Source organism: Sarcophilus harrisii, chromosome 3 (assembly GCF_902635505.1).
Source record: "Sarcophilus harrisii chromosome 3, mSarHar1.11, whole genome shotgun sequence".
NCBI classification, from domain to species: Eukaryota; Metazoa; Chordata; class Mammalia; order Dasyuromorphia; family Dasyuridae; genus Sarcophilus; species Sarcophilus harrisii.
The window spans coordinates 267,631,473-267,703,561 of NC_045428.1; positions in this window are offsets into that span (position 1 = coordinate 267,631,473).

Genomic DNA, 72,089 nt, shown 5'->3' on the forward strand with positions numbered 1-72,089 from the left:
CAAATAAATTAATATAATTAATAATTGCATAATTGCTAATAATATTGCACAAAGGGATAATATCATGAATCAAGGATGGGTGGCAGAAGGTTGAACAGCTAAGTAGGCAGAATAGTGTCTCAATACCTGGTAAGGAGGTTAGTGATTGTTGTTGGCTAATGAAGGCCAGGAACTCAGTCCAGGATGATCCACACATTTTCAGAGCATTTTAGGGACTAATGATATCAATGGTAACTTCCCTATATCTACCATACAAATCATCCTTCCTTATTTCTCTGTTATTTTGCCAAACTTCAAATAAGCAGTAACATGAACAGATCTGAATCTTAACTTCCTAATCCCCCCACATACACCCCACCTTCTAATAATATCTATGGCATTCCTGAGAGGTTCACTATCCACCAAGACAACCAGCTCCAAGAAACCATAAGCAGAATGGCTAATTCACAGATTAGGAAATTAGCTCTTATATATCTAAGGCTTGCTTGAGTTATCTTTGGGAACTTATTCTGAGATTGGCAAAAGCCCCAAGTTTAAGGTATTAAGAGAGAAGGGCTGCATCACATATTACTTCAGGAGTTCAAGGATTTCTTTGTTATTTCTCCATTTTACTTTTGAACTGTTGCACTGAATATCAAAAGAGCTTTATTGGAATTACAATGTGGAAAAGGAGGATTTGAAATAGCTTGTGTGGTATTACTTGTCCTTAGACTCTCAGCTTCCCTCAAACTCATTTTCCTCAGTGTCTGTCTGAATCAGGTAAGAAGGCTTGCAACTGATTTTATGAGATCCTTATGAGGATTAGAACTAAGTAAAATTAAAGGTCAGTGAACTATAATATAATGCTTTCACACCTTGATATATTGTCCAGCATGTAAGAAAGATTTAACTTATATAAATCCCACCATACTATTATGCTTTTCCCACCACAATATATTTTGTGTGTATATGGCTGAGAATTTCTTTTTAATATGATTGATACTCAGTAGAGCATATAGTAAATCTATTATAGTGTTTAACCTTTTAGTTCGAAATTTCAGGAACAATTTGTCGTTTTTCTTTCAACTTACATGATACCAAATAGATAAGTTGTGGATTTAACTAGACGGTTCAAAGGGTAGATAATAGGATCTGATACCTTATATTTCAAATGTGTCAGCCATTCGTTCAGATTCATCTGAGTTAAGGCATAGAAAGTACAATGAAAGCTTGTTTATCCAACATTCAATAAATTAGAAATCACAATTAAACAACTCTTCTCTTCCTTGCTAGTATGAAAATTGGTCTCCGTTTATAAGACCCTGAAATAATTTCTTTATCATAAATGATTAAATTACAGTCAATATAGAAATATGTATTTTATTTTATTAGAAGTCTTTGAAAACTGGCAATCCAAGCATAATTTAGATTATACACGTATATATAAACACACAAATGTAGGTTGTTATGGAAAAATTATTATCTCCCCAGTGGAATCTGAGGTTCAAAGGCAAACTTGTTACTCATTTTGGTTTTTGTACTCTCAGCACTGAGAGCCAGAATTGCAGAGTGGACAGGACACTAGCCTCTGACACGTCACAATTTAGGGTTCATGTCCTGCCTTTGACACATGTTACTATCTGTCTGATTTTGAAAAAAATCACTTAACCTTGATGTCTATCTGTACTCTAAGAGTGAACATCTTTGGCAGGCATTCCCTACACCCATGAAATCACAGCTTTAGTCTTCTCACCACCCATTGCCCTCACCCTCAATACTCTGCTATGTACAGTTTGCTGTGGACGTTGCTAGACCAGGCTCATGACTCACTAGTGCTGGAATGAGTCAATCACCAAGCATTTATTAAACTCTTATTATCAGGCACTGCGCTAATAGTGGAGAAGAAAAGACAAGAGCAAAAATAGTCTGGCCTTAAGGATGTTGCATTAGAGTTCATGATCAAATGCTCCCTTTCTCCCTGTTTTGGGTGATGGTCTCTGGAAAAGCATCAGCAAGTACTTCCTACTACTGTAGAAACTGTAGAACTGATTGCACCACTACTAGACACTGGAGCAAATCAGATGGGACCTCTTCCTCTCTTAAAGTAAAGCTGCCATATGCTTTGAGAGGGAGAGAGGAAAATCAGCATTTAAATAGCACCTACTGTATGCCAGGCCCTGTGGTAAGTGCTTTACAAATATTATCTCATTTGAGCCTCAGAACAACCCAGCAAGGGAGATGTTATTATTTTACAGCTAGGAAACAGAGGCAAACAAAAGTGGCTTTGCCCTGGCTCACCCCCACTAGTAAGTGTCTGAGGCTGGACTTGAACTTGGTTCTTCCTGCCTTTGGGCCCAACTCTCTTATCCACTCCGCCACTTTACTTCTTCACTTTTTGAAAGACTAAGAACCATGATTACTATCATGAATAAGTTTTATGCTAAAGGATGGCAAAAGTCCCCGAATTTATATACGAATTTGTAAACTTGCATATATACACATTTTATTCTTGATCATCAATGCAGTTTGCAAGCTACATTTTCTTTGAATGTCTAGTTCATTCAGGAGTAAGAAATGTTCAAAACATACTGAAATCCTCAGGATTGTCCCAGTCTTAAACAGCACTCAAATTGTAGAATCATCTTATTAGGAGCCTGAATTTTATTATGATTTTTCATTAAGATTATCTCTAAATTTGCTTCAGAAACTGAACTGATTTTGTTCTTTGGAGAGCATTTCTCTCCCCACTTCAAATATATAATTGTTCTTCTCAGCCCTATCCTTGGTTCCCAAACTTCTACATTATTGTCTCAACCTATAATTTAGGAATAAATTATAGGGTACACTAAATTATGCAAAAGGATTTCTGCAGGATATATATTGACTTAGAAAACTACATATTGACATTATCTTGTTCTGTTATATTTTTACTTTATTAAATATTTCCCAATTACATTTTAATCTGCTCTCGACCGTTGTTATTTGTCCTTCCTTCTCAAAAAGGACCAATGGCAGGAGAGCAATATCTTGAGTTGCAAATGAATTGGATTTAAGTGAGGCAGAGTTGTGCAAAGTTATCTCCCTCACTTTCTCCCCCAGAGATAATTGAGTCCAGTGGCAAGACATAGGTCAGTACAACTGGAGATGATCCGAGATTCCATGGGAGACCTTGGCCTTTTTTGTTTGTTTGTTTACATTATATTTTAATCTGAGCTGGACTGGAATGTTGCTGACCATAATTTGACACCTCTGCTATAATTTCCCTCAGTATGAGAGAGTTCCTCACACTGCTGCATCCAACCACATCAGCAGCCTTTTCATCCTAAAACACCCTTCTTTCAGAATCATGCTCTTCCATTAATTAAGTTCTTCTTAGAATTTCTATTTTGTGGAAAAGCCTAGGCTATTCTTTAATCTCCTTGCTGGCCCAGTTCCTGGTATCTTAACCTCTAAAAATAACCCTTAAGTTTTTGGCTCTGTTTTATGTGTATTCTTTCTCCTTTGAAATAACAAGTTCCTTGAGGGCATGAATGGACTTGCTCTTTGCTTTTATTTGTATCTGCAATGCAGTACAGCAACTGATCTGCTTAATATACTTACTAAATATCTATTTCCTTTTTAATTTATTAAGCATTTGTTAAATGCTTGTTTCCTTTTTTAATTTGTTAAACATTTCTTGACTTAATACTTATTTCCATCTTTACTTCCTAAATGACTTTTAATAAGCCTGTTTTGCGTTAGAGATAGAATTATTTGCATATCTGTAGGCAGCACTGTATACATTTTTGTTGATTAAGCAATTAATTTAAAATCTCATAATTATGAAAAATGTACAAATTATTATTGATTGGAAGCATTCTTTGCTATAATTGTTGATAGCTTACAGCTTTTCTTTCAAAAACTGCTTACCTTTTGTTTCATTATCTACTTAAAATAGACCTCTTTCAAAAATAATTTTACAATATACAAAAGCTTATTAGATATTGCTATAAATGGATAATCTTATCTTTTAAACATTTGGAATCATCAATATAATGACTCACCCCTGTATGATCAACTTTTACAAAGTTTTTTTTTCCAACACTGCTCTCTCTATACAATATAAATGATCATGACCTCAAAATCCACAATACATGTTTACTGGGCAATCATAATTTTAAAAAAGATTTTACTTCTCAGATATGTTGGTAGAATACAGATTTAAAATAAATACAGACTGTATTAGAGTAGAAACAATTAAATAAGCAGTGGGGGAAAAACCTTTTGCAACAAATATTTCTAGTAAGGAATTGAGATATAAGATATTTGGAGCACTGAAACAAATGTACAAGAACAAATCTCTTTCCCCAATAGAGAAGTGGTCAAAAGACAGAAATGAGCTATTTTCAGATGAAGAAAGTCAATCTATCAACAATCATATAGAAGAATGCTCCAAAAATAGTTAACAGAGAAACACAGATTAAAATAACTCCAAGGTTATATGCAAATTTAGCAAACTGACAAAGATTAAAAAATGTTGTGGTGGAAATGCTGTAAGAAGACAGGAGTATTAATGAATTGCTAGTGGAGCTATAGAGTAGCTTAACTATTCCAGAAAAATAATTTAGAATTATATTTTTTAAAAGTCAATAAACTATATATTCCATTTGACCCAATGATACTACAATTATAAAGTACCTCAAGATAGTGAAATTCAAATGAAAAGGTTCCATAGGCATAAAAATATGTCTTTTAGTTCACCTTTTTAGCACTAACATTCTTCTTATCATATTACATAACTACAAGTCATCAAACACTGCAATCTCAAAAAAAGATAGAAGTTGAGGATCAAAGGACCATGGAGAGAAGCATGTTTGACATGACTAAGCTACAGCATATTCATTACAAATAAGAAATTATATAGGAGAAAAGGTATACAGGTATCAAAAAAGAAACATAAGAGAAAAAGATGGGCCTGTCATAAAGTGAAAACAAGGGTTAACTGAGGAACAATCTGTACATTCTATTTGTGCTACTGTGATGTGAAGAGGAAAAGGATGTATTTATTTTGGAGCTGGTAAAAGGAAATGGATGAGGATTATCCAAGCTAGAAATGTATATAGAGAGAATACACACCAAACAGATCACAGATCCTCTGTAATGTTAGCATATACATATCAGTAGACTGTAAGCTCCATGAGTAGCAGGAATATGCCTTATTCTTATATTGTTTCTTCACAAGTTCCAGCAGTCTCTTCCCACATAGTAGGTGTTTAAAGCATATTGAATGAATGAACCAACCTTAAAACATATACAGGTTTTCCCCCAATGCCCTTCTAGGTCCCTTTTCATTGGCAAGCATTTTGTCATTTGTTTTGAATGCTATCACCATTACATAAAAATTAGATATATAGAGAGTTAAATCCTGTCAGGGTAGGGAGCCTATAATCCATTTACGGTCTTTTTTGTCTCTGGCTATAATAGTTAGTTGCTTTTGATGAAATGCTCCTAACAGAGACCAAATGACTAACTATTTTGTGCCATATAAAAAAACATGAGTTACTCTTAATTGGAAAAACATGAACTAATCCTTAAGAGTCACATACTACAATCCACAGGGGCTTTTGCAGCTCAGTAATGGCAGTACTTTAACACTGGCCACAGCGTGAGCTGCTCTAATTCCACATTTTTCTACATTTCAACTCAACTCACAGAGCAGAAAAGATCTCCATAAGAACACATCATTTCCCCCGCCAAAACTAATTTATAATTATAGTGTAACTAGTTGCCATGTGTTGCATTTAAAGTGCTTTGAGAGCTTGTATTTGTAGTATAAATGGGTACTTTATATTTGGATGAAACCTTTTCAGTTTTTTTTCTTAATTGCCCTACTTCTTTTCTTTCCTATGTAGCCTGCACCACTCTCACCTCCCTTTTAACAGGATGGTCTCTGACCAAATGTAATAAATGTGTTTAACACTTTAATACTCACTTCTAAGGTTTTTCCTTTTTTTTTTCCTTTTCTCTTGAGGAATTTTGGATGCAGTTAATTGGACCCTAACTACAAACATTTCTTTAATTTAACATGATAAATAGCATGATATAATGGATAAAGAGCTATCCATAAGTTCAGAAACTTAAGTTCAATTTGCATCTCTGGCAAATTTGTCTATGTGAATCAGGTCCCATCATTTAACTTCTTAAGCATTCCCTTTCTGTTTACTTGAGTATTCATTTGCCTTGAGCCTTTTTGACTCCTTAAATTGCTTTGTTTTTATTTTAGTATTGATCCTCTGTCATCATAACCTCAGCCCTACCAGTTACCCATACATAGGGTTACTTATCTTTTGCTTGTTGTTTAGTGATTTCAAGTTGTGTACAACTTCATGGCCTGAATGGGAGTTTTCTTGGCAACAACAAAAAAGACATTTCCTTCTCCAATTCATTTTACATATTAAAAAACTGAGACAGAGTTAAGTAATTTACACATATTCACCCAGCTAGTAAATATCTGAGGCTAGATTTGAACTCAGGAAGATCAGTTTTCCTGATTTCAGGCCTGACACTATCCAGCCACCTATCTTGGGTTACATGATCACATTATACCAATTTACATCACTAATTCCTTTTTTTTTTTAATTTCACAATTCAAATTCCCAAATGACTTGCACTAAATATACTTAATGATCACACATAATTGCCACCTTAATGGGCTTTGAACTCTGCAGTGAAGTATATGCAAAAATCTGTCCATTATAGTAGATGATACATTTGTGCTAGAATAAATGATGATAAAATGATGTGCTGGCCAACATGATCCTAATAATAGCTTACATTTGTCTAGTGCTTCCTAGTTTACAAAATGCTTTCACGTGCAAAATGGAAATAGGTAAAAGAATCACAGAAAGGCCAAATGACTTTGCCACATGGGTGCATTCCTGTTGTCAGAGCTCCATCCAGCCTGAAAAACTATTGCCTGAGGCTCTTAAAAGGAAGTATCAGAATTAGTCCCCTGTTTTGGTCAATACCTATTTTCTCCATTCTATAGCAATTTCACAAAAGTATGGGGTATTTGTGTGGTTTATAGGTTACATGCAGGAAAATGAAAAATATTATTTTCTACAAAAATATAGCCCTGCAAAGGCTAACAATTTGGGGGCACCATATTTGGTGATGGTTGCTCAAAGGATCTCTCAGTACCTTCTGAATGAAATGTAATGCTTCAGCCAGAGGTTGACAAACTGCCGGATATTTAACCTTGGTGACATGATGAAATAGTGAACTGCAGCCACCAATCATTTAAAACAGTAAAAACTTCTTCTTTCATAAAAAGTGCAGTAGTCGGGGTTGATTAGCTCCTTCAAAAAATCTCCACTTCTCGGTCTGAATACAATACTGAGGAGGTGTAGGGAAGAGTATGTTGTTACTAATTCAAAAATATCTGATAAATTTTGGATGACAAACATGGCATAGTATCAAAACTGTTGGATTTAAAGTTATATTATGTGGGGTCAAATCCTAGTTTTGCCAATTATTGCCTCTATGACATTAGGCAAGTCTTTATCATTCCTTTATTCCTTTATCATTCCTGGGTCTTATTTTTCTTATCTGGAAAATCAGATGTTTGAACTAGATGATTTTCTGTTCTAAATCTATTGTAGGACCATCTTAAGGGATACATAGTAGATTATATGACTATCACCAACTCAGTCATAGGGGAACCTCTGCCATTATGGTTTTAATGTTCACAGAACCCAGAAACCATCACAATAACATCACCCCAATTATCTGTTAATATTTTGCAAAAATTCTATCCTTGCCTCCTGCTCTGCCATTCAGTTTTCAGTCTTGTGATTCCTACTTTTTTCTTCTGATGATATAAGCTTGAAAGGCAAATAATTTCTTTTCCTTTGTAATTCGAATGCATAATTGCTATTGCAGTACTCATTAGAAATTTTCCTTAAGACATATAGAATTGGATACTCACTTGACATGCTTTAATATTACTAATCTGGTTTAATAAGAGTAACTTTACTGGAGTAGGTAAGGATATCTAGCCTATAGACCACCTTTATGAGGAAAAAAAAGGAAAATGTTAGAGAATTATGAACCTAAAGCACTCAGTAAAATACAAAAATACATTAGAAGAGCCAAAACAATTTAAATCATGTAAGTTATGCAAAAATCTTTTTCATAAATTTAAGAACTTAAATCAACTTCATGATCAACAAAAATACATTTATGTGATTTTTTTTACAAAAGTACAAATAGTCATATAGTTGCTCTGAAGGAAAACAAATTCATTTAAAGTCACTTAAAAAGAAAATAGGTACATATCCAAAATCGTGAGAGTATCCAAAAATGTTCTCTAAGAGCAATCAATTCAATTTATTAGGCAAATATATATATATACTTTATAGGAAATTGTTACCAAAAATTGTGATTTAAGTGTTTATTTTCATTTTGATGAATTATTTGGCATATTCATCTTGTTTAGGAGTTGTTTAGTTTTGCTTTAAAGTATAAAGGAAGTAACTGAATTCAAGATCTTTGAATGTCAAAATTCAGCTCCAAATACTTATCACCTGAGCCTCCGAGCAGTGTTATAAAAAAATTAGATAATTCTCTACATTTTAAATATTTGACATGACTTTATATGCTTTTTTTCTCATTTAAATCAAGAGGATATCAGTAATAATGTGTCACAAATAAGTAATTTCCTAAATTTTTATCAAGTGCTAAATACAGGAATCCTGCCTACAATAGCTGTTGGAACATCTTCCATGACCTCCCCAAAGAGCTTCAAATGGGAAGATTTTTTTTTAACCTCATATGTTGAGACTAAATCTGCTTCTATGTAAAAAGCATCTGCTAAGCCTGATCTGCATTATAATGTTGACAAAAAAGTTTAATTCCTCTTACATGGATCTTCCTTTAAATTTTTGATGACACTAATCAGGTTTAATGTTTCTCTAGATCTTTCAACCAGTTTTCATGTGGCATGGTGTTCTGGCCATCCCCTTCTCTTATCATCCCATTTTACAGAGAATACCTAAATATCCTCATATAAATACTATGTCTATTTTTTTCCCATTTTCTTCTTTCTCTTCATCTTCTTCCTCCTCTTCTACTTATTAAATTGTTGTCTTTCAATGCAGTAAAACGCAACTGACATATAGTGGGTGTTTAATATTTACTGATTGATGGAATGCAGGTATAATCATTTATTAATTCCATATTTATTAGATTCACTCCATTATTGCTAGAGTTAAGTTTTTTTGGACCATACAGGGTAATCCCAATACATTTTGGATAGAAAACACCATCAGCATGCAGAAAAAGAACTATGGAGACTGAATTTAAATCAACACTTGCTATGTTCACTTCTTTTTTCTGAGTTTTTTCCTCTCCCATGTTTTTTCCCTTTTGTTCTGATTTTTCTCTCTCAATATGATTTATAAAGAAATATGTATTTTAAAAGTTAATATACATATAAAATCAGAAAAAAATAAAACAACATTTTTAGACTATAGTCAACTGATTTATCTCGCAGCAACCTATTTGTATGCATGAAATTTATCCCTTATCCTAGTAATTAAAAAAAAACTTAATAGAAGGACTAAGATCTTCATTACATTCAACTAGAGATTTGAGATTTCCCTTAGAATTAAAATCACTAATGGTTGGGTTTGATATTTCAATAATTTCTAAATCTGTCTAATTGTACTATTATCTAGACTATCTATCTCAACAGACACATTTCTCTAACATTGTACTAAAGTAATTGAGAAAGAGTAGAATTTCTAAATTTTTTTTCAAATATCTGATAGACTTCCCACTACATCCCTTTCTCTGCCAAGAATCATCCACAAGTATAGCATGAGAGACAGTCTTATACTTCTCTGAAACCTAGCTGAAATAATAATGGCTGGAAAAAAGATATGTTAAGCATTTACTCTGTGTCAAACACTGTACAGGGAACATAAAAAGTCTTAGAAGACCTAAGTGTACATGACAAGATTCAGAGTCCTTGTTTCATATCAGGAAACTAGATGACAATGTTAGATCTCTGGAAGATTTAGAAGAAAAACAAATGGCAAGACCTGGTAGTTATTCATTTCATCAGAAAGCATAGAGTTGGTGACTTTCTTTCATCCATAAATTCATCAACTATGGGTCCAAATAGATTCTAAGTAGCCTGGGAACAGGGCAAAGGGAAAGGAAAGAAGGTAAAGGAGATTAGGGGAGAGAAAAGATGCCCCTGATATCTATTCAGTAACTTTGCCCCAAAATGAAATGAGTTTGGTTTTGCATAATATAGACTTGATAATGCTATGCTGAATAACATGAAACTGTCATAATTCTCACAAATTTATTTTCTAGATGTTCACAAACCATTCATTTATTAATTTATTTTAAAATTTTACCAGAAATTAAAACTATGATTTGGAGACTCATTGTTTTTCCTCTTTTGAGAATTAGAAAATTTGCTCTTCTCTAATCCTATGGTACCACACCCTTTCTCCATCATCTCTCTAAGGTCAGTGACTCAGTGCCCACCACTGCTTATTTTTTCAGTACCTTGGCATTTAATTCTCTTGGATCTAATGAACTAATCTCTCATCAGAAGAAATGGTGTTTTATTACTATCTGGTGCTCACTTATCTTTGCTTTCAATTCCCTTGTAAGCATTTTAATTCTGACCTTTCCAGTACAAAGATGATTCTCTTTGGCAAAGAAAATTCAAGGAAAATAGTTTACTATTTGGTCTTTTCTCCACTACTGATTGTCGTTGTCACTTCCACTCAGAATAATCATCCTGTCCCTTTGTGTTGGTCAAAAGGAGAACAACTCAAGTAAATCAGAGGTATCTCAAGTAGAAAAACTGAAGAGTTTTGTTTTGGCAAGTGGCAGGACAGTTGGACATCTCACTACCATCAGGATGGTCTGGCAGTGGCAAGTGGCAGGGTACAGAAAGCAAACAAGTCTTAGATAACATTCCCCATAGGCTGGACTTCCATTCTGATAAAGCAGAGTGAATGACCTCACATTGTAAGTCATAAACAAGGAAATACTTCTAACCCACTCATATCTTTAGGATTACTATGTTACCTCAAATGGGGGTATTAATGCTGAGGTGGCAGTAGCTTAGTTTCATGAAAATAGGTTATTTTTGTAAATCACATGATTTCTGGAAAAATGAAATTTGACTTGAGGTACAGCCCACCTTTGCTCAATTTTAGAGCACTATCTCCATTTTGCAAGACAGCTTTCACAGTTTATTTCAGTCACCGTTTTTAATGCTCTTCTTTTCTTTCCCTAAATTAGTGAAAAATGTTTTGTGGATTATTGAGTCTTATAAATCTCTATTCTCTCCCATCTATCTTTTACAATCTTTTAGTTCAAATATAATAACAACTGAGATTTTCCACGAAGAAAACCAGGAAATCCAGGAGGTAGGATTTATAGTATGTCACTTAGCCCAGCATATGGGTTTAGCCATCCAAATGGTATAGAATATCACACTTTTCTAAAACTATTCTCTACTCAACATTGCAAAAGTAAAGGGCTAGTTTGTTTTTTAATCTGAGCTTCAGTGTATGCCCATTTTTATCTAAGCTTCTTTGTGCACAGGTTTACATAATATATATGAGAACTGATTATCCAAATGCAATGTACTCATTATTATTTCTATTCTAATCAACAACTGATTTTTGAGGATGACATTCAAGGAGGAAAACAAATGAGAGAAGCCAACAACAGCATCACTATTACAGAACATAATTTAAGTGTTTTCTACCTGGCAGCAACCACAAGGTTGTGTAAAGGACTTTGATGAAATCTAGAACATATTTACCTAACCCACATATGAAGTCAATGGGGTGGTCTTTAATGTATACAAGATTTAACGGTTAAGTATCTTCTTTAGCATTATCTCTGACTCCTCACACTTTCTCAGCCAACCTATATGTCCATTCAGTTGTCAAATACTGCTGTTCCTATCTCCCTAACTCTCATATCTTACTTTTTTCTCTATATATGTAACCTTCATTGTATTTCAGACTCTCAATCATTTCTCCTCTGGACCACTGAAATAGCTTCCTATTTGTTACTTTTTCTACAAAGATGAAATATGAATCTTCAGATATTTAAAACCCTTTGCAGCCTATCTCCAATCTACCTTTTACTAGATTTTTATTATATTACACTTAATAAAGTTTTATTGAACTGAATTATTGAATAGTAGGATGGCCTAGTGCCAAATTCTTAGAAATGTATGAATTACTCATATGTGAGGGATTTTCTACCTCCACATCACTAAAGTCTGTGAAGTTCTAGAAGTAAATTATACCTAAATTTCTTGTCTTCACCATTTGTTATACTCCACTGAAGTTCTACCCTTACTCTGTACACATACACACAAACACCCTTATCACAATCAAACCCTATTTTATTACATTTATAGGGCTGACATTTTATTTTCTTACCTTTGTTGAGAGATAGAGACAGATACATACACATGGAAAAAGAGGGAAGGGGGGGACAAGAAAGAGAGGAGAGAGAAGAGAAAGAGGAGAGAGAAGAAAGAGGGAGGAAAGGAGGAAAAGAGGGGGAAAGAGTGAGAGCACGCTACAGGCAAACTACACATATTACATAAGGAATATCATAATTGGAATAATGAAGAATAATAAAAAGAAACATTATATGGACCCTATGCTCAAGAATCTTATCATTTAGTTGAGGAATAAAAAGCATGGAAAATTAGATAGCAATAATACAATTAAATAACACAACATATAAGAATAAGTAAACAAAAGGACACATAGTATTCAAGTTGGAAGAATTTAAGAAAACATTGATGGGCTCTATACCCAGAGAGAGAACCATGAGAACAGAATGTAAAACACAACATAGCATTCTCACTCTCTTGTTGCTATTTGCTTCCATTTTGTTTTCTTTCTCAGTTTTTCTTTTTCTTCCTTCTTGATCTGATTTTTCTTGCACAAGATAATTGTATAAATATTTATACATATATTGGATCTAACATATATTTCAACATATTTAACATGTATGCCAGCTAGGGGAGAAGGTGGGGGGAAGGAGGGGAAAATTTTCAACAAAAGCTTATGCAATGGTCAATGTTGGAAAAATTATCCATGCATACACTTTGTAAATAAAAAGCTTTAATTAAAAAAAAAGAAAATATTGATGGGGGGTGGAGAGGGACTAGAGAATTAGAAGGGTACCCTGGAAACAGATTGGGATAAACCTCCAATTATATATTAATGAGGTTATCTTCTATGGTTATGAGGCTACTAAAGACTTTTGCAGCAGAAAAATTCCATGAGTAAGATAATATTTTAAAAAGACTAATTTGATAGCAGTGTACAGGATGTTAAGATATGTTATGATAATAGAGGCTGTTATTGCATGGGTTTATGTAGTTTTGGGTAAATGGAAAAGGAATTAATAAAATAATGATATTGTAAGGAGCATATTCAAATTATTTAAGAGAACAAACAAGCTTCATATATTGGGTGTTTAGAAACATTTATATAAATATATGTATATATATATATATATATATATATATATATACACACACACATAGTTATTACCTCTTTAAAGAAAGTCTTCTGAGAATCCTACTCAGAAATACTTTGTATAACCAAATAAAGTTACTCAGTGAACTTTACAATTCTAAAACTTTATCTTCAATATGCCAAAATTCCAATTTTTGACTAATTCAATCAGACCTCTCTCCATCTAAACCCTGTTTACAAGACTGTACATTACAGAAATAATGCTAAAACAGCAAAGGTAAACAGAATCATATGTTTCTTACCACTACACTCAGTACAGTAGTAGCCATTACCAAATAATGCAGATTGGAATTGGAGACTTCAGTCTTTTAGACTGAAGGACTAAATTAATTCAGGGAATTACAGTGTTCTGCTGAAGGTGCTATTTGATGCTCTGAGAAGCCAGACTCGTTGAGTTCAGCTGAAAACAGCATGGTTTTAACCCATAGTAAAATAATTGTAGTTATAGTAATCAGGCAGCTGCTGCAGAGAAATCTGTTTTGTCAGTAGGCAATCACCCCCTTGGGGAACCAGAGGCACCTGACTGCATCTCAGGTTTTCTGAGTAAAAATTAATTACCACAAGAAGGCTATACTTGTTTTCAGAACCTCATTATGTAATAAAGATTACTGTTTAAACATTCAGCACATAGTGTTTTGAAAAGGAAAAAAAAAACTTTGAAATAGACTATAAAGTAAATAATAAACTCAGTAATCTTTCCAGCAAGAATAACTCTTCCCACAAAAATTGTATCTACTACTTGTACTGATAGACTAAGAAATTAGAAAAACCTGTAAATCAACCCATAAACAAATGAATAAATCTCATCTGCAATCTCTGTGACAAGAATCTGTCCAGTTTTTGTTTGATCTTCAAAAGCAAATGTTTCTTAGAAATGATCTAATTTCTAGAATTTTTTTGTTCAGTTATCAATTGATCTAAAATAGCTTCTCAAGTCCCTTACAAATCTGAGATTCTATGATTCTTTAAACACTTCTAATAACAAGGAGCTCACTATCTCACAAAATAGTTCCTTCTATTTTTGAAAACCTTTAATTAGTAGAAAGTTATTCTTTATATTAAACTGAGATCTAAGCCTTTGTGTAACTTTCACTCATTGGTCATAATTAAAAAGTGTGTATTCATGGTCTCTGGGTTTAAACCTTAATTTCTGGACTTGGAATCTGGATTACCTGACTTTAAAATCTGCCTGAGACACCTGTGAGCAAGTAATCATTTATCTCGTCTGCCTCATTTTCCTCATTTAGTAGGTAGTTGATTATGAACAATTACCCATTATCTGCTTCAGTGTCTTTAATTATAAAATGAGGATAATACTAATACCTACCTCTCAAGTTTGGTGTGAAAATATAATGGGATGATATTTGTAAAGTACTTTGTAAACCTTAAATGCTATATAAACATCATCATTTTTATGTGATAACAAAAATTCATTAAGGAAATAATGTGTGCAGAACACTGTACTAGTCATATGACTAGAGAAATTTAAATAAGAGCATTTCTGATCTGGCAAAAGTTGAAATAGGAACATATTATAATTATAGATGGATATAATAGATAATATAACATGGTGGACATAATTAGGTTATGTTGCCAGTGAAAACATGTTCCAAGAAGTAACATAAAGAAAATTATCTCATGATCAGAAGAGAATGGTCTGATTATGCAGCAGAATTGAGAAGTAAGAGGTAGCCTACAATGACAAATGTTTTTAAATGTGATGTTTAAAAATAATACTAGAAAAGTCTAATATTTTGGATGTATCCCCTATGGAGGTCCTTGTATAACAAAACTAAGAGTGACACTAGATGAGAATGCAAGAATAGGTTGAAATCTATCACTCCATAGGGAAGGACACTTAAATCAGTGAGATCACGGAACCAATGAAGTACGGATTTACATTACGTGATAAGTGACAATAAGTAACTAAGCAATATTGTTAGTGAGATCTTAGAAATTTTCCTGACAAGGGGTTTCTATCAGTATGGTATTTTGACATGTTGAATTTGTAGCTACATGACCTATATATTCAAATCCTGAATCCTCCACTTATTTCTATGGACAAAGGCAAGGTATGTGCTCTCTCTTCCTCATTTTCCTCATCTATAAAATGGAAGAATTAAACAAGATGACTTCTAAGGTCCCATCATTAAATGTGTGATTTGATGATCTAAAGAAGCTTCCTGGAGGAGGTGTCATTTGAATACTGTAAAGAATAAATATGAATTTACTAAGTGAAGAGAAGAAATGAAGATATTTCAGACATAAAACATTGTGAGCAAAGTGTAATATTGTGGTTCATGTTCAAGGGGCAAAAACCTACTCTATCTAAAATATAAAAAAAAAACACATAGCAGAATTATTTCGACTGAAAAGACGGGGTGCTTGCAAGATTGAAGGGATCTTGAATTCAAAGCTTAAGACACTGGCCTTTGTTGATACAAGGAAACCAATGAAGATTTTTCAGCAGAAGAATGACATGACCAAAGCTATATGTATGATAGAAATTATTCTGGGGCATTGTGAAGAATAGTGTGAGGGAGAAAGTAAGAATCATTGCCATGGTCCAAGACAGGAGTATTGTATACTTACACTAAGGTAATGGTAATGGGGAGAGGAAGGGACATATTTGAGTAGAAATGGAAATCAATGGCATAAGGTAATTTTTTGTCTATGAAACTTTAAAGGGAAGAGTCAACTAAAACTTCAAAGTTGAGAAATTTGGTTGTCAGCAGGAAGATTAAACATAGGGAAAAAATAATCTCTGACATTTATTTTAGATGAGGTAGAATATGCCTATATATGCAGTTAGTAATGCCATCTAAAATTTAGAAGAAATGTCAAAAATAGAGGGAAAAAACTGATAAGCATCTGACTATATGTCATATAGATCTTTAGAAAGTATGAAAATGAATGAGATTAATGAGTCAGGTTAACTAGCATTTTTGTTAGTTGCTTACCATGTACAAAGCACTATGCTAAGCATTGGTAAAAATACATATAAGTATGTAAACCATCTCTTTTACATTCTAATGAGGTAAGACAATATAAGGGAACTGTAAAAAGCAAGGGAGTATGGTAAAGTCCAGGCCAGAGAGTCAGTTAGATATGATTGGCCTGGACTTCTACCTTAAAAGAAAGGTTCTGAAAGAAATCAGCAATCAATCATAGGGAGAGGCCACAGAAGCAACGTTGTTTTCAACATGAAGTTAAGTGAGCTTGCAGAATGAATGGATTTTTATGCCATAGTAGAAAAAGTCCAAATAATCAAGAACAAAGCTTATAGAGGAATAGAAAATTAATAATGAAAAGTGAATGAAAAAAAAAACATTACCTTGAGGAAAAGCCATATAAAGGGGTAAGGAAGATGTGAAACTAGCTAAAGAAGCAAAGAAGCAATGGTTAGAAAATAAGATGGGAAGTAGGAGTGTGGTATTCCTGGAGGTGCAGTAAATCAATCAATGTACTTAAAGCACTGTTTCTTCACCTGGGATCCATGACCTAGTTTAAAATATACACACACATACATGAATATACACATTTATCCATAATATGTATATACACATACATATATGTATTCAATAACTACATATGTATCATATATTTGGTAACTGCATTTCAATGTATTTGTATTCATAAGTATTTTAATTTTTATATTTAAAACCATTCCCAAGTTTCTCCAGCCTGCCAAAAGTATCCATGATGCACACACAAAATAATTAAGAATCCTTGATTTAAAGGAACTCAGGAAGGTTAGTTTAGTGAAGAAAAGAATAAGGGAAGTGGTTGCTGTCTTCAATCATTCCTCATATGATATGACAAGCAGACCCATATTCATAATTTGTGCTTTAGGTATGGTCTTACCAACTGTCATAGACTGGAGTATCACTAGGAGCAAGAGTCTTCCAGGCAGTGACATTCATATGTTTATTGATTCTTTCATTTATTCATGATTTCAGTAAATATTTATTAAGCACATATAATGTATAAGACCACAGTGAATACCTGAAGAATTGTTATGCACTTTCTGCTTACTTATTCTCTTTGCTTTCCTGAGTGTTTTGTTCCTTCTCCATTCCTGGGGTCATAGACTACAGTGAGCTCCTAGATGAAGTTTTTTTGCCATTCTGCAATGATAAAACTCAGTCATGTTGAATATCTGCTTGTCCTTTAACTTTTGCTGGAGCTAGACACAGTGTAAGCAAAGAACTAAACCCAGATTTGGGGGATTGAATAGAATTATTGCAAGTAATCTGTCTGAGTCTTTACATATTATCTAAAACCAAGAGCATTAGAGTTAACAGTACTAAAATATAACCTAGAGTTGGATGACAAAGAAAAGACCTATAGAAGTACAAGCATGACAACTCTCAGAATCATTTTTAAATAATAGCTTTTTATTTTCAAAATATAGGCATAAGGAGTTTTCCACATTCAACCTCAAAAACCTTGTGTTTTAGATTTGTCTCCCACCCTTTCTCCCACCCCTCTCTACTAGACAGCAAGTAATCCAATCTAGATTAAACATGTGCAATTCATATGGATAGATAGATAGATAGAGATAGATAGAGATATATCCGCAATTATGCTGTACAAGAAAAATCAGATCAAAAAGGTAAAAAAATGAGAAAAAAATGCAAGCAACAACAACAAAGGTGAAAATAGTATGTTGTGATCCACATTCACTCCCCATAGTCCTTTCTCTGAGTGCAGATGACTCTCTCCAACACAAGTTTATTGGAATTGGCCTGAATCAACTCATTGCTGAAAAGAGCCACATCCATCAGAATTAATCCTGTTGTTGCTATGTACAATGTTCTCTTAATTCTACTCACTTCACTTAGCATCCCTTCATGTAAGTTTCCCCAGGACTTTCTGAAATCATCCTGCTCACTTCTTTTTTCTTGCCATCATTTGCTTATCCCCTACTTTTTTTTGAAAGTAGTTCAGAAGAGCAATTAGGTGGTATAGTGGATAGAGCGCCAGCACTGGAGTCAGGAGGACCTGAGTTCAAATCTGACCTCAGACACTTAACACTTCCTAGCTGTGTGACCCTGGGCTAGTCACTTAATCCCAATTGCCTCAGGGGAAAAAAAAAAGTAGTTCAGAGCCTTAGGCCTGATCAATTCAAGAGGTAAGCATGTATGAATTAAGGATATGTCCAATTACAAAACCATGAGAGAATCTAGACAAGATCCATGACAAGAAAAATCCTGATAACTATTTTGTAGATTTATCCAATATGTTTTGTGGGAGAATGAAAGTGCAAAAACATGCAATGATAGAACTATTAGAAACCATTTAGTGCAATCCTTTTGTTTTAAAATGTGGCCTGGACCAGTTCCCTAGCTCATATAGCTAGTCAATGCAGAATCATAGAAAATGAATGATTAGAACCCTGGTTTTCTGACTCCCTCAGAAATCTTTCATTACACCATATAATTCTGTGCCAAAATATTTTTATTTAAGCTCCATAAAAATCTTCTATAATAGCAATGTAGTTGTTAGCCTTTCCAAAGTTTTATATACTACATTTGGCATTTTAGTCAAGTGCTTTAGCCTGATCAAAATGTTTCTTTTTTTAATAACATAATTATTAGCTACTTATCTACATAAAATTCAACTGTGAGGTATTTTTTAATCCAAAACAAAGAAGCTGAACCAAAAAGTAATACTTTTGTATTAAAACATGTCTATTTATCCACCCCATAATCTAAATGCAACTATTCTAAATTAATTTATGTCTTTCTTAAAATATATGCAAGAAATAGCTCTGAGTAGATATCAAGTTGCACAGCTATAACTTTGCAAATTACTGAGTAAATGTCATGACAAAGCAAATTAGGTAAAAAAACATTAGGCTTCAATCTTTCCTAATAAGCCCTCAAATGGTTTTTCACTGATTTAGCATAGTACACCATTATTCCTTTCTATATTAATCTTTACATTGGCACTTTTATTAGAATATTTTGTTATTTTTAATTCCTTTGTTCTTTTCTTAAAATTAAAATAATCATGTGAGCTGGAAATGAGTCAATAGAGTGAATTTTCAGTGGGATGTGAGAACTACCTTTGCCAATGTAGATCGCAATCTCTCTCTGACTGAAATGAGTCCTAAGACTCCCTACCAGGACTATTGAGTGATTAAAGAAATATAAAATTAGAGCTCAAAGGGACCTTAGAGCAGGAGTGTGCTTCACTCAGCACATACCAGGCCCTGTGAGCAGACTGTTAAATGTATAAGGTGAGAATTTACATTTTGGCAATTGGAAAATGTTATAAATTAGGATTTGATTTTTGGTTATTTTGACTAAAGTGATGGAACAAATATTAATTATGTAGTTTAAAACCATGTGTCATGCATACATTTTTAAAAGAGAGCCAGTTCCCCAAATGATAAATGGTCAAAGGATATGAACAAACAATTTTCAGATGATGAAATTAAAGCTATCTATTGTCATAGAAAAATGCTCTAAATCATTATTTATTTATTAGAGAAGTGCAAATAAAAATATCTCACACCTCTCATTTTGATTAAGATGACAGGAAAAGAAAATGATAAATTTTGGACTGGATGTAGGGAAATTATGACACTGATGAATTGTTGGTGGAGTTGAAATGATCCAACCATTCTGGAGAGCAATTTGGAGAGCAATGCTCAAAGCACCGGATATCCGTAGATAAATCATCAAGGAAGAAAAAGGACCTATATGTGCAAAAATGCTTGTAGCAGCATTTTTAGTAGCAAAAAATTGGAAAATGAGTAGATACCCACCACTTGGGAATTGGCTGAATAAGTAGTGTTATGTGATGGTAATGGAATATCATTGTTCTATTTTAAAAAAATGAACAAGCTAATTTTAGGAAGGCCTGGAAAGATTTACATGAATTGATGCTGAGTGAAACATGCAGAACCAGGCATATATCATACACAACAACATCCAGATTATGCAATGATCAACTATGAAAGACTTGGTTTTTCTTAGTAATTCAGTGATCCAAAGCAATCCCAATAAACTTTGCCATCTGCATCTAGAAAAAGAACTATGGAGATTGAATGTAAATCAACACATGGTATGTTCACTTTTTTCTTCTGTTTTTTTTTTTCCCTCTCCCATGGTTTTTCCCTTTTGTTCTGATTTATTCTCTCCCAACATGATTCATAAAACAATGTGTATTAAAAAGAAATAAGGAAAGAAAGAAAGAAAGAAAGAAAGAAAGAAAGAAAGAAAGAAAGAAAGAAAGAAAGAAAGAAAGAAAGAAAGAAGGAAGGAAGGAAGGAAGGAAGGAAGGAAGGAAGGAAGGAAGGAAGGAAGGAAGGAAGGAAGGAAGAAAGAAAGAAAGAAAGAAAGAAAGAAAGAAAGAAAGAAAGAAAGAAAGAAAGAAAGAAAGAAAGAAAGAAGAAAGAAAGAAAGAAAGAAAGAAAGAAAGAAAGAAAGAAAGAAAGAAAGAAAGAAAGAAAGAAAAAGAAAGTGAATGGATAAATAAATAAATGATGGGAAAAAATAAATTTACTACTCACCTATTGAAATGAAAGTGATGATCTTGATTGCCAAATAAAACTTTTTTTAAAATAAAACTTCATAAAAACATAAAAAATAAAAATAAAAAATATAAGTGAGACAATTGTTAAACATTTATTAACACATCTTTTCCATAGAGGCTATATAGTTCAAGCTATCTCATATAATAGATGAGGAAAGATGTAAAGTGACTCATTAAGGCTCATACTTTTAATACTGGGTGCAAAATTTGAACCCACTCCTTGATTTCAAGCTTAGATGTCTGAGTAGAGGCTCAATATTACATGATATATGATTGAACATTAACAGTCAAGCTATACTTGTGAGACCTATAATCAGATTAGCCACTGGGCATGATATTTTTGGATAAAACAATTCATAAAAGCCATCTTCTAAATCAAAAAGGGACTATGGTTTGCATTAATGAAGGACATATACACTAGCAAAATCACAAATCCTTAGATGTTAAAACATAAGTGAATTCCTGTACAACACCAGTCCAAATGTAATGAGGTTTATCTATCCTGTCATTGAAATGAGTTGGAGAGTTACATAACTAATATTGTCAGAAGAGATTCGAGATTCCTAACCACTAGACCATCCTGACTCTCTGATATTTATTATTATTAAACATATATATATATATATACCATAGATCTGCAGGATCACATATTTCAAGCCTGAAAAGACCTTGAAGACCATCTAGTCTAAATGGTTTCTTTTGTCCTTATATGAACAACTAAGTTGGATGTAGGTTGTGAGTAACAATCATTTAGTCAATTAAGTTGCACATCTAAGATTCAAACTTAAGACTTTTGAATCTAAATCTATCATATTTTCTATATAACACCTGTCAAGCATCTACATATACAAACATATTCATACACATGTAATAAACAAACTAGGTGTTGGTGTTTCACTTCACACACAAAAAAATATAGATTTTTCAATTTACAGAAAGGATTCCCTGCTAAAATCCCATTGACCAATAAGTTCCCTTAGTATTTGCCAAAATTCTATTTTTATACAACTTTTTGAGATATACCCATTGTGTCATAGAGGAAGCCCACTACTTTCTACCATATAGCAGTTGTCTCAAATGCCCCCCAAAAACTAAACAAAGTTTAGTTCAAAGAAATTAACATGACCATCATGAGTAGTTGGTCTCTTCTGATAGGTTGTCCTAAAGTCTATTTATCTTACTTGTTACTTGATTTTCTTGAAAAGCCATGAAAAATTAGCAAGCAGGAACATAGCAGGATCTTTTCTTTCATTTCTCTTTCTCTTCTTTCTTCTAAAGACTGGATCTCTCTACATAGGGTTAATCCCAATACTAATGGGCTGCAGGTTTAATCTACTCCATTCTCAACATGGGTCAGTTAACCCTTCCTTAAGCAATATTATAGCCCTCCATTTCTATTGGCTAAATTTACTGGATTACAAATGATTATTTAACTATCAAAAATCACTGATCAACATATTAAAACTCTACTAACAAGTATTCCAGTAATTTCTACTAATTAATCTTTTCATTAAATAGTAATTGATCAAATATCACAAATATCTCAACACCCTTTTTTTAACTTGACAGAGAACACTTTTAGTTATGATTTAAAAAAAAAAACTTCAGGGCTCAGAATCTAAAATGATCTTTTAAGATCTTTGGTTGTCTGATTCAAGAAGTTCCCAATGAAAAATAAACCACTTCAATAGAACTGCCATCTTTTTTACCATGTTTTGCATTCTTTTCTTCCTTTGAACCTATAACACTATCCAAAGTTCCCTAATGAAACGTGATAGCATGATAACTGTTTGGGTGGTACTCCAAAAAAAAAGAAAAAAAGAACTTTTTCATTGCATCAAGATGTTCATTTTATGTCAGCCTCTCGAATCTGTCTAAAGACTGTTCATATATGACTATAATTATTACTATGGCTCCTTCAATAGCCAGCAGCAAAAACTAGATAAACTACAGATACCAGATGGAGCAACATAAGTCATTGCAGTTCAGAACTCCCAATCTCCAGATATCCACCAACCTCAATCTCCTTAGTAGTTTGGCTTACAGGTATGTACCAAAATTTCTGATGGCTCAGTAGTTCTTAAGCAATGCAGGAACTCGATCTGCACCAGAAGAAAGTTTGGCTCTAGAATTAAATAATTCACCACAAGCAAGAGAACCAGAGAAAACCCAGAGCAACCTAATATAGTTCATTTTCAGGTGTTTATTCTAAAAAGAATAATATAGCATGTTATACTAAATTAATTATTCTTACATTGCCCTCAATAGATAATTTTTAGAGGACAGAACAGTGGCTAGGAATTGAAGGTTGGGGAAAATTCACTCTGAGGTTTGGCATCATTCCTTTATTTTAAAACAAAATGACTATTACTTTTAAATTGTTTTAAATCAATTCAACTAATGCTGAGCGAAACAAGCAGAACCAGGAATACATTGAACACAATAACAGCAAGAATGTGCAATCATCAACTATGAGAGACTTGGTTCTTTTCAGTGGTTCAATGATCCAAAGCAGTCCCAATGGACTTTGGACAGAAAATGCCATCTGCATCCATAAAAATAATTATGGAGATTGAATGCAAATCAACACATGCTATGTTCACTTCTTTTTCTGTTTTTGTTTTCTCTCCCATGTTTTTTCTTGTTTGCTCTGATTTTTTTTCTCCCAACATGATTCATAAATCAATGGGTATTGAAAATAAATTTAAAAAAATAAAATTAAACCAATTTGATGTTATTTCAAAAATTATGAGCACAATAACAAGTTATATAGGAAATATCTGTTTTTTTATCCTTTATTTAGTAATGAATATTAAACAGGAGCAAACAATAAAAGATAACATCTTAAAGTGGAGATTATGTAATCACATTTTTTTTTTAACAAAAAGGATTCACTTAGGAAATCTTAATGTACCTTGTATGCTCTATATAATGGGTAACATCATTAATCTAAACAAAAAAGAATTTGGTATTGTCTTTCTCATAATTAAAATTTTAAATAATACAAGCTCAAAAGGAGAATTATAGATTTCATTTTTCCTATCTTCCTTTTTTTCTTATCTTCATCAAGTCCCTCAGGACCATCTTGATTACAGAATATATGCTCCATAAGATTATGAAAAAAATCTTGACAAGTAAGAATGATCTTTTTCTACTGCAGTACCTTTTCTGGAGGTTCTCCTTAACTTCCATTTGCATTGATATACCACAGGAGGTATATGATTCTTACTCAGCTAACCCAAAAGGCTACAGTTTCTATTACTGTCACGCATGGGTTCCCACAATTATACTCCACAATAATTCCAACCATATGTACTTAGTTTTTTTAGAGGGTATATATACTAAGCATACATCTAGATAATAGATTTTACTGAAATGCCCCCCAAAAAACTGGGACCACACTCTCACCAAAAACATATAAATTCCTGGGGAATAGGATCTCAAACTTAAAGAGCCTATATAGTCAAAGAGGATCTTAATTTTGTGGATACTAGAATTCTTTTTTTCCCTTTGTGGAGCCTTCATGAAGTTCCTATTAGCTACAGTCCTCTGTCAGGCTTCAAGAGACAGTGCTTCAGAACATCACAAAGCTTCCTTTTTTTCTTAATATGTCTACTTTGTGTTCCTTTTGGAAGTGTATTTGGAAATTGTTACCTTTGGGGGTAGGAGAGGAAAAAGAGAAAGCAGGAGAGAGGAAAGGTAGGAGGAGAGGGAGAGGAGGAGAAAAAGGGAAAAGGAAAGGGAAAAAGAGATGAAAAGGGACAGACAAATAAGACAGAGAGATAGACTCCTACTCCATTATCCCCTCAAAGGTAATTCCCTCTCAAAAATCTTGAATAACCATTTTATTGGATTGCTGTATTATCTATTGACCCAAAGGTATGTTGGTTCCTTTCATCTAAAAGTAAGATGTTTCCTATATTATTTCATCATACTTCATTTACTGATAAAAGTACCTTATCCTCTCCAATCTAGAACTTAGGCACATCGAGTTCACACTATTTATTTAATTATTCAATCAGACCTAATTTCTAATTCATCTTCTGGGAAGTATAATATTACATAATTGGGATAGGAGTAGAAATTCTCACTTATACATAATGATAAAGAATAATGGAGAACTAACCTACAAAAGCTAACACACAGCAGTTAAATATCTAAAATATTTGGGGAATAAAATGTTCAAATTAATTAAATACTATGTTAAATTGAAGGTTAACCTAATACTCTTTCTGTTCCTATTTTAATTGTCCAAGACCTTTCTAAAAGACATTAACATTCTTCCTATTGGTTCAAAAATATGTTTACATAATTCTCACTGACAGCAGAGTTGAATTTAGAACATATTTAATTTCCTTAGAAGAGTATAATATATATAATTTAATCATTTTATTCGTTGATGGCCCTCGTGTAACTTATTGTAATTATGAAAAATCATTTAATTTGAATTTTTCAGTGCTAATGGTATAGAATCTCTATTGACTACAAGACTCAATAAAGATTCCTTTTTAATATATTCCTGTTACAATTTTGTTTCCTTTTATCTTATCCTTGTAAAAGTCCAGTTCTAAAAAAAAATGTTGATATAAAGAAGACTTTTCTCAAACAGTTAAGATTTAACTGTTTGTAAAATTGGAACAATGAAACTTTAGTGGATGGAAGTAGGAAGGGATTGTAGAAAAGGTTTAATTAAATGGTTTGATTTTTGCTGATTTCTAGTTAAAAAGAAGTCACATAAAATGTCTTCAGAATATAATTTAAAGTTTTAAACTCAAGAAAACATCTACATTACTTCTCAGATAACAGGTAAATCATACACATACACATTCATGTTTATAGCTAAATATGTGTCTATATACATATATATGTTTTATATATATACATATATATAGTAAGCATTGCTGTATATGAATATTGATATACAGATGTACACAAAAGTATACATTATATACTTGTAAATATTTATCTATTTTCTCCCATATTCTGGTGATGCATTTACAGTTAAAGAGAAAATGCAGTGGCACAAAGAGGTCAAGATAATTCAGTCAGTTATAGTCTTTTCTTCAAATATAATTGGGAGGGAGATTTGATGGCTAGTCAGAGATATTGGTATCTCTCAAGTACATTGTATTATTGTCCCTAAAATGAGGTTTTTAAAAATCTAATAAAGAAATTAATGCTTCACATATAAAACTCAGGTATATGAATCAGGTATACAAATTATATTACATGTTCAGGTCTAACTAAAATATATTCAATAATTGTTTACTTTGTTTTTGCCAATATTTTCATGAATATGTTTATAGTGAAACTCATAAGACTCAGCTTAGTCATGTCAGGCATAATAGGAGGAAGATATTACATCAAAACCTAAGTATGAAGCAGTATCATAGATACAACAAATGCTATAGACTGATTTGTTAAAGAGAAACTTTTTATACAAAGAGGTTATTCTCTTTGACTTTAAAAACTTTTCACTCACATTATACAATTTTTTTCTTTTTATAAATGTTTCTATAAGGCTATTCTCTTTCATTTCAAAAATATTCATTCATATAACAGAACATTATCAGATGGCTTGGTTTGATTAACAAATCAGGGGAAAAAACCTATTCTATGGGCAGGAGAATGTAGTGAATAAAATGATAGAGTTGACAAACTTGCATTTGAGTGCTGGCTCTACCCATTTCTGGTGCTATGATCCTGGATAAGTTATTTTAACTTCTTTGAACTTGAATTTACTCTTCTGTAAATGTGATCGTAGCATCTGCTCTTTCTATCCCATAAGAATGACTGACTAAAACTTTAGATTTGGAAAGGACCAGTCAACCATTCAATCTAACCCATTCCCCCAAAAGGAATCACCACTAATATACCTGAAAAGTGACCATTTGGTCTTTCCTTGAAAACCTTCCATGAGCGAAAATTCCTCACTTCTACAGTTAGCCCATTATATTTTTTCACAGCATTAAGTATTAGTATTATTTGCATCAAACCTGTTTCCCTCCTTTGCATCCATAAGAATGATCTCAAGAGTAGATTGTTCATGCAAAAGCTGTTCAATTTTAAATAAATTAAATTATGTATTTTGTTTTTTTGTGATCATCTCTACACTTTAGTCAAATTGCCCCTGGTAATAATTTTAAAAGTTGCCTGATCTTGTTCTAATCTATATTATTTTTAATGGAACAACCTTCATGTTCAGGACACAAATTCATTTTAAGCTTACTGTGGAGTACGATTTTAATCAATATACCTAGCTGACCTTGGAGAAGTCTATTAACCTAAATGAGCTTAAGTTTGTTTATCTACAAAATGAGGACATCAGACTAGATGTTCTCTTCAAGTAAGTACTACTGTGAAGAAAATTCTTTGTAAGATACATAGTGCTCTATAAATTTTTTTAGACAGGTTGTCTAGATCTGTGATTTCATTTATATGTGGAATTCCCTGCTGTGGAACTCTCTTCATTACTCCATTTGGGCAACTCTCTGAATCCTATAGTTTTACACAATTTCCTGTGGCACCAAAAAGTATTTAGTTAAGTCAATAAGACATTTAACAAGCACTGCTACACTTCGGGGCAAGGTGCATATATTAAAATATGCAAAAAGAAAAACAGTCCTTACTGTTGAGAAACACAGAGTGAGAAAATATACAAAAAGGAGCTGGAAAGCAGAATAGGAGGAGGGAATAGTGTGAAAGCACCCATAACTGGGGCATAGTGCTGAAGTCCAGAAAGATCAAAAACACAACTGGGAAGAGAATGAAATTTAGCTAGTCTTGTCCCCTCAAAAAAAATGGAAATTCTAGGAGGAATTAAACAATAGTAAAGAGGAACAGGCATAGCAAGAAGTTGCCTATTGACACATGGTAGGTGCTGTTATTGTTGCGTTAAATTCCTTGAGGAATATCACCCTGGAGCACTGAAAAATTGTTTTGAAGTCAATTGAATAAAAATGTAAAAATAAATGTAAATATCATAAGGAAGTAAAATGCCATTAAAATGATATTTACAATAGTATCATATTTGTATTCTGATTATGTAGTTGGTTCAAAAAATCCTGTGTAATTAATCATGTTTAGTCTTATATACACACTGAATAAAAATAGTCCCTATTTGGTAACCACAAGTGAGGCTCTTCAATTCTATAAACTTGGAGAACTTAGAGAGGATTTATATGAGAGTAATAAAAATGATTGAAGGGCTGGAAATAGGATTTAGGAATAAAGGTTAAATGAGTTGACATTATTTAAGCTTGGGGAAAGGAAGGGCAGAGGGTGGCTTAATAATGATCTTTAAAACATGAAGAATTACTATACAAGAGATTCCTGTCCTTATTCCCTACCATTGCTAGTAAGAACTGGACAAAAGGAAATCCTAAAGAATGATAGATTTAGGTTGGCTATAAAGAAGCTTTTTTGTTGATTTCCCTCCCTAAATGAAGTGTGGTAATACATGCCTACATCCTGACTTTAAAAAGAAAAAGCAATTTGTCTCCTGCAAGGCCTTCCAAGAAATAGAAAGTTTGTTTTTTAAAAAAACACTCCAGAAGCTGGTAGATTTTTTTTTAAAGATGATGACAGAAAAAATACCTTGTAACCCATTTGCCCTTGTTCCCCATGGTAACTACTGAAAGGGGATCCAGAGATGAGACAGAAAGAGAAAAGAGTCTCTCCTCAATTACTGTAATAACCTCCTAATTAGTTTCCCAACTTCAAATCTCTCCTTCTTCTAATTCATTCTTAATAAGGTTGTTCAATGATTTTCCTAAGACACAAATCTGACCATGTCACTTTCTTTCTTGGCAAGCCCCAGTAGATTCTTATCAACTCCAGGATCAAATATAAACTCCTTTATTTGGTAAAAATTCACATCCTAATTCCAATGTACTTTTCTAGGTTTATTATATATTACTTCCCTTCCCATGTCCTACAAAAAAAGATAGCATTTATATGCCACTTTAAGGTTTACAAAGTGATTTTTCTCATTTGATTTTCTCAATAATCTTGAAGTAGTCTTCTATCATTGTCCTAATTTCACAGATGAGAACTGGTTAATTAACTTAGCCAAGTTCATATAGTTTATATATGTAATAAACATCTGGAGCTGAATTAGTACCCAAGTCTTCCTAACTCCAAGTCAGGTCCTCTAATCACCTTATACAACTCAACTGGCCTTATAGTCACCTAATTAATCAATCACCAAGTATTTATTAAGTACATGCTATATGCCAGACAGTGCCAAATGCTGTTACATATATATGAATGAGATAAGCTTTTTTCCCCTCAAGACACTTATATTCCTATAAGAGGATGAAGAATAGGGAACAGAGATACTGTCCTTTCTGGAAGGAAAACAGAATGTAATGCTCCATTTTCCAATTCAACAGCATAGGATTTCCCCTATACTTGAAACATCTTCTTTCCCCATCTCTGCTTCACAGAATCCCTAGTTTCTTTGGAAAATCAGCTCAAGCACTACCTTATAAATGAGAACTTTCATGATTTTCCTAATTATTAGTCCACACAATCAAATTAAATTGTATTTATATCACATACATTTACATACACTTAAATATATACATACATTATATCTCTTTATGGAATGAAAGTGATTTGAAGGTGAGTTCTCTATTTTTTCTCTTCATATCTCAGGTGCCTAATAAAATGCTGGCACATAGTAGGCAATTGATATTCATTTGTAGGCGAATAGACTGTTTGAGAACAAACACCAGAGTAGTTCATGAGCAAAAGTAGTTTTACTGCACTCTGCTAATGGGCCTTTCCTGAGCTGGACTTTTTTTTTCAATCCAACTTTGAAAAAACCAGTTACTCTGCAGATATGACCACAAATGCTGTCACTCTTCCCCCTTTCTAAAATTGGCAATGATTGCCTACACACACCTGAAAGATTCAGGCAGCAGTATTGTTGCTATATGGTAGATATCTGAAGAGACTTGGAGGAAAAAAGAATGCAGTCAGCAACTGGAAGACAAATTTGAAAATATGGAAGGAGTTTGGTCCTTTATGCAATTGAGAGTGAGTAGTGATCTTAAATTGGCATTTATATATATTTCCCTTTCAACTAAATCATAAGCTATAACCACCAGAGCAGGAAAGTTAGGAAGTGCAACGTGAGTTACATTGTCGATAACAAATATCATCAATTCAGTATTTAATAACCTTGTGCTTACTATATTAAATGTAAGAGAATAAGCATTTATACATATAATACTGTGCCAGGCACTGTGCTAAGGACTTTACAAATGTTACCTCTTTTCTGCTCATCACAATCCTACAAGGTAGGTATTATTGCTATCAACATTGTACAGTTGAGGCAATACTTATAAGTATCTAGGATGCGGATTTGAACCTATATCTTGGCTCCAGGTGAAGCATTCTATTCATAGCATCACCTAGATAGGTGTTGGACAACAAAAACAAAAAAACAGCTTTTGCATTCAAATAGCTTATATTCTACTGGTAAAGGGAAATCACCTGCAATAACTTGGCAATATTCATCTACAAAATAGTTACCATCTCTATCCTCATACTGTCGAAGGAGAAGGAGCAGGTAATTATTATTTTAGTTACCAAATGGGTGTGAAAGGGAATGAAAATCATTACAAAACCACTATAGAAATTCCATTTAATATTATGGTGCTATTCAATAACCTCCATAATTGACCAGATACTTTATGGAGAATTTTCAGAGTGAGTAGGAATAATGATGAGAAATAATGAGCAAACATAGCTAAAAAATGAGCAAAACAGTGGAAGAAGTAAGTATGCAAATCAGAGCTACTGAAATGTGTATTTGAAAAAATGCATATTTTCTTCATACATTATCTAAAATTATGAGCCCTTATCAGATTAGTTTAACCAATTAGAATCTGGCTATTAGTGAGACCAAAGACTCAAACCCAAAGCTAATATCTCCCCACATACTATAGGAAATTATGACAGACATTGGCCTCCATACCATTTCTCCCCAAAGACATTACATGTTCCAACTCAAAATTTTCATGGCTATACCTTGTTCCTATATCTTATTTCCTATACCTGGTTTCTTTTAAGTCCCAGAAAAAATCCCATCTTCTACAAGAAATCTTCCACAATCCTGATTAATGATACTGCCCTCCTTTTATTGATTATCTCCAATTCATTATGACTATATCTCATTTGAACAGAATTATTTTTGTATTGTCTCCCCTATTAGACTGTGAACTTGAGATCAGAAACTGTATTTTTTCTTCCTTTGTATCCTCAGCATTTAGGACAATATCTGACACATAGTATGCATTTAATAAATTCTTATTAACTTGCTAACAATTTTCTAAGGACCTAGGTATCATTGTACTTTTTTAAAACTACAAAACTATAGATCCTGCTTCTGACAATAACACCCCACCACATTGCCAATCCAAAACATATATAGAGACATAAAACTCTACGTCCTATAAAAACAACCTAGGCCATAAATCATTGCTAATTATCAGAGCCATCTTTACATGCTTGAATCACTGTTAATTACCAGAATCATCTTTACATGCTGAAGTCACATTATTTTCTATAATAAATTAAAAATATTGCTTTTGGTCAGTATGAGTACATTTTAATGAAACTAGAAGCTAAAAAACGCTCCTCTTGTCAGGATCTAATGCATAAATTATTATTCCAGAATGATACAAAAGTCACTCAAGAAATGGTTAACTTTTTTCTCTTAAAGAGAACTTTTTTCTCTTAAAGCATTTATTTGCTGTAGGAGGCAGTCCAGTTTATATAGCAAGAATTAATCCATGAGAGCTGCATGATTTTGCTGAAACATCTGTTCAATATTCTGAACAACCAACTTCATCTTTTTCACCATACAAAAGGAACACAATCTTACTTATGATAAACATTTTTTGTAATAGCAATCATGCAGCTGCAGAGAACATGTTTTATCATTAGATAATCACATCCTTGGGGGATTAGATGCACCCGGCTACGTCTTGTGCTTTATACATAGGAAATTTAATTTTCTCATAAATGTCAAAACTGCTGCCTTGCTACATATTGCTTAATTAATAATTAAATCATAATTCTATCTTCTCACAAGCTATGTTTAAAACTATATGTGCATATACAAAATATAATATGCAAACATAGCTAAATGTAGAGAGCAAAGCATTCCACGCTTATTTTTATTATCTATATTAACTTGTACTTTTTGATGAATTTACCTTGACAGTAAACATTGGTTAGTAAAAATGGTATGAATGAATAAGGACAGTACATGTTCTTAAGGGTCTCCTCTAGAAGTGAGAGTAATCCTTTTTTTTTTTTTTTAATGGTATGAGAAAGTAAGAATATCAATAAAAAGTGAAGGGATAATCCACTGAATTGTACTTCTTCAGGCTACTGATGCATGTATCCTTATCAAGGGCTAAAAGACATTTTTTCAGGATAGTAATACTTTCAGTGAACTCACTTACAGTGTTGTTAGAATAGTTTGAAAAGCTGGACAGTTCCCAGTCTCTTCAGGCAATATTAAAGCTTATCCTATTTCCAATTTTTTACACCTCCTCCCCACTCTATTGCCAAGTCCCCTGAAAGACTAGGAACAAATGCAAATTAACAGATATTGAGTGATAGACTTTTACTTGCCTATTATGAGGGAGAAAAAAGTAACTCAGTCCTGAGATTCTCCTTAATAAAATGAGTTCCACATCATATCCTTACTCTCCCAAGTGTCCAGAAAAAAAAATATGCAATTGATGGATAAAAGAGGCCACTAGGTAATTAAACTCACATTCCCATCCACCATTCCTCCAGTGTTTGTTCTGGACCAAGGCAAGGTGCTGTCTCATTTCTTTTCAGATGAATCTGAAAGCACTCTTCTTTCTCTTCTTATTGGACCTGCATAAAGACAGAATATCAGAAAAGCCAATATCCTTTAAATTTCTTACTTTGAGCACTATTCTGAGTACTGTAACAATGTGACTATAGAGACCAAAAGAATAATAAAAAAGATAATTCATGGTTAAGTCCAAGTTCTTTACATGTAAATGTGCTTGGAAATTTTCAGTAGTAAAACATATAGTCTACTTAGAACTTTATTAAAAGGAATAAGAAGAGTAGGTGATTATCATTATGGTGGTATTTCAGGGAGATGAAAGTTAAGCCTATAAAAATAATATAAATATTAAAAGATATTTTATAGTAATATGTTTTTGTTTCTCACTTATTTTCTCTGAGACATGTGAGATTCATCTAAGAGGGAAGAAAGCTTTTATTCAACAATTAGTGGTAAAACAAATAGTCCTGTGAAAGGCAACAAGTACAAAGTCAAACAAAATTGTAAAGAACTCAAGTCCTAGCTTGTATCTTAATGATAATAATAAAAACAAAGATGCCACAGCCCTCAGAAAAAGGAAAAGACTGAGGGGTGGAATGGCAAAAAAAAGTGCTAAGTTAATTCTAATAAAAACCTAGAGAAATATTTACTTGCTTCATATTTTTGCTGAGGGTTTCTCAGGCTCGAGTCCAAGGTCAAAATGAAAGCAAGGCTTCATTGCTCTTATTAGGTGCCTACAGATGCTGATCTGAGCAAGTAAAAAAAAAAAAAGGATCCCTAACTTTCAGAAAAGATAAAATATGGAAAAGCATGTAGATGGGAAGAAATCTGATATAGTAGAAAAAGCATAGGACTGAAGAGTGAAAGAACTGGGTACCAAGTATTTACTTTGTACTTTTGTATTTTACTGTCTATGTGACATTGGGCAACTCACTTCTCTCTGAGCCTCAGTTTCTTTATCTGTTAAAAATGTTTAAATCAAATTTTAGTGATTCCATCAAGCTACAATATTTTATAAGACAATGAGTAATTCAGGGAAAGAATGAAGCAAAGGTTGGAGTGAATTTAATAAAAGAAATAAGCAAGTAAGTGATTTCATTGCTGCATTTCCTGAGAAAACATATAAACATTGTTGTTGTTCTTATTTTATTGTGAAGGAAACTGAAATAAACCGGTTTAAGTGACTTGCTTTGAGTCACACAGCTACTAAATGTCTGTGACTGAATTTGAGCCCAATCCTTTAGCCACAGATATCTAGCTGCCTCAGATATCTCCCTGAGATTGCTTTGTGTAGAAGACTTCATTGTGATAATTGTAGTAATACTTAAATGTTACAGGCTCTAGGAGACTGAGTGAATTAAAAGAATCTATTTTTCATGTTTGAAACAAAGGTGCAAGGCTAAAAACCATATTGAAATTAAAATCCTACTCCCTGGGAATTTCAAAACAGTTGCAATCATGAATACATTATTTAAAAAGCAAAGTCAGACTTTTATGTTGCAAGTTATTTTGCCACTTCCTATTTGTTCATTCATTTAGTAAGTGAATTAACATTTATTAAGTGTATATTGTATATACTGGATTACTGCCATCTAGGGGAAGAGGTGGGGAAAGGGGAGAAAATTAGAACACAGAGTTTTGCAAGAGTTAATGCTGAAAAATTATCCAAGCATATGTTTTCAAAATAAAAAGAATTAATTTTTTTAAAAGTGTATATTGTACATTATACTATATACAAGAAACTTCGCTAGATGGAAAGAGAAATACAAAGACAAAAGCAAATCTATTCCCTCAAAGAATTTATATCTAGGGCAGAAGAACAGAAGGGTAAGTGAAGGGAAATAACATGCAAACAAATAAGCAAATATAAAATAATTTTGAAGAGTTAAAGAGAACATAGCCAACTTGGATGGAGTAAAATTAAGGGGGCTAGGCAGGTGATAAAAAAATGACTTCATATAAGAAGTAGCATACAGGAACCAGCAAAAACGGCTAGTTAAATTGGAATCTAAAGTGAAAAGAAATAATGCGAAATTTCTCCAGAAAGGAAGGTTGGATAAAGATTGTGAAGGACTGTAAAAACTAAACAAAGTATTTTTTCTTTTAGAGAAAAAGGATGGCAAGATCAGGCAGATGCTTGAAAAATATCATTTTGGTATTTATTTGAAAGAGAGATTGAAAATACAATAAATAATAAATAAATAAACAAAAGAAGAAAGAAAAAGAAGAAAAAAGAAAACAAAAGAAATATTAGGCAAAGGCCATTTGGAGGCTGACACTATAGTTGGTTGCTATGTTGGGTATTTGTATATTTAATAGGTCAGAACTGTCCTTATCATCATACACACACACACACACACACACACACACGCACACATAGTTTCTGTCACAGAAAATATTAGTCACAGAAATTTTATTCAATAACTAAAGGAGATTTTATACATACACATACATGTGTAATATAGGTTGGTCTTTGGTATTTTTTTGTTTTCTCTTTTTAGCCTTAGTTCCTTGGGTAGGGTAAGTGCTTCATTTAATGCATATTTGGATTTTTATGAAGTCATGAAAGATATGAATGCCTTACCACCCACTCATGACATACCAGAATTGGAGAATACGTTATATAGTTTGAAAGAAGTTGTAAGAACAAATGAATATGGCTCCTGGTAATTATGTCAGGAATGGCATGTTTAAAGAAAAATAGGATATTTTGCCTCTGGAAGGGAAGATTCAGGATAAGAACATATCCAATGTCTTCATTTGAAGGACTGTCTATGAAGGAGTAGATATCCTTTTCTTGAACCACAGAGGAAAAAATAAGATCAATGAATAGAATACACAAAGCAGTAGATTTTTATCTGGAATGCTGTAGGCTGTATTTCAGCATATAGCACCAGACTATATCACCTCAAATAACCTTTCCTTTTCTAAGATTCAACAATTTTAAAGTAAAAAACACATCCCCTCAGGAAGTGATATAAGCTGAAAAAAATTCAAGAGATGAGACACATTTGTGGAAAACAGATCAATAGCTTTTAAAAGAAACTAGGGTTGCTGTACACAACTTTTAGAGGTTAACATAATGGGAAACAACTCTGATCTACCACAAAATATAACAGAAAAAGTGTTTGGCCATGGGCATGAAATGTCAGCATAATATTCTTTGCATTTTTATAAAGAACTGAAATGTAATAATATTTCAACCAAGCAACATCTTGCATCAGTTGAAGCTTCTGGTTCTTATTTAATTCATTGATATTAATTAAATTGTTAACTGAAAATTGCTTTTGGCAAAAGTCCCCAGAGAAGATGTCAATCACCTTCTAAAATATGAATACATACAGTTGGCTTTCAAGTACTTACACAGTGAGGAAAAAGTGATACAATTGAAAACCAAAATAATTTCTTAAATATGTTTTTGGTTTTGGAATTTTCCCATGTATTTTGTAGTTTAATTGACCACCTAAGTGTGACCCAATGGCTAGAATACTGGACCTGGAATTAGGAAGATTTAAATTCAGATCTGTCTTCAGACCCTTACTAGTTGTGTGACTCTGAAGAGGTCCTTCTGCCTTGTCTAAGTTTTTTCATCATAAAAATCAATAACAACACATACTTCCCAAGACTGTTGTAAGGACAAAGTTAGAGAATATTTGCAATGTTCATTACAAATCTTAAAGCATTATACAAATGCTAGTCATTATTACTTTTATTTACCAATTGATATAATCTATATCCATGGAGTTTTCATACTAGTAATTCCTCTACATGAATGAAATCACAAACCTGATGCCCCCGAGTCTGATATTTAGCCATTGATAGAAATAAAAAGATATATATTTACATATTTTATATAGGAAAAAAATAAATGCATGCACATGCATCTATGTACACCTACATGCATACATACAGACATACACATGAGTATAATTTCCTTCAGGCCATAGCAGTTTAGCCACAGAAGAAAGCAACCCCAAAGGTTCTAAATGGTGGAAAGAAACTGAAGTGGTATTAAAATGTGCCAAAGTCATCCTGCCATCTAGGGGAGGGGGTGAGGGGAAGGAGGGGAAAAATTGGAACAAAAGGTTTGGCAATTGTCAATGCTGTAAAATTACCCATGCATATAACTTGTAAATAAAAAGCTATTAAATTTTTTTTAAATGGGCCAAAAGTAATTCACAAAATAGGTTAGCCATGCAGAGATAATTGAGAATCAACAATATATTTTTCTAAATATCCATTTTAGAAGTAACTTATAAAACTCCTTTCCAACTTCACGAATTACTGTGTGATAGAAAACAGTTTACAGTAGAAAAATGGCACACTGGAATAAGCCTCTTTTGAAATTCTTGTTACATTTTCTCATCTGCTCATTTTTCACAGTAAATATGATGTCTTCGTTTCCTCTCCTCTTGGATTTCACTCATCTTGTTACCACCTTCAAAAGTGCTTCTCTGGCATCCAACCTGATTTCAGATTGAGTTTCCATTTTAAAAAAAAAATCTAAATTGGAAGTTAACGCTAAAGCAGAGCACAAATAGAAACTAAAACTTGAAAGAAGCCTAGGCACCCTGTTGAATGGCTATTGAAAATAGGTTGGAAAGGCAATTTTGTATGCTGCTCTTTTTCAGTATCTTATAACTTTCACTGCTGTGTTCAGCAGTTCTTTGTTGACGTCTGGCCCACTATCAATTTTTACTTCCTTTTAGAAAGCTAATTTGAGGATTTTATTTTAGATAGCAATTAGGTTGTGTGTTCTCCAACAGCCACTGGTATTTTGGAGAGCTAAATAGAAGTAGGAAATCAAGAATATGCCCTTCATCCTAAAGTCAAATAGTGAACTCTACCATTCTCCAACAAAGCAAACAGAGAGGAAAGAGAAGAAAGGAGAAGAGAGAGAGAGGAAGAGGGATAGGAAGGAAAAAGAAGAAAAGATTTAAAGAAGAAAAATATTAAAAATAAACCCAGATTTTAACATCTGAGACTTTGATTTTTTACAAATTTAAAACGAGGATAAGTACAAAGCAGCATTCTTATGATTCATAGCTGTATTTCTGCTTGAAATGCTTATGTTCAAAATAGAAATTAATGTAAAATCAGTATTATACCAACATCTATGTGATTTTCATTATATATTATGTTTTAATATCTTAATAGGTAGAAGAAAGTAAAGGGTTTTTTTTTAAGATGGCAAAGCTGAATTTGGAGTTTTATACTCAATTTGAATGCAGAATTAAAAACTGCCATAAAAGTGTAATTATCCAATTAGCACCACTGAACCATTAATAATAAAGGGCACATTAAAACCATATCTATGCAAACCATCACAAAAATCAAATTTTATTTTTTCTCTAGAGTGACATCCTACAATGCTGTCAGTTAATTATCTGAGAGCTCTGGAACAGATCATTTTAAAAAGCAAATACTAGAACTACTCAAATGATTCATTTCTTTTTGGTGTGCCTCCAGTAGAGACGCTTCTTGAAGATGCTTACCAGACATTAAAGTATTAAAAAGAAAAGAGGAAAAAAAACAGAAATAGAGAGTAGGTAGACATGTTTTCAATAGCAAAATTTTTATACATGAGACAGCAAAGAAATATGAACTTCATATTATTTTTGTCCCTAAGCAAAATGCAAGTCACTGTTAACATAGACACCCCAAAGTATCTATTGAAATTTCAGCTATCGCAAGGTCAGGTACTTTGATGAGGCAGGATTATACAAAAGAACATAAGATATCTACTAAGTAGATTGCTCTTTCATTTTCACATTTCTCTATAGTTTTCTATGGAAAATATTCTTTTTTTCAGAAAAAATAGATCTGTGAAAGGTGAATTTCCATTTAGAGATATTTCTTAAAAGAACAATTTTACATATTATATCATATTAATTGTGGATTGAAATTATATATATAAATGCCTAATACCATAAAGCCATAACTGAAATCACACTGGCCCAAAGTATTCTCTCCCTCTTGGAAGAGGAAGGTATTTGAATTTGACTTTAAGAGACAAGCCAGCATTGAATAAGTTTTGAGAAAATTCCTGAAGAGCCATCCAAGGCTTTGATATAGACATTTGCCCCACCTGCTATGAAAAAAGAGTGAAAATCCTCCAGTTTCTATTTGTCCTTCATAACTTCCTAGACAAAAGTATCCCCCCATTTGCAATGCCTATGAATGTGATGAGTGAGAAATATTCTGACCAGAGTAGCTTCCTGACTGTTCCACAGTGAAATCAGACCTGGATTTATGATGGAAGAAAATCAAAGAAAACAGGGATTTATTTCTCATCTTATGGGATTATCACATTAAAAATTTAGAGTACAACAAAAACGAGAAGATCATGTGATGATCAACTATGATGGACTTGGCTCTTTTCAACAGTGAAATGATTCTGACTGATTCTAAGAGACTTGTGATGGAGAGAGCCACCTACATCCAGAGAAAGCTATGGGGACTGAATAAGGATCACGACATAATACTTCACCTTTTTTGTTGTTGTTGTTGTTTGCTGCTTGTTTTTTTTTTTCTTTCTCATTTTCCTCCCTTTTGGTTTGATTTTTCTTATGCAGCATGATAAATGTGGGGATACGTTTAGAAGAATTGCACTTGTTTAAGTACATTGGATTACTTGCCAAATGGGGAAAGGGGGCAGAAGGGAGGAAATTTGGAACACAAGATTTTACAAGAGTGTATGTTGAAAATGATCTTTGCATGTATTTTGAAAAATAAAAAGCTATTATAATAAAAAAAATAAGTATACTTTGTCAAATAAATAGGCCTCTTTTTAATGTGCATGTAACTGATACAATATTTCCATTAAGGATAGTAATTAAAAAGTAACAATTCTATCTTATCATTCCTTTTTGTTCAGTAGTTTTGTTGTTTGTTTGTTCCCTTGTTTTTCTGGGACTGGTTTTCCCTAGTTTGAATGTGTAGCAGCCACTCACAGCTGGAATCCACTACTGATTGGCACAGGAATGGTAATTTATCCTGCTTCTTACCTCAGGGAGACTGGTGGTCCTTTATGATAATCATAATGCTGCTGGACTTAAGGCTAATACTGGTTCAGTTTGTATAGTGCATCTCAAGACTTCCAAATACAAACAAACAATCAGCCCCCATCCCCGCCAAGCAATAGAGATTACAGGAGAGAGCCACCATACCTACTACATAAATTCATTCAACAATGATCAGTTAAATTCTTACTACATCCAAGACACTATTCTAAGAATTTATCATACAAACATAAAGAATGGGGTACCTTCTACCCTCAAGGAACATGTATTCGCCCACTAAATATAGAACATTATACTAGGTGATGTGATGGAAGTGACGCTAAAGAAAATAAAAAATGTCCTACAGAGCTTACAATCAAATTTTTATTATTTATTTTATGTCTGAAAATTATTGTTTATATTAAGTGAGTATATTTCCTTTCTTCTTTCCTCCCTTCTGACATTTTCTTCAAAATAATAATTTTTTGTTTATGGCAGCCCTGTTTGTAGTGGCTAGAAACTGGAAAATGAATGAATGACCTTCAACTGGATAATGGTTGGGTAAATTGTGGTATATGAATGTTATGGAATATTATTGTTCTGTAAGAAATGACCAGCAGGATGAATACAGAGAGGCTTGGAGAGACTTACATGAACTGATGCTAAGTGAAATGAGCAGAACCAAGAGATCATTATATACTTCAACAACGATACTGTATGAAGATGTACTCTGATGGAAGTGGATTTCTTTGACAAAGAGACCTAATTCAGTTTCAGTTGATCAATGATAGAGAGAAGCAGCTACACCCAAAGAAAAAACACTGGGAAATGAATGTAAACTGTTTGCATTTTTGTTTTTCTTCCCGGGTTATTTTTACCTTCTGAATCCAATTCTCCCTGTGCAACAAGAAAACTGTTTGGTTCTGCACACATATATTGTATCTAAGATATACTACGACATATTCAACATATATAGGACTGCTTGCCATCTAGGGGAGGGGGTAGAGGGAGGGAGGGGAAAATCGGAACAGAAGTGAGTGCAAGGCATAATGTAAAAAAAAAATTACCCTGGCATGGGTTCTGTCAATAAAAAGTTACTATAATAAAAAAAAAAAGTAAGGGTTGTAAAAAAAAAAATAATTTTTGAAAAGGAGGATTAAAAGGATGGGAATGAAAAAAAGAAAGAAAAAGAACTATCCTAAATTATATAAACAAAGAAGAGAGTCTGTGATCAAAAGCTATTGTAGCTAAATAACAGGGGATGGAAGGATTAACTTTGAAGGCTAAAAGAGCTCACTATAGTAATCCAATTTCAGGTTCTTGGTAGATTCTCTGTCACAATTTCAGAAAAGAAGTATTAGGATAATTTAGATGGCATTGCACTGTCCAAAGACGATTTTGATAGGACCACTTTTACTGTGTAAAAATTACATTGGAAACCATTGTCAGCAGCAGTCTGGATATGTAAGCTTATGAAGTTCTTTATCAATATGATAGCACTTAATGTCTCCCTATTCTTCTTTTGGTTATACATTGACAGATGGAGCTGTCCAGTACTGTAACTATCCTTGTGAAAAAACAAGGCAAAATTAAAATGCCATGATACTAAAGCTCTAATAATTACTAATTATAATTCTATGTAAGATAGTAGTAGTATATCCCTAGTCATTAAAATGTTCACATGCATATTACTTATCATTTGGGTCTATATTGCTTATGCCTTTGGGTAAAATCTGCTTCCATTCTAAAATATAAATATTTGTACAGAAATTTACTTACTATAAGACATGTATGTCAATTAACATTTATTAAGCAGTTGCTATATGCCAGACACATAATGCTAAGTTCCGAGGGCACAAAGAAAGAGAAAAACTAGCCTATGTTCTCAAAGAGTTTACAATCCACTGGAGGAACAACTATGTACAAATAAACTATTTGCAGGATAAATTGGAGATAAGCAACAGAAAGAAAGCATTAGAATTAAGGGGGAAAATAGTACCAACTGAGGGCTTAAGTTCTCCTGCTTATGAATTCAGGGAACTCCTGATCCCTTCCCAAATTCCCTCTCTAGTATTTTCCTTAGAAAACTGCAGAAACTATCCTGTCACAGAGCAGGTTGGGTAAAAAAAGAGAAACTTAACAGAACTAGGTAAGGACACACACAAAAGGAACCAGCTGGTGGTTTCCTGAAAAAGAAAAGACGGTAACTTGCCATTCAAGAAGAGATTCTAGAAGCTTTTATCAAAAGGCTATTATTTCCCACAGTTTCTTCCAATACTCTCTCCCTGTCCTTGATTATGATGCCTCATCTATGTTCAGTCTTAGCCTACATTGCTCTTACCCAGACTATTAGTAGAAAACAAGGCTTTACGCATGTTATTGGATAGACTTTTGTGGGCTTACTTGAGGATCTAATCATCATCTATATCATGGTTTCTAGGGAGAAAATGTCTTAATTGTAAATATTTGTCTTATAAATATGCTTTTGGATGATGGAATATAAGTTCGAGACTAAGAAAATAATTGAATATGAAATATTTTGTATTTACATTGGATATATATGCATATAAAGTTTTTATAATGTTTCAAGAATTGGTGAAAAGGAGCCCAAACTGTTCAGACCATATACCAAGAGTTTCTACTCCCTACAAGAATTTTTTTGTTTTTTGCTTATCCTCTAAATGAGGAAATTTTTCTATCCCATTTGTTATCTTACTGGTGACTTTTAAGAAAAGTGAAATAGCCCAATTCAATTATACTTTTGGAAACAAGTTAAATGGACTGTGTTCAAAGCATTAGGTGCTTTGAACTCAGAGTTATAATAAAGAATAAGGTTTGAGAAAAAATGAGAATTGCTACAATGTCATTGAGAAATACATATGACATAGCTTTGGAGCAAAGTAAGTGAAACATCTAGGTAAATCAGAAACTGAGAAAATAAGCTACGCAGTGTTATTCAAAATTAATGTCTATACTGGTTAGATATAATAGTTAATTGTGATATACTTAGAAGATAATTTTGATTCTTAACTCAAAAGTAGTAAAATTCACTTCAATTCAACATAATTCTTGAGAACTTTTGTTTAAGGTACTAGTCCTATGGAGTACAAGAAAGAGGGGTGAGGGATACTCTCTGCTTTCACAATTACTGCAATCTAGTTGGGGTTTAAAACAGAGGAAAGAAGACAAATGTAGACTAGACTATACTGTAAAGTAGTTAAGTGTTATAAGACAGATCCAGATTGTTAAGGGGTTTCAAAGGACAGAGATCCATTTCAGTTGGGAAAAATCAGAAAAATATGATATTTAATATTGTCCGTCCAAGCCGCCTAGAGTTGAAGATTAGTGGAGATGAGCATGAAAAATGAAGTAGGGAAGGAATTTCAGATGGAAAAATCAACATGAGAAATACATAAGAAGAAAAATAAAGGGCTTTTAAAAAATAAAACAATTAAATATCATAGTTTATGATAACTAAAGTACGTAGAGGAAGTAAGTATTGTGCTACATGGTGGACCTATAAAGTCAAAAAACAGTCCCTGCTCTTAAGAGTTCACCATCTGATTCATTCCCATAAAAGAAAAAAAAAAGGATTTTCTTATTATTCTTATCTTCCTTGATATTTTTTCTTATGGGATCCAGTGCTACAAAGTATTGAAGAAATTACATAGCTCAAGTCCTCTATTTTACAGCCTAGGAAATTCTAGGACTTCCTCCAAGAGATTTATTCCAAGATAACACAGCTAGTGAAGCAGCACAGCTGAAGTTAGAATTCTTGTGCTCCAAACTATACATCCAGTTTTCTTTTCCTTATATATGTGTAGTTGTGTATGTTTATGCCATTTTCCAAAGATTTTTTATTGTAGACTGGCATTGAACATTTAAAACAGAGAAGTTCTCACTGGAAGTGAAAAAAGAAGGCAAAACCTATAAGCCCTTTATCTATAGACTTCCTAATATGTTCTTTCAAAATTAGAGTGCCAATCAGCTTTATGGCCTGGTATTTATTACCTTCCTTGTGAGAATTTTCTTCCCTCTCTTACCCTGCACAGAAACTTCAAGAGACCATTAAAATCCTGTATAACAATCAATTAGAGGAATCACTCATTGTAGAGATTTTAATTTAACCTTTATTCATCCATCATTTCATAAGAACAATTCATTTATGCTTTTTCTAAACAAGGATCACCTCATAGGTTACAACCTACTCTCTCCCAAGAATATTAACGCTACTCAAGTGCTTGTCTTCAATCTATTGCTCAGCATAAACTTAGCAGTCTTTCTTCAACTTCTGAAGAAAAATGAGAAAAGAACATAGACAGATTTTTCCCCCTGGCTTCCTTAAGTTAATTACAAGAATTCTTTCTGGTTTATTCATTTTTTAAAGCACCCTATTTGGGTTTTGTTAAAAAAAAAATTGAAGATTTTTGCATTCAAGACAGAAGTAAGGAATGGGGGCAAAAACATCTGGTGGGTGTAGAATGGAGTCATCTTTTTTGTGTCTTTCAGTTGCTGTTGTATGACTGCAGCAAAATGACAGCTGTGGAAATGTACTGAGCAATCCCTATTTTCAGGATATGCTGAACTCATAATTCAGATCTAATGAATGTGTCATCGAAATGTAACAGCCTGTTTAGATTTCTGCTTCCTCTATTACAGAAGAACTGAATACAGAAATGATAATGGTTTCATTTAAAATGCATAAATATAATGCAAAGACAAGGAGAATGGTGTGCTCCTGGGTTGCAAAATGGAATATCACATGGTCTGAGAGTTCTGTGAACAGAGCTGTTTTTAAAGCCTTAAGTGCATTTAATTTTATTTGATTTGGACTTTTTGTTGAGCCAAAATATTTATAAAAGCCCTTGACACTGGGCTGCATACTAGACCGTTCTGTCCTTTTGCTCTAAAATCATACTGCATCAATGGCATCGTCAAGATAAGTTGAATAAGTGACATTGGGCACAATTTAACAGTTAAAGGGCATCAAGGAGCATGTTGGTGAATGTAATGCTATTCAGAGCATGACTTAGCAAAGTTTTTTTTTTCTTAACATCCATTTTGGGTACAGGGCAAAGAATGTGGAACTGCCAGTATTAAATTGCCCATAAATAATCCTATGATAAAAGTTGTAAACTTGAAAAGGACCTTGGAAGGCATTTAATTCAGTTCCATTTTAGGGATGAGGAAACTGAGGCTCAGAAAAGTAAGAGCACAAAGACACAAAAGAGACTCAAAAAATACAAAAAAGCACAAAAATATCACAAAGACAGTCAGCAACATAAGTAAGTAAGATCTGAACCTCAATCATACTCTACTTCATCTCACTGTTTTAAAATAAAAATATAACCAACAATCAATTCAGGGAAAAATATAAACCATCTATACTTCTGACTGGTTTCTGTATTATATCTTCATACTTCAGGGAATGTATTTTTTAAATCCTAAAGTTCAATATAGGAATAAAATATAATAGACTCAATTAGATAAGGATATGAAACATCATGGTTAGCAATAGAGCTCAAAAATAGGAGGGGAGGGTTCATTATTTTGAATTATAAATAACAGTGCACATACATAACTTGACCTTTCTCATTTATTGAAAATGGGAATACAGTCAGGTAGAAGCAAGATACCATTGCCCATTCCCGAGTACTGTCATAGAATAAGTTATACTCATAAATAAGGAGCTCTCTGAATTATAGCTGACATTGGTACTGAGTGAAAGGTCATTTTCAAATGCAAGTAAAAAACTAATCATATTTGTGCAAAGGGAGCAAGAAGACATGGGTTGGGGAAGGAATGAAATTGAGATCCCTAAGCACAGGAGAATTGTGGCTTAAAAATTGTCACATTCATGCTCCATTGTCTAGATTAATAAAATATGCATATGCACATAGCAGGTTCAATCTAGTGGTACATTTTGTTATCAATTTCCATAGGACACGTGTGACACCTCTGTAAGTAAAGTAAATGACCCTGATTTAGGCTATGTCTTCATAGATCCATTTCAAGAAACTTTCACTAAGTTCTCATACTGAGATGCAAAAAAAACAAGTAAAAAAGGGCCTCTGCCCTTAACAGAACTGATAGCCTTGTAAGTTAATATGAAACACATACTTAAGAGAGATTAGTATATAGAATTTAGGATGATAGGGAAGGGTGAGACATTAGGATTAGATGGGACTTCAGGAGGTGACCTAGCTCACTCCCCATCATTTCACCACTAACAAACAGGTTCAGTAAAGTTAAAATGATTTTCCAAGGTTACACAGCTCACTAGTGGAGAAATCAGGATAAGTTTATCAGGAAAAGAAGCTAAGGAAGGAAGGAGAGGGCTTTTGATATAGAGAACAGCAAGAATAATAATACAGAGGGTAGTAAATATAGGATATATTTAGCAAATACTTCAGTTTGCCTGAAGCATCAACTATATATACATGAGAAGTATAAGAATGGAAAGAAAAAGTGGTGCCAGATTTCAGAAGCCCTTAAATGTCAAGTTATAACTTTTCTTCATTGACAGTAGGGGTTTTAAGCACAAGAATTATGACCAGATCTATTTTGTTGCTGAGTCATTTCCATTCTCCATTTTATTTTTAGATGAGGAAACTGAGGCAAATAAGGTAAATGTCTTGCCCAGAATCACACAGTTAGTGTCTGAAGCAGACTTGAATTCCAAAAAAGTCTTTTTTTTTTTTTTTTTTTTTTTTTTTTACTTCAGGTCCAGCACTTTATCCACTGTTCTATCTGGTTTACCAGATTAGGAGACTGGAGGAAATTATCACTAAAGTCACTTCCAATTCTCAATCCTGTCATTGAATCACGTAAAACTAACTATTCTAGAGAAAACTTGCAAGTAATAATAAAGTAAATAACAACTAGCAATTATATAGTGTTTTAAGTTTTTCAAAGTAATTTACATTTGTTAATTCATTCTATCCTCATGATAATCCTATAAGGTAGGTGATATTATTATCTATTATAAATAAGGAAGTCACGGAGGCATGGGGACTTGCTCAACATCATACAGCTAGTAAATGCTTAGTCGGGATTCAAATCTAGGATTTGTTAAGTGCAAAGCCAATACTCTATATCAGGGGTCCTCAAACTAGGGCCTGCGGGCTAGATGCAGCAGCTGAGGACGTTTATCCCCCTCACCCAGAACTATGAAGTTTCTTTATTTAAAGGCCCACAAAACAAAGTTTTTTTGTTTTTACTATAGTCCAGCCCTCCAGCAGTCTGAGGGACAGTGAACTGGCCCCCTATTTAAAAAGTTTGAGGACCCCTGAGTATGCACTTCACCACTCAGCTATCCTGAAGCACGAAGATATATTGGATCTCTGAAGTTTTATGATTCTTTTAGATATCTCTAAATCTATTCTCAGCTGATTTTGAGGACAATCTCAGGGTCTATATAATGGTAGCTTTGTCTGAAAGCTCAACTGTTTCCAATGAACTTCTTCCAAGATTTGCTTGGTGGTTGACCTAGTAAGTAGTACTCTGAAAGGCTCATGAATTATGTCTCAGTTATTGTGAAATAGAATATACTTATACATGTTGTTTATGCAATGCAGAAAGCTTTTCTTCAGAAATATCCAAATGAAGATTCCATTTTATTAAGGGAATAAAGAAACATTTGAAAGTGTCAAAAGAGCACTAAGAAACTTTAGGTTACAAAACAGGATGTCTATATAAAGTTTGTCCTAAAAATTCCAAAGCACGGTAAACATGTATTTAACTACATAACATTAAGCATTATAAAGCTAAAATTAGGAGGGAAAAAATACAAGAATCAACATAATTAATGAAAAGAACACAGGGTTCATAGTGAAAATACCTGGTTTCAGTTCCAGCCCTGCCTTTTATTACTATTATGATCTAACTAAAAATCATTTCAGTATTATAGACCTTGATTATCCTATGTGCAGGGGGGAGTGGGAAATGAACTTGGCTTTATAGTTATAACTAGTGTGGATGTAAGCATCTGGGACTTTTCCTAATACCAAAAAATAATTAAAAGACATTTTCTCCAAGGGAGAGGGGTGGACACTTATTCTTCCATAGGAGATCTAGGATACTGGTTTCCACTGGCAGCTCATACCTGTTGAAAGGTGAGACCATTGCAGGCAAAAGTAAGGGAGCAGCATTAAGCCTGAAGTTAAAGGGTAGAATGAGATAACTTCAGACTCCTGGGGATTGTGATTTTCCCACTAAACAGATCCTTCTGGAGGAGAGGGCAGGGAAGTTACAAGATAGGTTCAGAGACTTACTTATGTCTGGAGAGCCATCTTCACCCCTAATGAGGCCACAGAGAAGGAAGCCCTCTGGGCCAACTTAAAGGCATGTTTTGATCCTGAAGAGAGAAGAGGGCATTTCAAGCAGAGAGACCAGAAAAAGGATTAAACACTTTGATTCATGCTTTCCTGTTAATATCACTGCTTCCCCTACAAGGGGCACTTTTTCAGTCTTTCATTTTGCACTAATTAGTTTCTGGAATAATGGTATATTATGCTAAAGTCTGGGGTGGGAAGATGAGAGCTGAGAAGTAAAGAAAAGGAATTTTTCAGGCAGGGAAGAGAGGGAATTTCAGGGTGATGGAGGCTAAAGAGTTTCAGGAGAGATCCACGTATCTACTAAAACTTCCAAGGAAACTTATAAGGTTAGCATGAAGAAAATGACTATGAGCCTGAATTCCTTGGGAAAGAAGCAATAGCTGGATTCAAGAATACCTAGATTCAAATCCTACCTCAGACATTTCTTAGCATTCTGTTGTCATCTGCATTCTGAGAATCAGTTTTCTCTTATGTAAAATGGGAATAAGAATACAAATATAACAACTCAAAGATATTACATAAGGACCAATTAAGATAATGTACATAAAACACTTAGCAAATTTCAAAGTACTTCATTTATTAATTGGCTAATTGGTTTCATTTATTAATCCAGCTATTACTATTATTTGGAGGTAGGATGATATATTGATGAAAAGAAATTAAACGATATTGTTGATTGATGGTGAAAGATGGAGATCTGTTTAGAATAGATAACTCCTGAGATCTATCTCTAGTCTAACAGGGAAAGGCAGAAAGAGAAAAGAGCACATTATCACAAATTCAAATGGCTGGTCATCAGTACAAGTGTATCTCTAGCAAACATATTTTAAACATGATCCATTGTCCAAAATTTATTTCAACTTTATCCCTATTAAAAGTTTATTTATTCAGCTATGTTTAGCTAAAAACTATTATAATATAATTGTTTCAACTTCAAAAGCCAAAGACAAGTTCAGTATCTATGCACAAATCATTATTTGAGAGATTCTAAGTGACACCTCTCTATTTAAGAGTACCTATCATGCCGAGAGGAGAAGGGAGAAATGCAAACCATTCCACTATCTTTGCCAAGAAAACCCAATGAACAACATTGGTATTCTATGGTCCAGGAATCATAGAAAGATATGACTGAACAACATTACCCAGCAACCTCAATACCTTTACAAATTTAAATAGATAATCATATATTTCACAGATAGCAGCTTAAAAAAATAAAGATCATCTCTCCAAATGACAAGAGTGTAGAAGGAATTTTTGTTATGAAATGAAAGATCTCATTTATAGCATTTGGAGGCTTTCAATGAAAGAAAGGAGATATTACACATCAAACTCTATTCACCCACACTATTTTTCAAGCACCGAAAAAAGTAATAAACACTAAAAAAAGAATGTCAATCCCCTTGACTAGTAGCCTTAAGCAGAAAATGTGAAAGATTCCTACCACAAGGTTGCATTATACAACCTTAGCAATGAAATCACATAGCTATGTTAAAAGTACTTCCTTCACTACCAGTTAGATTCCTGTATTTGAGCATCAAAACTCTCTTAAATCTACAAAACTACCATCTTTTATTTTACTGATCTATTCAGACCTGTCCATGAACCAAGCAAATCAAGATCTTTACAAGATGAGATTGTCCTGATAACCCCACCCTATGAATCAGATGCTTAAAATCCCTATGATTTTCTCTGAGAATAATAATACTTGACATTTGTGTAGACTTAGACTTTTGTTAAAGAATTTGTATCATTATTAATCTTCCCATTTTCGCTATGAAAAGGCATTTTAGTCATCCTCATTCTATTGATGAGGAAAACTGAAATTATGTCTTTTGTCTATGGCTGCATAATAAGGGCTTCACACCTTGGTTTTCCTGACTGCAGGTTTAGTACTCAATCTTTTTTGCGAAAAAGAGTATAGTACGGGAGGGAAAATTAAATTAAAAGTGCTCAAGTATTTTGATGATATAGGTAGAGAAAAGCTCGCATAGATTCAAGTATAAACCCTCCTTTTTGCCTTTCTCAACAGGCTAGCTTTGCTACTATCATTGTAACATCTAGGATGGCAAAACTTCAAATCCCTTATTACCTATTTCATGCAATCCCTGGTGATACAAAAATAAAAATAAAATAGAATCTCACCTCAAAGAGTTTATATTATTCCACATAAAAAATCAACAACAAAATAGATTAATTAATTAATAATATTTATATTATGTTTTAAGGCTTGCAAAACAATTTATAAATATTATATAATTTGATCCTAACAATAATGCTGTGAAGCAGGTGCTATTATTATTATTTCCATTTTATAGATGAAGAAACTGAAATAATCAGAGATTGATTAAGGTGTTTTCCACTTTCACATCTATTAACTGTCTGAGCCTGGATTTGAACTCACTATCCTCATTGTTATTCAGTCATTCCATCATATCTGATTCTTTGTGACTATAACATAGCACTATCTTCTATCTTCTATCTTTCACTATCTCTAAAGTCTGTCCAAACTGTTCCATAACTTCTATGACACTATTTATCTATCTCATCCTCTGCCATCCCTTCTCTTTTCACCTTCAATCTTTCCCAGCATCTGGGACTTTTCTAATGTGTCTTCTCTTCTCATTATGTGACCAAAGTATTCAAGCTTCAGTTTCAATATTTTACTTCCCAATGAATATTCTGAATTAATTTCTTTGAGTATTAACTGATTCGATCTCTTTGCTGTCCAACAGACTCTCAAAGATCTTCTCCAACCCCACAATTAGAAATCATTAATTCTGCAGCCTTCAGTTTTCATTAAATTCCAATTTCCCCTAGCCATAAATTGATACTGAAAAAATTACAGCTTTATCACCAAGGTGATTTCTCTGCTTTTTAGTCTGCTGTGTAGATTCACCATAACTTTCCTTTCAAGAAGTAAGTGTTTTTTGTTTTTTTAAATTTCACAGCTACAGTCAAACCTGAAGTCATATTTGAACCTAAGAACATAAAATCTGATACATGAAGAGGCACAAAAAATCTGTTACTGTAGAGAGGAAAAATGGAAGGATGGGTGATGAACATCATTTGAATCTTACTCTTATCAGTATTGGTTCAAAGAGAGAATAATATGCACTATCAGTTGCATATAGAAATCTATCTTGCCCTACTTTAAAGTAAAAGAGGAGAAAATTAAATAGGAAGGAGAAGAGAAGGAAGAATACAGGAGATGGTGGACAAAAGCAAAACATGTCAAGGAGAGAAAGGGTGAAATAAGAAAGGACAAACAGGAGAAAAAATAGTATAGAGGAAAATACACAGTAATCATAACTGTAAATGTGAATAGGATGAACCCTTTCTCCTATAAAGCAGGAGCAGATAAAAGAATGGATCAAAAACTAGAATCCTCCTCATTTCTTTAATATAAAGAGAAATAAGTTAGATTATAGGAATGTAAGCCATTCCCCAGTTGATAAATGGTTAAAGGATATGAACAGGTAGCTTTCAGATGAAATCAAAGCTATCTATAGATATGAGTGTTCTAAATCACTTTTGATTAGAGAAATGCAAATAAAAACAACTCTGAGGTGTCACCTTATACCTCTTATATTGGCTGATGTGACTAAAAAGGAAAATGATAAATTTGTAGAGGATGTGGGGGGAAATGGGGCGGGAATGCACTGTTGGTAGAATTGTGAACTAAGGCAAACATTCTAAAGAGCAATTAAGCAACCAAACTGCGTATACTCTTTGATGTAGCAATACTACTATTAGGACTATATCTCAAAGAAATAATAAAAGTGGGGAAAGGACCTACAAATACAAAAATATTGCAGCAGCCCTTTTCTTGGTGTCAAAATATTGGTAATTGAGGGAATGCCCATCAATTGGAGAATGATTGAACAAGCTATGGTGTATGAATGTAATGGAGTATTATTTTGCAATAAGAAATGATGAAAATGCAGAACTCAGAAAAACCTGAAAAGACTTATATGATATGATGCAAAATGAAATGATCAGTACAGGAAAACAGTGTGCACAGAATCAGCAGCACTATGTAATAATCAACAACAAATGAGTCAGTTCTTCTCAGCAACACAATGTTCCAAGATAAGTACAAAGGACAAAGAAAAATGCTATCCACATTGAGATAAAGAACTGATGGACTCAGAATGCAGATCAAAGCGTATTCTTTTGTCCTACTTTATTATTGTTCTTTTGTTTTGATCTGTTTCTTCTTTCATATTTGTAACTAATGTGGAAATATGTTTTACATGAATAGCATACATTACATATCAAATTGCCTAGCATTTTAGAAAGAAGAGAGGAGGGAGGGGAAAAGGGTGAAACTCAAAATCTTTTAAAATTTTCTCGACATGTAATGGGATAAAACACTATTTAAAAAAGAAAACAAATGTTAATTCCATCACCTCTACTAGTCTTAATGATAGCAATGCTTCCTAAGGCCCACTTGACTTCATTCTCCAGATGTCTGGCTCTAGATCAGTAATCACAACATCATGGTTATTGGTGATGTTAAGATCTTTCTTTTATGATTCTTCCATATATTCTTATCACCTTTTTCTCAATTTCTTCTACTTCTGTTAACTCCCTACTATCATTCCCATTTTTAAAAAATAAAATGTTCACTAAGTATCTCTAATTTTCTTAAAAAGATATTATATCTGATTAATTCTTATGGATTTGGCTCTTTTCAACAGTAAAGTGATTCAAACAAGTTCTAATGGTCTTGTGATGGAGAGAACTATCTGCATCCAGAGAGAGGACTGTGGCGACTGAGTATGAATCACAACATAGTATTTTTACTTTTTGTTGTTGTTTGCTTGCATTTTGTTTTCTTCCTCATTTTCCCCCTTTTTGATCTGATTTTTCTTGTGCAGCATGATAAATGTAGAAATACAGAGAGAAAAACTGCACATTTAACATATATTGGATTACTTGCCATCTAGGGGAATGGGTTAGGAGAAGGGAGGGAGGAAAATTGGAACACAAGATTTTGCAAGGGTGAATGTTAAAGATTAGGCATATGTTTTGAAAATAAGGAGCTTTTTAAAAAGAGAGATATGGCTTTCCCATTCTATTGTTTTCTTCTATTTCTTTGCACTGCTCATTTTAGAAAACCTTATCTCTCCTTGCTATTCCCTGGATTTCTGTCTCTTTCTTGAATACCTTTATTATTCCTTCTTATTTCAACTATTTATAAAGCTTCATTAGATAGTCATTTTGCTTTCTTGCTCTTCTTTTTTTTGGAATGTTTTGTTTGTGTTGCTACCTTTTGTTTAATATTATGAACCTCTGTCTATAATTTTTTTTTCAGATACACTATCTACTAGAACTAATGCCCTAAATTTATTCATCATCTCAACTTCACATTAATGAGGAATTCAAGTCATATTTATATGGTCTGATGGTTTTCCCTAGTTTCTTCAATTTAAGTCTGAATCTTGCACTAAGAAGGTCATGATCTGAGTCAGTCAGCTCCAGATTTTGTTTTACCTAACTATAGAGTTTCTCTGTTTTTGGTTGCAAAGTATATAATCAATCTGATCTTGGTAGTCACCTTTTGAGTTATTGAAAAAGAGTAAATGGCCAGTGAGTTACCTTGACAAAACTCTATTACTCTCTCCCTCACTCTTTTTGTATTCTTTAAATCCTGATCATCATCCTATCCTCTGTGCCACATGTAAAATCTAAAGAAATTAAAATGGAGGGGAAGAGTGATAGAAGGCCTATAGCCTCTGCCTCAATTGCTTCTAAAATAGGATATGCATAAACTAAGTCCCCTAAGGGTCACATAATATCATGAAACTAAAACTCAATCATACTCATTCATACTTATAAAGAAAAGTTTTTCATTGTCACTCAGTGATTTAGTTCTCTAAGCAGTTCATAAAAAAGGCCATATATTATATTTCTCTTTCCATTTTATAGGTCCCAGTAAATACAAAGGACCACCATAGAGAGACACGGGTAGTCTTGAATGAATCTTTGTACAGCCAAACATGTTGCTGTCAATGTCTACCCTCATTATGGTCATTTTTTTTAATAACAGGTTCATCAATCTTTTCTGACTCCACTGTTTAAGAACCTTCTGTTATGAAAAGAAAAAAATTATAGAGTTGTGAGATATGTCAGTACAAATTCAAGTAAAATCAAGATGAAAGTAATTTTCTCACAACGAAGCAAATCACCATTATGACTAAATTAACCTTATGCACAGATAAATTTATAATTGCTTATACCTTTGTGATATCTAAAATATAATACCAAAGCATCCAGAAATTGATAATAATAACAATAGCTGGAAATTACATGGTACTTTCTGGCAAAGCACTCCATATATCTTGATTACATTAATCATCAGTTACAATATTTAAAAACAAAACATATTTCAGCCTGCATTGTTATTTGTAGATTGTCAAATTAAATTGAAGTTCTTCTGCTTTGTTTTAGTCCAACAGAATTATGGATTCTTAGAATATTTGTTCTAGCTGATTCAGTGAGGCCCTTCCTGAACTCACGTTAAAATGAAAATTTCAAGGAAAGAGATCACTTGGATTCATTCCCTCATGCAGTTAATAATTTTTCTCCAGAGACAAGTCTCAACCATCATAAAAATGAAAATATGTAAGTAGAACTATAAAACCTGTCAAATAAATGCAAAGAGGACATAACCCACCCCTTCTTTCACCCTATCCCCAAAAAATCACTTTCACATAAAATCATACCATAAGATAAAATACAGCTTTGGGGTTTAAAAAAAGCTATATCTCCTGCAACTTCCATAAATAATTTAGTGCTAGCTTGTAAACAATAGAACCACACAGTATGAATGCCAAAGAGGGTCTTTATATGTCATAAAGCCACTCAAAAGTGCACTTGCTGCAGCAAGTCTGACTGTGAGCTTTGATGTGCTGGAAAAGAAACTGCTAAGCTGAGGTCATCAGTTAGTGGAAAACAATTTCCCTCATACAGAGAAGCAGACTTACTGCTGAGTATCTGACACAGACAGATTGGATTTAAAAAAAAAAAAAAAAACAGGACTGCATAATGTGTTTGAGGCGGAAAGAAATCTGAACTGCTTCTTATGAATGACCATAGCCAAAGGAAAATAAAAGCTGTTTCTTTTTAAGGGATGGTAAGGGTGACATGATAGAGTGGCAAGGAAAGCTTGGTGGCATATTTCATATGCCATTGACAGGGCTTCCTTATCTAAGGTTGGGTCCATACCAATTTTCAGTGGTTTTATTGACTAGCTAAAAAAAAGTAAGTGAAATAGGCCCAGATTTCATTTCCAATTGGGAAACATTTCAAAGAGAAGATAAAGATATATAATTTGAGAAATTAATTGTATGAGAAGAACCTAAATTAAGAAGTAAACTAAAATAAAACCCTCTCAGCTGAGGATCTCATTTCATACTTCACTGAAAAAAATTATAGCCATTCACTGAAATCTCCCTTTTCTTCCTACTTCTTCAACCCACATTACTTAGAAATCTTACCCTTTCTTCTCCACATATGCTTTTCTTGAAGAAGAGGCCCTTCTCCTTGCCAAGTGAAAGTTCTCAACTGCATTCTTGGTCCCATTTCCAGCATATTACTCTCATCCTTTCTCTGTTCTTCTATCTCTTCCTAGCAACTAGTTCTTTCCTTGCTGCTTACCATGTCTTCCTCAACTTTAAAAACACTTCACTAGATTCAATGATCCCTGTCAGCTATCAGGCTAAACTCATTAAAAAATCTTTCTATACTAAGGGCCTCCACTTCTTCTCCTCTCCTTGCTTCTAAATACCCTCTACTCTATGACTTAAGACTTTGTTATTCAAAAGAAACTTCTTTTTTTTCAAAGTTATCATTGATTTCTTTATTGATTAATCTAATAGACTTTTTTCAATCCTCTCCCTTCTTGACCTCTCAAGTTTCTTTACATATTTTAAATTTTTTAAGTCTTATTGCTTCTACTTCACGAGATCTGTCAGATGATACAAATAACAAATATAGATAGCCTTCTTTCCATTTACTTAACTACAGACCTAGTGCAACCAGTCATCACCTCTCACCTGCAATATTGCAATAATCTTCTGATTGATTTCTCTGTTGTATTTCTATCACTCCAGTCTATTGTCTATTCACCTGTCAAAGTAATTTTCCTAAAATGCAACTTTGACCATGTCATTCCTCTACTAAATAATGGCTCCCTATTATCTTGAGGATTAAATATAAAGCCCTCTAACATTTAAATCCCTTCACAACCTAGCCTATTCTACCTTTTCAGGATTCTTATATGTTATGCCCTTTATGTATGCTACAAGTCAGCTACATTGATCCACTTGCTGTTTGTCACACATGATGCCATATTCTGATTCAAGGTCAACTGTCTATGTCCCAAGCTTTGAATGCTCTTCCTCCTTATTCCCAGGAGTAAGGAAGCTAAACTCCTAGCTTTCCTGCTTTCAAGACTCATCCAGCTCAAATTCTGCCTCCTTAAAGACTCCTATTGGAGTCCAGCTCCTGTAATGAGATGAAGGGTGTGACAACATACCTGGGTCAGGCAGAGAAGTCCAGATCAAAGTTTATTGATTATATTATATATATATATATATATATATATATATATATATATAATCAATAAATACACACACACACACAAAATCAAGAAATGCTTATAGACTTGATAAAAAGTACACTCTTTGACGTTCCTATAGTTTTCTCTAACAAACAAGATCTACTGAGATGTAAATGATTAAACCCTGGATCTTGGCTAATTAGACAGAGATGCTAATGGTTGAGATACACATCAGGGTAAAGTTTATCATACCATTGTCTTTATCTTTCTCCCAAATGCTTTTAGTCTCTATTGTGTCCTCTTTTTCCTGTCCTAAATTCAAAGGTTTGCCTTTAATCCAAAAAGTAGCGTTTGCATTTTGTTTCAGTCACTAGATTATTAATTTATTATGTTGACAAGCAGTCCCTGATATTTCAATAAAGGAGTTTTGGTGAGCCAAATTATTGTAAGATTGCCTTCCATTTTCAACATTTATATTTAAGTGGCCTGTTTTTTGCTCATAGTTTCCATCATTAGAATGTAGTTATGTCCAGAAGTTAACACAGTTCCTGGCACATGATAAGTGCTTAATAAATATTTATCCACTGACTAAATTGTTAGCCTGATCATCCTTTTATATCATCCTTTTAGTCATCTCGTAGGAATCACAAACATGGTAAAAAATTATAGGAGACAGAGGGTAAGCTGAAATCACAAAAAGTCTACCTAGATAAATATGGAATATGGAATATGAAAACAAATCAGTTCACTTCCTGGTGAAAAATCTACAGCATCATAAAATAATATATAAAGGAGCAAAGTTCTGATGTATTTAAGTATTCCTATAAAGAAGCTTTATGAAGGAAAAAACAGACAAGATATTATTGGCAGTAGATGCCTTTGTATTTTTGTCCTTTTCATGTACCAAAAATATGACACATGATAAAAAAGTAAGAGCCAAAAGCTTCCAAGTTGCATAAATTTCCTAAGCCAAATGTTTGTTGAGAGCAGTTAGTTACATTTTACTTGTTTTGTCATAGTTTATCACAGTACAGTATAAAAATAGATATTTAAATGTTTAAACTTTTAATTGTTTTAAATGTTGAAAGCTCTCTTCAATAAGACAGTTGGAAAAAAACATGATACTTAAAAACACTAAAAATAGTGACACATGAGCAATAGTAAATATATGTACCAAATGGCATATATATCAATACATAATAGGGAGAGGCAATAAACATTTACATAGCACCTAGTATAAGCTATGCTAAGCACAATATAAATATAATCTCATTTGATCCTCAGAATAACCCTAGGGGATAGACTAATTATATTACAATAAGAACTAAATAATGAAACAATTGTTGATGATTTCAACAATTGTGCTTCTTTGAGATTTGAACAATTGTTGACAGAAAGACATTTTAAGGCTCTAAATGTAATGTAAGAAAAACAGACAAGAAAGCTTTGGGAATTATTAAATGAAAATACTAAAGAACATACCTATTTCTAACATCATATAGTATGTTTAAGAATACTGAATCATCTAAAAACAAACCCAAGACTCAGAAACAAAACATTACAATAGTCTAGGGTTCAATAAATCCAAAAAGCACAAACTATTAAGGAAAGAATTCAATTTCACAAGAACTTCTGGGGGAAATAGGAAAGTGGTTTGGTGAAGAAAAAAAAAAGTTTAAACTGGTATTTCATCACTTTTATCACAATAAATTTCAAGTGGAAAGTGAACTAAATATAAAAAAAAAATCATACCAGTAAAAAGTTAGAGAAGAATGAGACATCTTGTTTTCACTGTTGTTAGAGAGAAAATTTTAACACCATAAAAGAGATCAAAGACAAAATAAATAAGCTTAATTCTTTAAAATTAAAAGTAATTTACAAAATTAAAACAGATACACTTGGAATCAAAAGAAGAAATACAAAGTAGGAACTGTAGGATTTTTTTTAATTCATGAAAAAAATCTCTATATAAGATTCTTCAAGATAAAAATCTAGAAACAAAAATGTGCTCAACAATTTAAGAACAGCAGACATGTTGTGGTATATTAATTTAGTAATATATTATTTTGTTGTAATAAATGATAAATATGAATATAAGGAATTCTGAGAATATGGAAACATTTGTAGGAAGTTATGTGGGATTTAGCAAGCAGATTTGGTAAAATAATAATGTATATAATGACCCCAACAGTGTAAATTCAATCAAATAAGCAACAAAACTCTGGGTGAATTGAATGTCACACTGAAAAAATCAAAACACATCTCATTTCTTTTAACAACTGTTTTTATGTACTTTGTAAGAGTTTGTTGGGAAGGGTCTAGTCTGTCAAAATGACATTATTAATATTTTAACCACAGAGTTGGACATCAGAAGACAATGAATATTATTTCCTTGTAAAATATTTTAAAAAGATTTAAGAAAATCAGTCTATACAGTTTGGTCTAAGATGTAGCTTAGGGAGATTAAACTAAGGTTAACAATAATGAAAATACAATATTAAACCATCACTTCATTTCCCAACATGCTATGTAAAGAAATGGTAATGATATTTAGGAAGATAAATTTTGGAAGACTAAGGAATCTAATCAAATACATACATATAAAAATTATAATGTCAGCAAAGAGGCATAAATGTTTTTATTAACTTTGGAGACATTTGAAAAAATAAAATTTCTAAAAGGCAATAAGGAAAGGAAATAAACATTTATATAGTACTTACTATTGGTCAGACAATTCCAATAGAACACAAATAGTATTGTATCAATAAAAATACATGAAAAAATTTACTGACTTATTTGTCTATTTTATCATCTCTATAATATTTTAAAATAATACATTATGCATAAATCAAAGAAATCGTTTTAAACATGAGAAGGGTAAAGAAAAAGAAGGTAAAAAAAAAAGGGTAAAGAGAAAAGGTAAAGCTTTTGCACATGATTTTCTATGAAAGACCATACCATTAAAATGATGTAAAGCAAAGAAGAAAACATATGATCCTATTTCATTTATTGTTTGCTAATTTAAATACACAGAGAGAGAGACTTTATTTGCTAGAATAGAATAATAGAATGCAATCATAGAGACACTCTCTTCAAAGTGTCTTCCTTTAATACACTGCAAGTAAACAAGATCCTATGACCAATTTTATTATCCAGTCACTTTCCTTGAAAATCCCTTGAGCATCAGTATAACCAAAACTTTAAAAGAAGACATCCTCAAGGAATACATTACTGTCATGGAATATGCCTCATATAGAGCACAAACAAAAGATTTTTCTTGAAACCCCACTATGGCTATAATGTAAAATATGAAGAAATTAAAATATAAAGGCCCATATATGCAAAAATACTATTTGTTATAGCAAGGATCAAGAAACAAAAATACTCTTCAACTGAGGAATAGCTGAAAAAATAATAGCATGTTAACTGCAATGAAATGTTTCACCATATGAAATCATATAAGGGACAGATTTTTGAACAAACTTAAGAATATCTCTACGAATTGATGCAGTATGAAGTGAGCAAAATCAGGAGAATCATTTATATTATTACTACAACCTTGTAAAAAAAAAAAAAAAGCTACTATGAAAAACATATGCCTCTCGTCCATGCAATGAATAATCATTATCCCAGAAGATCAGTAACATGTTCAATTGTATGTCTCATCTTTTGACAAAGACTGGAAGTTTAGAATAGACATAAATTTTCGGGAATGGCCAAAAAGTGAAGTTTTTTTCTTTTTGCTTGACTGTGATTTTTTATTTTAAGAAAGAGCTAGACATGATGAAGCAAAAAAAAAAAAAAAAAAAAAAAAGAAAGAAAGAAAGAAAGAAAAGAAAATTAATGAACATCTTAAACATACAGAGGAGAACAAAGAGGAATTCAGAAGGAGATAAAAGGATATAGCAAAGTTTTGGAGCTAACATGTATCAGTTTATTTTTTAAAAACAAGCTATGCATATAATAAAATTTTGTTTTTCATATACAAAGTACTTTTTCTGTTCTTTGAATATTTCACTGTTCATGTTTATTGATGTGTTTCAAATTAAGAATACCCCAAAGTTAAAATTGACATCTTGAAATAGAAACAAAATGAAATAATAAAAAAGGTCATGGTCTGTGACCTACAGCTCAAATCTTAACAGATATTCACTGAATCAGTCTACATCTAGCAGTACAGCAATTGGGGTATATTTTTAATGTTCTTCATTTTCTCCTTCCATCTTATCGTCTACCCAATCTTTTTTATATCTTCCATGCAAATTCTCTAATATATCATTGTTAACATACTATACTCACTTTGTTTTTAAAATTATTTTCCATTGTTCTTTAAATTTATCATATTTTTTATTTTTTGAAACTATATTGTTCTGTGATTTATACCCATATAATACTACTGTCAGAAGAAAATTGATGTTAAATAATTGGCTTTTTGAAGTAGAATATTCCCAAAAGCACAGATCAATTTCCTAAGTGTAATCCAATCTAATTTCCTCCTTCTATTCAATTGTGGTTTGAGATATTGCATTTATATGTATGCATACATGCATATATGTGTGTATACAGATATATATTCATGAATATGTGTACTAATATGCATAAATCTCCCAAAATATTAAAAGAATTGTAGAAAGACCTCTAGCACACTGAAATGATTCCTTATAAAGAATCTATGGGGGAAAATTATAAACAAAATGTCTATAGGTTGAGAAGACATGGAGGAATTATGATTTACATTGGTTTAAGAAATGCCTTTATTGATAAAATATCAAAATTTTTCCCTGAAATTGCTTGACCACTCTACTGTGAAATATAGACTTGATGACCTCCGAGATCATCTCTGGGTTCTTTGACTCTATGGTACTCAAAGAAATTTCTAAATGACTTTTTAAATTAAGAAAATCTAGAGAATTTTGGAATTCCCAAATATCTAAGTGATATCTTTTACTCCTGAGATTTCCTTGAACAATTTTGAATTTTGCACTATTAATATATTTTTTTTCTTCTAGGAATCCTTACTCAAGCTTATATGATTTTTGATGTCAAAAGCAGTCTATTCCTCATTCACTTTCCCAAAGCTACTTAAACCTGGTCATCTGAATGACAGTCATAACATAGCTAATAAGGTATTACTTGGAATTGCTTCATAAAGATTTCAATGTGGTGTCATTAATATCTGAATAAAAATTTATTGACTTCCATTGAGATTAATATCAAGTCAATCACATTGAATCAGGATGAGTGAATATTACATCATATTGGTCAATAAATGTTGATTCAAATTTTAAAGAGCAACCAGTGTCAAGGGTAATTAGCCTTAGAATAATGCATACAATATGTCTTCTGTTAAGGAACATTGCCTCTAAGAAATAAAACAAAGGTTAATGCTATAAAAAATTAACATTGACATATAACCCCAAAGAAAAACATTTGGTCACTTGCTTGTGTTCAACCAAGAATATACTGATATGACATTTAGTGCTAATAATAGTAAGTTATTCAATAACAGCTTTTTCTCAATAATATAGAAATAATATATTTGACTACAAAGCCTAATAGTAAATTTATTGAGTTTTACAACACTACAATTAGTTACTAAATAGAGAAAATAATCAAGATAACAGCAAATGCGGTTGTTTGTTTTTGTTTTTGTTTTTTAAGAAGTGAGAGATAGAAAGAGAAAATAAGTTGGACATTAAAAGCAGTTGGTATCCCAACTGGTCAAATTTTAACAATGAGGAGTTTGGTTTTTTTCCAAAATATATTTATTGTTATGAGCCAGAACTTGAAACAAGGTGTTAAGACAATAGAATTGAGAGAAACAATGATTATGTTCACACCTTTGAGAGTTTACACATTAGCTCACACATTAGTTCACAAGTTTGGGAGATTCACAAGTGTTCACAAGTCTAGGAGACTCACAGTTACACCTCCCATAATCCCACTCTCGGAAGAGGAGTCAACCTTTAAGTTTACACCTCTAAAAGAGCATAAAAAGAGCATCAATCAGTCAGTCAGTCAGTTCAGAAGATTGCCAGGAATCGGAGTTGAGCTAGAGGCAGAAGCTGGCAGAGGCAAAAGACTACCAACAAGAGCTCTCGGAACCAAAGAAAACTAACTGGGCTATTTTGGAAGCGACAATAAAAGATTGGATTTTAACTCCTGGCTGTATTTGAAGTGATTATTACTTTGAACCAAAACTAAGGCTGCCTCCAGAAAACCTCCCCAAGAAACCTGCTCCCAGAGAACCATCATATATTTTAGAAAAAGAACACTACAATTTATTACAGATACAATAAGGAACATTTGACACAAAGTAGATGCTGAATGCATATTTAGGACTTGTACTTTAACACACAAAAGCCACATATAAGAAGCATGCAGGATTTATAATTTTTTAACTCCCATAAAATATACTCTATTTTATCTCTCTCAATCTAGCTTTCACTCTTCTAGGAGAATACTGACTGGATATCATTTGTAACTACCTGTGTATTCCTATCCAGTAGAGACCAAGAATAGATACCATTGCTGTTTCCTTTTCTAAATATTTGTCCAAATAACACATTTCAGTTTCTCCTTCAGAAATGTGAATTAGAGAACAAATCAAACCAGTGTAAAACATATAAGAAAATTATAATTCACCCATTAGAAATACACGAACGGTCTCTTTTGTTAACCTGTTTTGTTCAAGTTTTGTCCTGAAAAGCTTGCAGCAAAGCACTCTTTCAGCTTCTATATATATTTTATTGATATCTGAGAAAGTAAGAATATCATGGATAAAATATAGGACTTAACTCCAGGAATAGCTGGGTTCAAAGTCTACTTCTAAGACTAGCTGCATGACTAAACAAGTAAGTCATTTAACCTCTTTAATCTCAAGCAGAATTTAAGAACATAAATTACAGATGGATTGAGTTCTTGTGATGACCTCAATACATTCTTGATGTATTGAGGCATCACAATGTGTAGAGCATCTACAAGTTGTATATCACTTGGGCATTCCAAAATTCTCTAGATTTTCTTAATTTAAAAAGTTACTTGGAAATTTATTTGAGTACCATAGAATCAAAGAATCCAAAGATGATCTTGGCAGTCACTAAGTCTATACTTACAGTAGAGTTGTCAAGCACTGACAGGAAAAAAAAATGATTAAAACAGGAATGATAGCCTCAAAGCCTTGAATGGTGGTATTTTTATTTTAGAATTTTCAGTGTATCCTGGGAAACTACTGAAGAATCTTTTAAAGGGAATATTTCCCTCTTGAAAGAAAATCATTGTCCCTTTTATCTCTTCTGTTCATGTACTATATGAAATCAGTCCCATTTGGAAAAGATTTTAGACTTTTTTACCTTAAGTGACTATTATCATCCATTCATTCATTAATTCATTTATTTAATCCCTATAATATAATATTTATTTAACATATTATATGTCACATAGTTCAAAGTGCTATATAAATGCATTATTATTAATGATAACAGAATAATAATGATATTTATAGAGGATTTTACAATTTGAAAAGTATTTCAAATATATCACATTCTCACAATAACCTTGAGAATTAAGAACTGTTATTATTCTCATTTTACGGATGTAGAGAGAGGTTAAATTATCATAGTTGAGGCCGCTAGGTAGCTCAGTGAATAGAGCACTAGCCCTGAAGTCAGGAGAACCTGAGTTCAAATCCGACCTCAGACACTTAACACTTCCTGGCTGTATGACCCTGGACAAGTCATTTAACCCCAATTGCTGCCTCAGCAAATAAATAAATAAATGATCATGATCACACAGCAAATAAATTTTGCATTTAAGCTCATATCTCCCCGAGTCTAGATTCAGCACTCCATTCTCCATTTGTCAACATACTTCCTAAGGCAATTTTATTAGATACACATGCCTTAAGAAATGCTAATCTGAAAAAAAGAGTTTTGCTGCTTATATATGTATGTATGTATGTATACATATATAGATAGATAGATATGTTTCTGACTATGTTGATTAGCAACACTTATAGAAAAGGCTGGATCCTGTTAACTTGTTTATAAATATATTTCTTCACCTTCCACCCTAACAGAATGTAAATACTCTTAACTAGTCTTTTCCTATGACTGGCATAGTTTTTATATCATGCATTCCTGGCACATTCTAATTAAGTCTGTGAACTCTTCAGAATAATGCCTTTAAATACATGAAATAGAATACATTGAATTAAAAAGGAAAATAATTATATTGAAATAGTTCATTCTCTCCTTCCCTCCTTCCATCTCTGTGTCTGTGTGTCTTTGTCTGTCTGTCTCTCTGTGTGTGTTTATATCTACAAAATGAGGCTCTCTTTCCATGCATCACTAATTTGCTTATAATATCACCCTTTATGTCTAAATCACTTAAATATTTTGACCTTAGCTTAGTGTACAGCATTTTTGAGTTGTTCAGGGAGGAATAGAACCCGTGATGTGAGGGCTTGCTTGCTAAACCCTTTGCAAGGCTATTTATCCACCTTTGATGTTAATATTAATCCAGTTTGCATTTATGATTCCAAGAAACTGTGGCATGTGCAGTGACCACACCCTAGTAAAACCCCCTCGGTAAATGGGCTGAATCAGGTTGAACATAACTAACAAGCCTCATATCCATTGGTCATTTAGGGGATTTGAAAACCTCTCCCACCAGAATGAGGAGATAGAACTTTTTTTTTTTTCCAAAAGCCATGAAGATGACTGAAGCTCATAGAATTTGGTCAGATAAAAATCAAAGATAAAAGGTCATCCATTGCATCCTGGATGATCACCAGTCATCCTGACTTTTGTCTTGCCATTGGACTTCAGTGGCTCTAAAGTGGACTTTAGGCAACTCTGTCTCACTTAAATATAATCCATTATGAGTCAAAATACAACCTTTGATATTACTGGTATTCTTTTAAACAAAAGACAAATAACAAATGTACAATGGGAGATGTTGACCTATGCCTGTCTTCTATCAAATTGATTTCCAGTTTTCCCTGCAATTTTCGTCAAACAGCAAGTTCTTACCCCAAAAGTTTGCAGCTTTGGGTTCATCAAACACTAAATCACTGTGATCATTTTGTACTGTGTATTGTGTACCTAATTTATTCCACTGTTCCACACTCTGTTTCTTAGTGGACATAAATTGTTTTTGTTGTTTTTCATGGTTTAATATTGTTTGAAATGTATTACTATGTAGGCCTTCTTCCTTCATTTTTTTCATTGATTTTCTTGATATTCTTGACCTTTTGTAGTTCCAGATGAATTATTATTATTTTTTCTAACTCTACAAGAAAATTCTTTGGTAATTTGATTGGCATGACACTACTAAGTAACTAAATAATAATAGAATTGTCATTTTGATTATATTGACAGCCTACCCATGAGCAATTACTATTTCTTCAATTGTTTACATCTGTGTGTGTGTGTGTGTGTGTGTGTGTGTGTGTAAAAAGACTTGTAGAATTGTGCTCATATAATCCCCGGGTTTGTCTTGAAGAATTTTATATTGACTAAATTCTTTTAAATGGAATTTCTTTTCATCTCTTCCTGCTGTGTTTTGTTGATACTATACAGTAATGATGATTATTTATGTTGGTTTATTAAATATCTTGCAACTTTGCTAAAGTTCTTGATTGTTTCAATTACTATTGTTTTAGTTGATTCTCTAGGGTTGTCTAGCCAGCATAACATCAGCAAATGATATTTTTGTTCCCCTGTTTTCTATTTTTATTCCTCTGATTTCTTTTTTTTGTCTGTTGCTATAGCTAGAATTTCAAGTACAATATTAAACATTAGTAATGATAATGGATATCCCTGCTTCATCCTTTATCTTACTGGGAAAGTTTCTAGTTTATTCCATTATACTTATCATTTTTAAAAAGCTTCATTTATTCCTATGCTTTCTAGAATTTTAAATGGGATGGGTTTTGTGTTTTGTCAAAAAGCTTTTTCTGCTTCTGTTGCAAAAATCTAATATGATTTTTACTATTGATACACTTAATTGTTAATACTTTTCCTAATATTGAACCAGCCCTGCATTCCTGATATAAATCCCATCTGGTCAGATCGTATGATCTTTGTGATATATTACTGTAGTTTCTTTGTTAGTATTTCATTTAAAATTTTTGCAGCAGTATCCATTAAGGAAATTGATCATGTCACACTATTGACTCAGAGTTTGCACTCTACTTAAGTACTTAAATATGATATACATGGTATCTAGCCACATTTTTCTCATCCAGTGCTTATATAGTTAATTTTGTTGAACCTGAGTATAGATTATGTTACGATTGTATTATTAAAATTCATTTTCTTGGAGTCACATCAAAGGTTTTGTCATATGTGAAGAGTGCCTAGTGAAAGATGTGATCTGATACAAAGAACATTTATTAAGAGTCTACTATATGCCAGCTGGGGCAGCTAGGTGATACAGTGGGTAAAGTTCTAGGTCTGGAATTAAGAAACTCATCTTTTCAGGTTTATATATGTAGCCTCAGACACTAGCTGTGTGATCCTGGGAGAGTCATTTAATCCTGTTTTCCTCAGTTTCCTCATCTATATAAAGATCTTGAAAAGGAAATGGAAAACCAGTGTTTTTGCCAAGAATATCTCAAATGTAGTTCACAAAAAGTTGGACTACTGAAAAAAACTGAACAACAAATATGTGCCAGCCACTGTGCTAAATGCTGAAAGACTTTTATAATCACCCAAAAGCTTTTTCCCCTTTTCCATTCACAAAGGAAAGACCATGTGGATGAAGAGACTAAATTGCCCTTGGAGACTAAATTTCTTTTTCTGGAGTTTGTTGAGGTTCAACTTTCCTAGAAAAGGTAGACTACAAATGTTGAATTCCATCTACTCAATACCCATTAAGAGATTTCTTTCTCAAATTATATATGATAGCTCTTTGGAGAAAACTGAATGGAGATGGAAAGGAGTACACTTTCTTCTCAGCAGTTCAGGGGACCTATACAAAAACTGACCATATATTACGACAAAAAAACCTCAAAATTAAATGCAGAAAGATAGAAATAGTAAATTCATTCTTTTCAGATCACGATGCAATAAAAACTACATTCAACAAAAAGCTAGGGGTAAATAGACTAAAAAGTAATTGGAAACTAAATAATCTCATCCTAAAGAATGAATGAGTGAAACAGCTAATCATAGACACAATTAATAAATTTCACACAAGAGAATGACAACAATGAGAATATATACCAAAATTTATGGGATACAGCCAAAGTGGTAATAAGGGGAAGTTTTATATCTCTAGAGGCTTACTTGAATAAACTAGAGAAAGAGAAGATCAATGAATTGGGCTTGCAACTTAAAAGCTAGAAAAAGAGCTAAAAAACCCCAATCAAATACTAAATTTGAAATTCTAAAATTAAAAAGAGAAATTAATAAAATTGAAAGTAAAAACCTATTGAATTAATAAATAAAACTAAGAGTTGGTTTTATGAAAAAACCAACAAAATAAGATAAACATTTGGTAAATTTGGTTAGAAAAAGGAAAGAGGAAAATCAAAGTGTTAGTCTTAAAAATTAAAAGGGAGAACTTTCCACTAATTAAGAGGAAATTAGAGCAATAATTAGGAGCTACTTTGCCCAACTTTATGCCAATAAATTTGATAGCCTAAGTGAAATGGATGACTACCTTCAAAAATACAGGCTTCCCAGATTAACAGAGAAGGAATTAAATTGCTTAAATAGCCCCATTTTGGAAAAAGAAATAGAACAAGCTATTAATCAACCTCCCTAAGAAAAAATCCCCAGGACCAGATGGATCTACATGTGAATTCTACCAGACATTTAAAGAACAATTAACTCCAATGTTATATAAACTATTTTAAAAAAATAGGGAATGAAGGACTCTAACAAATTCCTTTTATGACACAGACATAGTATTGATACCTAAACCAGATAGGTTGAAAACAAAGGAAATTATAGAGCAATCTCCCTAATGAATATTGATGCTAAAATCTTAAATAAAATATTAGCAAAGAGGTTACAGAAAATCATCCCCAGGATAATACACCATAACCAAGGAGGATTTATACCAGGAATGCAGGGATCCTTCAATATTAGGAAACCTATTAGCATAATTGACTATATTATTAATCAAATTAACAAAAACCATATGATCATCTCAATAGATGCAGAAAAAGTATTTTATAAAATCCAACATCCATTCCTGTTAAAAAAAAAACACTTGAGAGAATAGGAATAAATAGACTTGTCCTTAATATAGTCAGGAGCATCTATTTAAAACTGATAGTAAGCATCATATGTAATGGGGATAAACTGGAACCATTTCCAATAAGATCAGGAGTGAAACAAGGTTGCCCACTATCATCATTACTATTCAATATTGTATTAGAAATGCTAGCTTCAGCAATTAGTGTAGGTAATAAGGAAACCAAATTATCATTCTTTGCAGATGATATGATGGTATACTTAGAGAACCCCAGAGATTCTACTAAAAATCTATTAGAAATCATCCACAACTTTAGCAAAGTTGCAGAATACAAAATAAATCCATATAAATTATCAGCATTCTTATATATCACTAACAAAATCCAACAGCTAGAGATACAAAGAAAAATTCCATTTAAAATGACTTCCTATAGTATAAAGTATTTGGGAATCTATCTGCCAAAGGAAATTCAGAAACTATATGATCAAAACTACAAAACACTTTCCACATAAATAAAGTCAGATCTAACCAACTGGAAAAATATTAAGTACTCTTAGATAGGTAGAGCAAATATAATAAAGATGACAATACTACCTAAACTAATCTGTTTATTTAATGCTACACCAATCAGACTCCCAAAAAACTATTTTAATAACCTAGAAAAAATAAGAACAAAATTCATCTGGAAGAACAAAAGGTCAAGACTTTCAAGGGAACTAATGGAAAAAAAATGAAATGAAGGTGACCTAGCTGTACTAGATCTAAAACTATATTATACAACAGTGGTCACCAAAACCATTTGGTATTGGCTAAGAAATACACTAGTTGATCAGTGGAATAGATTAGGTTCACAGGACAAAATAATCAATAATTATAATAATCCTGTGTTTGACAAACCCAAAGACCCCAGCTTTTGGGATAAGAATTCACTGTTTGACAAAAACTGTTGAGAAAATTGGAAATTAGTAGGGCAGAAACTAGGCATGGACCCACACTTAGCACCGTACACCAAGATAAGGTCAAAATGTGTTCATGATCTAGGCATAAAGAATGAGATTATAAATAAATCAGAAGAGAATCCAATTCTCCCTGTGCAACAAGAAAACTGTTTGGTTCTGCACACATATATTGTATCTAGGATATACTATGACATATTCAACATATATAGGACTGCTTACCATCTAGGGGAGGGGGTGGAGAGAGAGAGGGGAAAAATCGGAACAGAAGTGAGTGCAAGGGATAATGTTGTAAAAAATTACCCTGGCATGGCTTCTGTCAATAAAAATTATTATAATAAATTTTTAAAAATTAAGAAAAAAAATAAATCAGAAGAACATAGGATAGTTTACCTCTTAGACCTGTGGAAGAGGAAGGAATTTGTGACCAAAGAAGAACTAGAGTTCATTATTTATCACAAAACAGAAAATTTTGATTATATCAAATTAAAAAGGTTTTGTATAAACCAGACTAATACAGAAAAGATTAGAAGGGAAGCAATAAGCTGGAAAAACATTTTAACAGTCAAAGGTTCTGATAAAGGCCTCATTTCCAAAATATATAGAGAATTGACTCTAATTTATAAGAAATCAAGCCATTCTTCAATTGATAAGTGGTCAAAGGATATGAACAGACAATTTTCAGATGAAGAAATTGAAACTATTTCTAGACGTATGAAAAGATGCTCCAAGTCATTATTAATCAGAGAAATTAAGACAACTCTGAGATACCAATACACACCTCTCAGATTGGCTAGAATGACAGGAAAAGATAATGCTGAAGATTGGAGGGGATGTGGGAAAACTGGGACACTGATACATTGTTAGTGAATGCATCCAACCATTCTGGAGAGCGATTTGGAACTATGCTCAAAAAGTTATCAAACCATGCATACCCTTTGATCTAGCAGTGTTACTCCTGGGCTTATACCCCAAAGAGATCTTAAAGAAGGGAAAAGGACCTGTATGTGCAAAAATGTTTGAGACAGCTCTTTTTGTAGTGGCTAGAAAATGGAAATTGAGTGGATGCCCATCAATTGGAGAATGGCTGAATAAGTTGTGGTATGTGAATGTTATAAAATATTATTGTTCTATAAGAAATGACAATCAGGATGATTTCAGAAAAGCCTGGAGAGACTTACATGAACTAATGCTGAGTGAAATGAGCAGAACCAGGATATCATTATACACTTCAACAACAATACTATATGATGATCATTTCTGATGGACTAAATCAGTTCCAATTGTTCAGTAATGAAGAAAATCAGCTACACCCAGTTAAAGAACTATTGGAAATGAGTATGAACCATAACATTACATTTCTACTCCTGTTTTTGTCTGCTTGCATTTTTGATTTCCTTCTCGGGTTATTTTTACCTTATTTCTGAGTCTGATTTTTCTTGTGCAGGAAAATAACTGTATAGATATGTATACATAATTGTGTTTAACATATACTTTAACATATTTAACATGCATTGGTCTACTTGCCATCTAGGGGAAGGGGGGGGGGGAAGGAGGGAAAAAGTTGGAATGGAAGGTTTTGCAAAGGTCAATGCTGAAAATTTACCCATGCATATATCTTGTAAATAAAAAGCTATAAAAAAAAGAACTCTTTCTCTTGCAATATATGAATGTTCCTCAGGGCTACCATTTTCTCTTCCCTTTGAAGGTGATAACCTTTCTTTGTTCCCCCATTCCAGTGCCACTACTCCACTGTTTTTATTCTTTTCTCTCCTCAATTCTCACCTCTCATTGAGAAACTAAAGAAATTATTATGCCTTTACTATTGACCTATGGGTTGTATAAGAGTACTTCTTTACCTCCACTGTCTTTTCTCCTCTCTCCCTATTTCACAAATTCCTACAATATTCATTCCAGAAAATATACCTGTGGAGGTAGGTCTTAAGGAATTATTGATAGAATATTGAATTTTCTATTCCTCTTCCCTTCTGCTTCTTTAAACTCCTCTCTAATTTTATTCCTTTACATCTAGTTTTGTCCTTTAATGATTCTTTTTATTTCTTTCTTTTATCCC